At 40.2% G+C, this 61,736-nt stretch overlaps 3 protein-coding genes and 1 pseudogene across 3 annotated transcripts; 2 read left to right on the top strand and 2 right to left on the bottom strand.

Annotated features, from left to right (window-relative positions):
• The first annotated feature begins 13,518 nt into the window (after positions 1 to 13,518).
• On the top strand, positions 13,519 to 25,581 carry LOC134224770 (CLIP domain-containing serine protease B4-like). Its single transcript, XM_062704337.1, has 4 exons — positions 13,519 to 13,748; positions 13,816 to 14,145; positions 24,790 to 24,892; positions 24,956 to 25,581. Exons 1-4 carry the CDS (start codon positions 13,676 to 13,678, stop codon positions 25,569 to 25,571), a joined length of 1,122 nt encoding a protein of 373 aa, XP_062560321.1. The 5' UTR covers positions 13,519 to 13,675; the 3' UTR covers positions 25,572 to 25,581.
• Positions 25,569 to 33,156, bottom strand: LOC134224769 (CLIP domain-containing serine protease B4-like). Its single transcript, XM_062704336.1, has 5 exons — positions 32,783 to 33,156; positions 32,306 to 32,713; positions 32,139 to 32,235; positions 26,046 to 26,335; positions 25,569 to 25,984 (listed from the first exon to the last, which is right to left on the bottom strand). The coding sequence occupies exons 1-5, from the start codon at positions 32,850 to 32,852 to the stop codon at positions 25,668 to 25,670; spliced, it is 1,182 nt and encodes a 393-aa protein (XP_062560320.1). The 5' UTR covers positions 32,853 to 33,156; the 3' UTR covers positions 25,569 to 25,667.
• A 3,020-nt stretch (positions 33,157 to 36,176) lies between these two features.
• Positions 36,177 to 37,974, top strand: LOC134224772 (uncharacterized). The gene has a single exon (XM_062704339.1). The coding sequence runs from the start codon at positions 37,028 to 37,030 to the stop codon at positions 37,844 to 37,846; it is 819 nt and encodes a 272-aa protein (XP_062560323.1). The 5' UTR covers positions 36,177 to 37,027; the 3' UTR covers positions 37,847 to 37,974.
• Positions 37,975 to 53,929: 15,955 nt separating this feature from the next.
• LOC134221849 (serine protease easter-like) overlaps positions 53,930 to 61,736 on the bottom strand; it is a 10,044-nt pseudogene continuing 2,237 nt past the window's right edge.

Consider the following 61,736-nt stretch of genomic DNA (forward strand, 5'->3'; position numbering starts at 1 on the left):
ACCTGTAACGGTCATTTTCATCATAGTATTATCGAATGCAGCTGTTAAATAGGAATGTTTGTTCAGGAAAAGTCGAAAAAAATGTCCCAGACGGAAAATGACCGCATATGAGTCTCTTTTTCTTCGATATTGGGACTCATATGCGGTCATTTTCAGGATGGGACAAGTAGGCTTGATGTTTGTTCCTCATTTTCTCCATTTGATGTTTTTTCATATGGGACTGATATAAGATCATAAGCAGTATATCACGGAATTTATTCAAGTTTCAGGAGCCCTATGGATTTACGGAATTGGTCTTTCCGTTCCGGAGCCATTGCGGAATGAAAACAATTTTCCGGGAGAACAGTCTAACTAAAATAGAGAAAAAAAAATTGGAAACTTTGGTCAACCATGACAGATGAAACATACGATCCTTCGGACACCTAATCAAATGTTATCTTGTGTTTCGTTTCCAGAGGCCAGCCAGCCTAGGCTGAAAACCTTCTAAATAAAGACAATAATAATAATAGGGCATTTTTAGTAATGAAAAGTAGATTAATCGATTAAAATGGCAAAATGGTCAACAATTACATTTTTCATAATCCAAGCCACTGTGTAAATCATGTCAGCCACTCTACGGAGATCGAACTTCATAGATACAGGATCGGCACGTTTTCGAATTGCTAGATATCCTGGATCAGAGACACATGTGCGGTAACAGTCTCTAGTTGTTTATTCAATTAAAATAATCTTTTCGATCCTTGTCTTCAAGAAGCTCCATGTTTGTGCTTCTATTTTTTGTTACTTCTTGGATTTTTTGTTACTTATTAGTTATAACCTTGAATTCGTTATTCTTCTAATGATTGTTCAGTTTTCAAACGAGTATTTTAACTAGGATATGATCAGCTTCAAAAATATATATAGGATATACCATACAGTGGAATTGATTATCACGCGGGTTATAAATGTTGCGTAAAAACATCAATTTCAAGAACAATATATAAGGCATTGTAAACTTCAAGTACTGCGTTAAAACCATTGGAAATTATGTACCTCCTGGGAACGTGGGCACGAAAAACACCAATGAAAACCGTTTAAACATATCCGTAAATGCCTGAAGAGGTCCGTAGAAAACAGCATAACAACCAGAACCCACTAAAATATCAAATAATGTACGTACATGTATTCAATTTCATATGGATATGAACGAGAACGAAGATCAAACGAACCCATTCATCACCATTTGACGCTTAGAAATGCTAATTATCGTTCCTCCGGCAGTTTGCTTTAAATAGTAAGGTTCTCTCAAATACACGCGACGCGTTTGACGCCTCGACTCTTTTGCTGGGCGCAGATTCCATCAACGCTTCCATACCAACGCGACAGATAATCGCCATCATCCAGCAACAGTAGTGTCGAGTACTCTGCTACGGGAACAATAAAAACTCTATTCATTGGCAGCCTTTTAAATATGAGATTTCTTAGCCAAGTTATGTTTTTTTTTGCATTCGTGTTTGGGACTTTACTCTCCTTCTCAAGCATTTTTAAACCCAAATACCGAATCATTTCTACGTGCAGACACAAAACGTAAAAACGCAAATGTACATAAAACACAATAAGTTTGTTCTCATTTTTATACTTCAAAAGCAAAAAAAACTGTTTGGGCCTGGGCCTGGGATAAAGCGCACAAGAGATGGTAAAATATGATTCACTTGCATGATAAATAAACGGTGAACGCATGGGTACTTATATGTCAACCTTATTTGATTGACTGAATATTTTACAGATGAGTTAAAAAACCACACATAGTTGATGTTCGGTAAAAATCAAAGGATTTTCTACAACCTTTTCCCAAATATTTCTTCCTGGGAAGCACAGAAAATGTGTTACCCGAAATTTTCGTAAACCGACCGGAATTCAAATCCAGTAGCTTTCAGTTTGATCTGCTTGGGTTTTACACCCAACTACGGAGAGGCCCTACTATAAGTGAGTGAGTGATAAATGAAAAACGTGAGGATAAACTGCTAGGGTAGCCGTACCCTTAGTGGAGGTAGCACCAATAGTGGAGGTAGTGGAGTTTTAATGAGATTTGTCATATTTATACACTTTACGATGGTTTCAGTTGATGCTATTTTCTTTTGTGGATCTACTAATACCTCCACTATTGGTACCGTTACCCTATATCTTCTTCTTCTTATTGGCATTATATCCTCCACTGGGACATTGCCGCCTCGCAGATTAGTGTTCATTCAGCACTTCCACAGTTATTAACTGCGAGGTTTCTAAGCCAAGGGACCATTTTTGCATTTCGTATATCATAGCCTCATGATACTTTCGATGATACTTTCCAATCCGAAAATTATCTAGACCGGCACCGGGAATCGAACACAGCCACCCTCAGCATGGTCTTGCTTTGTAGCCGCGCGTCTTACCGCTAGGCTAAGTAGGGCCCCTTCTGCTATATAAGTAGTAACAATTCTATAGGAAGAAATTCAATTTTTGACATAGCTTTTCGATTTTATTAGTATTTTTGACAAGCTAAAAATAGTTATGAATTTTTTCAGCTTTCCGAAAAGTTTTCTCCTCACTAGGGTGAAAAATCGAGCCCACACTCCACGGTCTGTAATTGCGCAGAGTTCACTGACGCCGCTTCCCGCATGACCACGAAGCCCACTTCCATCTGGGTTTAGTTAATTTGCAACCACTAACACGTTGAGACCAAATGACTCCGAATGACTGTCATGTTTCACTGAAAAATCAATTTACGATCTTGAAATACATGTGCGGTCGATCGTATTATTTATTGCACCAATATACTTCAAACATGTTCTAGTGTAGCAAATTAATTATGCACAAATAAATCATAATGATTTGAATTCATATGAATATTCAGATATGTATGATATTTGGTGCATGTTCTATTCTAGTTTGAACTTTTCCCAGAAAACCATACGAAATTGATGTCATCTGCTCTATATCTATTCAATTGAGTTATACTCAATCAGTTTTGGAAACAGTGATATGATTCGTTTATTTAGTACAACAATTTTGAACAACACTTGACGGAGCAGCTTTTTAGCATAATAATATTTACAATAAAGAAATACCATATTACAACTAGCAGTGAGTGAAACAAAGGCCACGTACTCGTCGTAAATCGAGTTGAGATAATTTCAGAAAGGGATTTGGATTTAGTTTGGATTTGCTAATAGTTTTTTCAGAAGTTAAATTTGAAAAAATGTCGCGGTATGTCATGACATTAATGTCATTTGAAACTTATTCGGCTCTCACGTCTCCAATATCAGATTTAGAGAAATGACCTATTAGAAAAAGTTATAGGATCATTTGAGGGCTAGGGCAAACGATCCGATAGTCGTGGGTGTTCCTATAGTTGCGGTAGTACAGTGTGCCTTAAATCTACGAATCAAACGCAGCAACCCATTGCGTTCAATGATAAAACGATATGTCAATGTACGAAGCAAGTGAAAACAGCATTGATTATCTCCAAATACTGGTAAATATCTAGAAAATACCTTACTAAATTTTCGCCTGTGTGCCAATAGTTGCGGTAGTGTTCCTATAGTAGCGAGTCCCATAAGAAATAATGGGGTTCGCAACTATAGGAACACGAATTAAAAAATACCACTACTATTGGAACAGTGTACCAATAATTGGAGTTGTTATTTTAGGACGGAATACATGGAATTAATACGACGGAAGAATTTTTCTAATAAAATAGACGGGGAACGCTTTCGAATGGATATCCAAGGTAAGCGAAATGAAATTTCGTTTAATTGTAGGAAAATGAATAGTGTTGGAACATGCTTAGTTCCTCCACTATTGGGTCATTTACCCTACATGTTTATATAAAAAACATACAAATTTTAAATAATGTGTGAAAAAAGTTATTAGCAAATTTGTCCCATGACATCGAAATGACATTTCCCGTCACGTTATGCAACGTACACACCAGTCAAGCAGTTTGACGAGCATTGACTCCGCCCCCAAGAAAACGCTTTGGTTGCTGCTTTGTTTGAACGTGTGTGAAGTTGTTCGACCAACCATTTGACAGTTGGCGGCTCGGTTGGAAAAAATTAAAACAGTTTGATTTTGGTTTGAGTTGTCGGGGGTGGAGTCAAGGTTCGCCGAACATGTTTGAGCATTTGTAGTGAAGTTGCACAAACCCCCATACATTTTTTGATGGTTGGTGCTCAAGTTGGCGCTTCGGTCGTTCGTGTGTGATATTGTTGGTCGAATAAATTGATGGTTCGTGCCACTGTTGGTAAAACTTGATGGATTTTTGAATAAACGAGAGGTGGACTGCCGTAATCTGGAAAAGTGACGTAACAGCCATTTTACAACATGCATGTTTTCTATTTTTCTGTTAAAGATCTCGATGAGTAGTACTCGCTAATACCTTTTTTGGAAAATGGCGTATACGTCACTTTTTCAGATTACGGCAGTGAAGTCAATGTTGGTCAAACTGCTTGACCGTGTGTACGTTCCATTAGGGGTGTTCAGCTGCTCGTAGCGTTTGTTTAATGTTACATGCACGCAGCGTGAAAATAATGCATGTGTTAAGCGACGCGGTGACACTACGTTACCGCTTTTTCTCGATGCACACTTGCGTTCTTTTAACGCCGTTTACACGTACCGTCATGGGGGTGACAATGAGTCAAATGGGTGTGAAAATGGGTCACTGTTTCAACTACATGGAATGCTTGTAGAATAGATTTAATGTATCCGAGGACAAGAAAACTAAATTATAAGAGACCTTTTTGAACGATTTCGGTATCCGACCTCCAGAATGTCGGTGAAGGCGTTGACCCATTCTCACCCCCAGACCCATTGTCACCCCCGACGACGGTAGTGTTGAAAAGAAGTCACGTGAGCTGGGGGAGTTTTTATTCTGTTTAGAAGTTCGTTAAGTGAATATCGATTGGGCATATGTCTGGGAATCACGCTGAAATAAAGTTTCGGCTTGAGCTAGGAACTTAAAGAACTATAGAAAATAGCCACCATCCAAGTTCGTTGTGTGGTCAATTATTTTGTCAACTTTGAAGAGTACTCTGACGGACTAAACGGAAAAACTTGTTCGAGATTTGTCTATCATAAACGACACCTTCCTACATTTATTTATTGATTAAAATTGATTTATTCTCTGATTAGTTCTCGAGTTATGCAGAAATTTCTGTTTCTGCTGTCCGGAACATGTTGGGTACCAAGCTGTCAAATCGTATGGATTTTCCTTCTTTTACATTTAGCTCCCCTATCCAGCCAGCAAGCAAAAGATGTTCCGGACAGCGACGACAGCGACAATCTTTATCTAGTAACTAAAATATCTTTTGTTTCAACCTGAACCGAGAGAGAAAGTGATTGTCCAAAAAGTTATGATTCTCCCAGTATGACGGAGACGATGGCAATGCTCTAGCTAAAGCACTTGATGCTTCTTACTTGGCCATATACATAAAAATCAGTAACTAATGATGAACAACCCGAAAGTTTAAGATACATTTCATCACAAAAATGCAAGTAATTCTTCTATGCAGAAACGATTATGTTCATGGAAGTTTTAGGTTTCAGCCCTGAACAAAAACTTAATGAATTCAGTAAACTAAACTTTTTAAAATCGATTTACTTACTCGGACACAAAGATCTGGTGAATAAATGAAAGTGCCAACGACGTTGTTAACAGCTTGGTTCCGTCGCTTAGGTTTCTACCCCACTGATCAATCTGTAAACCAATTTGTTTGATAGATTTCCAATTTATTTTAGAGGTGTAACGTTATTCCTTCATAAGGTGTCAAATTTTTCAAACTGGAAATATGTATTACATTTATAGGCAGTTTCTAAGATACGACAAACCGATTATTTGAAGTATATTTGAATATAATGCATTTTGAATGCTAAACTTATATCTAAGACGATAACATTTTAGAGGTGAGCCAGCCTAGGACTGCAAGCCTCTTTAATAAAGAAAAAAAAAACGATGACATTTTAGCTCTTGCAGAAAATTGCAGGAATATCGAAAGATTATCAAAACGTTAAAGAGCTGGGCCTATAACTTCGTCAGAAGAAAACTCTTGTTTTGTTATCGAGAGTGAAAATAAATTCAAAAACCGACAACCGACAACAACAATAAAAATATTTCAGTACCGGTATTTTCCCGGTACTACCGGTACTGGACTTCTCAGTACCGTAGTACCGGTACTACTAAAAAGGCGTCGGTACTAGGAACCCTAGTCACAATCAGAATAATGTAAAATTCAAGCTCGCCATATCAACTGTCATACAAACCTGAAACGACCTGTGCACGGTAAGCCTCTATTCAAACCAACCCGAACCATCGGATGACACCCAAATTATGCATCATAATCGACTGAGCGCGGCGGGGCCAAACCAATTTTTGAACCACCCTAATTTTTAGTTTGCTACTGCTGGTGCTGGTGTTTACATTCGCCCCTCGATCAGATTTAAATAGTTTTTTTGGGCAAAAATAGCTGTTTTACGTTTTTGGTTCAACATTTCAGGCTGCTCATGTGCGGAGAAGTGAGTAAAACATGATTTTTTCAATGCCCTTTGAGAAGAAGTAAAGTGCAGTGATAAACCCACCAAATCGCGAGCGGCTATTGAATTGACACGAAACTGCTGATTTATAATATAATTCGAGCCGAAATAGATAGGACTCTTTGGAGAAACATGTTCATTATCACGGAAAGTGAATAAATATGCTGTGAACTGTACCGATTTTTGGCCATGTTCCTAATTTGGCCAGTTTTGCGAATAACTCCAAAAATAAACCAATTCGCAAGGGTTTTATTAGTCCCAGCAAGAGATATATCCCTTCAACGCTGCTTTCAACTGATCGATTATTTTGGAAAAATATGTATTTTTCAGGGTTGGCCATATTAGGCACTAAGTTGGCCAAAACCGGTGCACTTCCACTATTAAACTTTTATTCGATGCTGTTCGATGCATTCGAATGTTGGTGGGAAAGGAGTCCCGAGCAGGAAAAATTGGCTCAATAATGCTTAAGTCTATTATTAATACCATACTCTGTTATGAACTAGCCCTATATAAGAGGTAAAATACCAAAGGAATAATACCAAAAATTAATTTGCACAATACTTGAGCCATAACAAACTCTGTTATTAAATTATTTTTCAATACCAAATGCATAACCAATTATTATTCGTTTGGTATTGAAATATTTAAGCATGGTATGCCTCAAGTATTCTGCATATAAGTGTTTGGTATTATTTCTTGGTATTTTACCTCTTATGCAAGGCTAAATCATACCAATTTCTATTATCGAGGTCGTCGCTCCTGCTCGGGGTGCGGGAGGTGTGGGGTTGAGTGTTGACCCGTGGAAGGTCCGGTGCCATATTGAATGCCATCGTGGTACTCTTTCAACTATGTCTTTAAGGAGACTTTCAGCCCAAGGCTGACTCGTCTCCGGGAATTCTGAAAAAGTTATTACTCTACTAATAATGAAAACTTATTATGGACGATGATTGTTGCGGAATTGGATCAATAACTGTCTTCTAGTTCTATTCCGAACATGGTGGACGAGATGCCGTAGAAATCGAACAGTGCGTAGAACTCGTTGAAACGTGCTGAGATAAAACTTATAGGGTCGTGCATTCCGTAATTGTATGATCGACCTTCTAGCTGGAGTATGTTCCTTGACCAGAGTGTTCACTCCGGGGCGTAGAAATTCAGTTGATTCAGGATTTCAGGGAAATCAGTCTCGCCGGTTATTTTTTTTGCAGTGAGCACCGCTTGAGCGATAGGTAGCGTCTCCAGACCGTGCAGCTGGCTGCGATCTTCATAAGGAGGAAGGTTACGTAAGGCATACCAGACCAATCTTCTTTGAACGGTCTTTAACCTATTGATCCAGAAAAAAATTATACGGACTCCAGGAGTGGCATTGCGCACTTTGACTTGAAATGAGCAAACCATAAAAACTGCTATACGAAAGAGCTGTCAAAAGGAGATGCGCAATGAGGCCCCATTACCGAGTGGAATCATTAGGAGCCGGATTCTTACTGGCTACTCTCAGCGATAGTGAGTTCGGTTTAGTTGCATCGCAAGAAGGTTCACGATGCTCGTCCATTGTCGTTCTAGTCGCACACGCAATGTTGTACTTTAGTTCGGAATGGTTACCACTTGTATCCATGACTTGGGTCGGGGCAGAGGTAGTATTGATCCCAAATTGCTTGTTAGTGCCAGACGAAGAGACATTCATCCGGGACGTATAGAGTAGAGTGGGGCAAGAGTACGCACTTAGTTTTCAATCGATCATGTAGCCCTTATGAAGCAAGCTTCTGCATGTCATATCAATGTCGACGATTCGTATACTCTTCCTATATGTTACCCAGTGGCAAACATATTGAAATTATTGTAATTCGCTTTAGTAGATCCCTTATTGCAAGACATGTTCAAAACGCACTCTTACCCCACCGGTGGGGTAAGAGTGCGCATCGGGTGGGGTAAGAGTACGCATTTTTCCAATAATGTATTTTAAGTATATATTAACAAAAATAAGAGTAAATAACATTTAATTAATGTTTATTGAAAGTATATTTTATAGAATGTTTAAAGATTACGTAACTCTGAAAGCGGGAGGGGTCCTAGAAATATGTAATTTCATACGAAAAAACTATGTTTTTTATTATACACAAAAAAAACTACAGAGGTAAAAATATACGAGGTTTCCCGTAGCTTGAAGAAAGGAATTTTCTTTAAAGAAAGATCACTTATTACGTAACGGAAAATTTGACCATTTCATCACCCTTCCTCGCTATCTTACTCTTTTTGTATGAATCCACTAAAAATTCTATGAATCGTCATACATCTCGCAACCTTCCCAGCTCAGCGTTGCGTAATTTGTGGATGTTTCTTTTGATTAAATGATTATCATTTAGAAGAAATGGTGTTTTCAGGTATGTTAAGGTGTAAAACAATACCAAATACAATTTTATTATTTCGTTTCAGTACTTTGTTCGCTAAGTCCTTTCTAACACCAAATTACTTATCTTTAAAGGGAGAATTTGTGATAATTTTCGATTTCTGTCCCTTTTTTCTTTGTTGTGGACCTTTGCGATGTGGAACTAGTCTTATTTCGACCGAAGATACGGGTTTGACAACAGAACTTAAAGGTTCACATGCGTACTCTTGTCCCACCCGTTACTGCGTACTTTTACCCCACAGCTCCAAAATTCTTTCATTTGATGGTTTTGACTTCTTGGAAAATCAACCGAATTAATGTTCTGCACCACAAAGTACTCTATACAATAGGTTATCGAAATGGTACAATGTTCACCTGATTGAACGTATAGATGGTATTGGAATACTAGTTGCGAAAACACAATTCTTTTTAGCAAAATGACCAGAAAATTAACTATCTTCGTATCTCCCTTGTTGTTTATTCAAATCGTTTACAATTACACATGACAATAGTTGGTCAGAATACCTATCAAACTGATGCAGTGCTGCTAGTTTATCTTTTTTTATAACTTCAAAAAATCGAAAACGTACTCTTACCCCACGCGCACTCTTGCCCCACTCTACTCCATTACTATTTCCGTAGTTGATGTGTTGATACGGTAAGATGTGTAGGGCCTAGTTATGGACGACTGAAAATTACTTGTCAAGCAACAGGTATCAGCAAAGTGTTTCGTTCCTTAACTAGCCAAAACATTCATTTTTAGTACTAAAGGGGGAAGGGTCATTTGGCCGAAACCCATTCGGCCGAAAGCCATTTGGCCGAATGCCACTAGGCCAAACAGACCATCAGGCCAAAAACCATCGGGTCGTTTGGCCGAATGTGTCATTTGGTTGAAATGGTAATTTGGCCTAAAGGGTCGTTTGGTCAAATGGGTCATTTGGCCGGAACGGTCATTTGGCCGGAAGTGTCGTTTTGTCGAAAGGGTCGTTTGGCCGAAAAGATCATTTGGCCGAATAGGTCATTAAGCCGAATAGTTCATTTGAAAAGTGTGCAAATAGGAATGAGAAGAGAGACGTCTCACTTCTCACTTTTCATTTTTCTCTTCTCACTGTAAAAAGTGAGAAGCGCAAAATGAGTAGTGAGACGTCTCACTACCCACTTCGCACTACTCATTTTTCACAGTGAGAAGTGAGAAATGAGGAGTGAGAAGTGAGACGTCTCTCTTCTCATTCCTAATTTCTTACTTTTCAAATGACCTATTCGGCCAAATGACCCTCTCGGCCAAATGATATTTTCGGCCTAATAACCCTTTCGGCCTAATGGCCCTTTCGGCCAAATTACCGTTTCGGACAAATGACCCTTTCAGCCAAATAACCCTTTCGGCCAAACGACCCTTTCTGCCTAATTACTCTTTTGGTCAAACCAAAATACCCTTTCGACCCATCGACCCTTTCGGCCATATTACCCTTTCGGCCAAACGATCCTTTTGGCCAAACGACCCTTTCGGCCAAACGACCCTTTCGGTCAAATGACCCATTCGGCCAAATGACTTTCGGCCTAATGGTCTGTTCGGCCAAATGGTATATTCGGCCAAACAACTTTCGGCCTAGTGGCATTAGGCCAAACGGCTTTCGGACGAACGGGTTTCGGTCAAATAACTCTTCCTCATTATGGACACCTCACCCTCCCCCGCACTTTGTGTGCTAGTAATGGACCCTTTAGCGTATTTATATTTGAGGGGGTTAGAATCAGAAGGGTGTAAGTGACATTTTGGTCAAAATTGTGTTGGCTACAGCAAAAAAGCTTCGATTCTCGAGCTTTGCGGCAATATGTTGATATAGTTTCTAAGATGTTTATAAAAATTGTGAAAATTCATAGAAAATTATTATTTTTTGAACTTTCATACAATTTGTATGAAGTGAAAAAATATTGAAAAAAATTTTCCCCTTTGGCCGACTTCGTTCGATGTTGTGAACCAAACATTGTTTTGTTGATTCTGCGTAGGTTATCGCCATAGTTCCCAAGGCGCGTGTCCATGGAGTCAGTGCGGATTAGCAGCTCACGCAAGGCTTTCATTATGGTTTTTTCTCGGTCGTAGACTGCTGGTTCAAAATTCAAACGGCAGGAATCGCAAAACCAAAGCAGGCCAATTTTTGATGACCACGACGAAAATTGCGATTTAGACATCCCTATGCAGGTGAAATGGAAAATTCTTCCACATACTCCACTGCAATTAATCGCCCTGCTTGAATCCAATTCTCTCGAGCATACTTGACATGATTCCATGCTTTGCATTTTTTGTCGCGAATAAAACGGCTAAAACGGATCATAAACCGAGAGCGTACTACAGCAGACAGTTAACTCGTACAGTGCTGCCAGGAGGCCAGAAGAAAAGATTTGCTAACGAGTGCTTCTTTGCTAGCGATGGATACCGCTTCGTGAATTCATAACATGCAGGGTTAAGGCAGACATTATTATGCTCTTGTCATAGTCTCGAAAATCAATGTTAGCCCCAACGACCATGGACGGAAATACCTGCCGTGTCCCTACTCATATCAATAACAATCGAAACTTTGGATCGTATGGACACGGCAGGTATTTCCGTCTATGGTCGTAGTGGCTCAAACCAACTCCATTATAGCAGAACGTTTCTCCTATTGGTCTCCGAGGTTTTCGAGACTATGACGAAAAGACGAAAATGCCTGCCCTAATCCTACATTGTTTTGATTCCCTTCCCTGACAAAAAAGGTTAGAAACGACAAAGAAAGATTATCGGTGTCGTTGTTCGGATCTAAAAATGTTACTCCAGGAATTTCTTGGATGACCAAGCAGCTATGATGTGTACCCATCCTATTCTCTTTACCACAAAGAGCATGCACCATATTTGAAACCGGTCGAGAGACCTTTGGTTTCACGTGTAGATCTAAAGGCCTTACTCCAGGAATTTCTTGGCTATTCTGTGTACCCATTTATTATTTTTACCACAAAGAGCGTGAAAATCGCGAAAACGGTATTTTACACGGTTTTTGGGATTTACGTGGTTTTTTACTCGTTTTTGATTTACGTGGAACGTATCCCCCGATTCCAGTGTATTTTGGAACTTCACAATCGATAATGATGTTATGATAACAGGCTTTATTACGGACTTAGTAATCGCCTACAGTCTCATGGTCTGCAATCAAAGACGAATTCCACCTTTTATACTACACAGATTCTACCGCAAGCTTGAATAAAATCCAGACGCCGCTTCAAACAGGAAACATTAAAAATATGTATCTCTCTGAGTCAGAGAATGACTATTGTCAGCCCTGTCTCTGACCACAATTCAGATACCATTTCCAAGTTTCCTGGCTACGCCGCTGGCTTTCGATGATTGTGTGCTAACCGGGAAATCTTATTCGATCATAAATATTCTCAATCCAAGAAACCGCAATGTTTTCCACATCCATATTTAATTCTTCTGAGATTCCCGTCTTGTGAGCATGTTTAAGATTAAACTGCAGTCGTAAGAGGTTGCGGTCAGCCGACGCGACGATTAACAAGCTGTTTGAGGATGTTTTTTTTTGACTCAGCATTCTTACAAAAATACTTTTCTGGTTACTTATGTCCAAGGGAAGCGAAGAAAAACAGCCAAGAATATACAACGTCCGCTTGCATGGACCCTGACGTACGCTAAGCCCACTATCAACGTTTCAGAGCAACACAGAGACTGTGAAAGTTGTTTCAAAGATTCAGAATCGTTTCTATCTTTCCCGAAAAAAATACCTTGCTTTTAGTATTTTTTAAACTTAACATTAAATTTATTAACGACTCCCATTTTAACTATAAAACAAGTACGTTGATTCCCCCCATCACTGATTTAGCTTCTGCCAACAGTTTGAGTAGCTGAATAAATATTATCATTACTAGTCATGTATTTGGATTTTGTTTTTGAGTTCCAGAAAATCCCAAATGTCACGATCATTAGGTCACCCTCTATCAGTACTTCTCTGTGCAGTCTGTCTTTGCGATGAAAATAGTGTATTTCCTATGGTGCAAAAAAAAACTGGGATTTTTGCAGCGACGGAGCTCATCATCATTCAGCTTGAACTGGTCTCCTTATCATCCCAGCCTTAATTAAGCATTGGGGAACAGACTGAGATATTAAAAAAGGAATTTCTTCAATCGTGATCGGAATCGGTATCGTGATGCTCGAATTCAATCTATCAAAACGGAGCCGAGTTTATCATTGTGAGAAAAATAGTTCACTTCCATAAATTGATCAGTTCTGCATCCTTCAAGTTGATGACCCGAATTATTCAAATAAATTGAACTTTTATAACAATTATGCGAATAAAACTCAACAAGAATGGAATGAGTTTTTAACCGCAGTTTCCAACGTTCCAAAAACTCACATTTTCGCAGCCACATACTGTACTACTCTGGATTGGGCGACATCTCTATCTCTCTACCCGCCACGCCACAGCTAGAGGTAGAACGATCGCCAAATGACGACAGAATGAATTCGGGCAATTATAGCTCTGTATTTGCTACCCGGCGAATCCACGCGATCAACCTGTTTCGGTACTGGAGTGGTGTGCGTACTTGAAGCCGATCGTTGTCGCATCGTTCAGCCGCGATCGCACGCCGATCGGGCACGAAATTCCCCACACACTAATCGCAGTCGGCGACGAGTTCCGAAGCCGGACCTGCCGGTGCACATCCTCGGAGCGCAATCAATAGTACCGTACGGTGATCCTCAGCAGAATGGTGAACTTGAAGAACGTACCTTCGTCGTCATTGCTGGCGTTGTTTTGGATTGCAGCTACGGGTCATGCTGGTAAGAACAATTATAGCGGTGCAGATTTATTGATTCGGTAAATAATTGCATCTTGATATTTGAACAGCCTCTTTATTCGATACGTGCTCGGACGGGGCCGGAGTGCGCGGAGTATGTTTACCGTTGAAGGATTGCGATACGGCCAGAGCAATGTTGTTGCGCGGGGGTTTAACCAATGCGGAAAAGGAGTATCTCCGGAAGTCGGACTGTGGTACTAATGCAGATGGGAGGATGATTTGTTGTCCTTTGCCGAGGTTACTGAAGGCACGATTCTCAGCACCGGCATCGTTACCACCGGTTGGGATATGTGGGAAGGATACTGGCGATCGTATCGTCGGAGGTAACATTACCAAGATAGACGACTTCCCATGGCTGGCGAGGATTCAATATTATAAACGTGAGTAGTATTATGAATTCCTTTTCAGTGGAACTGGTATTTCCAGGAAGAGGCGTATAAAATAAGTTCCACTGATCAATTCAATTCGCACAGTTTCATGAGATAAGAAACAATCAAACTCATCAGGTCCACTGTTTGGCATCGAACTTGCCGTTGCGTGTGATTAGATAATTATACATTTGAGTCGACTATTTTGTCTCTCGCGTGGTTTGTTATAATATGGCATCATCAAACTGGTTATTTTTATACGTAATAGTTATTTTTGCACATATTTCAACTTTCTACTGTCATCTGTTGAGTGCAATATCGCAAAAAAAAGTTTGAATACACTGAATGAAAAAAATTACAACTTTTTTGCCTCCATTATTTTTAATCTAAATGTTGTCATAAAATAGAGGAGAAATCTATCTAACAGTTTATCTGAAACAGCCATAGCAAACTAATTAAATGAAAACACGGGTGGTTTGAAGCTATTCTCTATATTAACAACATTTTTATACAACCATTTACCTTCTCCTAGAATTTATTCATAAGCTCTTTTGGTAAATCCTTCGAGTATTTCTGCAATTCCATCGGAGAAACCTACCGAAATGCACTCAAGAATGTATCCAAGAAATCTCTCAGAAATTCCTTGGGATTTTCCCTTAAAATTCCTTCAGAAATCCTTCTTGGGAGAGGAATTTCTCAGTTTCCGAAAGAATTTCTGGTGTAATTCCGGAATTTTCGAATGATTCCGGCAGACATTTCCCGGGAAAATCCTGAAGGGTTTTTGGATGATTTCTTGGAAAAAATGTTGGAGTACATGGAGAAATTTTAGGTGACTTACGAAAGAACTGCAGAGAAAATTTCCTGAAACATTTCCAGGGAAAAATCTGGAAGGATTTTTTGAGGAATTTTTGAAAAAGCTTTTGGAGAAATTTCAGAAGGAATTACCAGATTAATTTATGGAGGAATTTCTGGATTATTCCGCATCAGATTTTCTGAAGAAATTTGCAAATGAATTCATGTATCAGTTACGGGAAAAAAATATTGGATCATGGGTGAGAGGTGGGTTTAGAGGAATACCCATGCACATTTTAGAGGCATTCCATGTGAAAAGAATTCGAAGACAGTTTGTGGAAAGTTTCGAGAAAGGTTTCCAGGCGAATTTCTTGAAGAATTACTGGTGATGTTTATGAGGGAGCAACCGTAAACTTTTCTCAAACGAATTCCTATAAGCATTTTGTGGAGGAATTTCAAAAATGTTCAATGCAATTTCGGAAGGAATTCATGATTCACGGAAGAATTACCAGAAAAAATAGGGGAAGAACTTCCTAAGGAACTTCTGGGAGAGCTGCAGTTTCGGGGGGAAATTCCTAAAAAAAAAAAAAAACCTTGAATTTTTCGCCGGGTGCTGAAATTTTAATTTCGGCTGGTTTCAGCTGAACGTTTCCGCATGATTCAAAAATAATAATGTAGTGTCGGCAATGATTAATTTGTGATGTTCAATGGTGGAAACCAGCAAAGCGGGATAAGATCTCTCTGGAAGCTTTTGCAGGAATATTATTCCGAAGAAATAGATTGAGTGCAAATTTAGTTCTCCAATGTATATGAAGTGCATGTGAGTTGGTGGAGAGAAACGGTGGTGCTAGGGAAGGGATAGCGGCCTAGCGAGAGACCCAGGTGAACGATTAATTTAGTATTTCATGAATAGATTACTGGAGTTAATGTAAATTATTGGAGAATCTTGTCCGGCGACTTATGAAGTTCTTCTCTGGAGATTCCAACGCTGGTGCTTCGGATGTTAGCAACCGCGGAGTTCATAGTATACCAAGCTAAACTGATGCTTGTATTCCTGAAAAAAAATGTATCTTTTATCTTTTGTTTGGAAAAGCTAAGTATCATGCACAGAAAAGATAAGTATCATTCACCCTTTTATTTTATTACTGTTTTCATGTCTTCTATTGTTGCAACGCAGTTTAACATGTATTAAGCAGTGTAAGGGCCCATTCACAAATTACATAACGCTATAGGGGGTGGGAGGGTGTCTGTCCGAGCGTTACGGCCCATACAAATTTTAGAACCCTTCCATACAAAACACGTTACGAGGGGGTGGGTGGGGGTTGAAAATGGTCTATTTCAGCGTTATGTAATTTGTGAATGAACCCTAAACGTATAGGCATCATTATATTTTGATTAAATTAAGTTCGAAATAGAAAATCAAAAGTGAAAATTCAGTTCGCATTCAGTCTTGTTATCTTCAGTAAACAGAAAGATCGGCCGGTCTTCGAAAATTTTGCTCTGCTTTGTTCGGTTAGCAGAACGATCGGCCGACCGACGAAATTATGTTCTGCTATATGCGGTTGCGTAAATTATTGTCTATCCGGTACAGAGTTAGTAGACATTTTCTACCGAAGATAGATTTTTCTCAAGATACAAGTAAAATACCCGTCTTTGGAAATAGTGCACTGTATTCACCCAAAGAAGCGCTAAATAACGCTTAGTTTAGTTTGACAGATAAAACTTTGGAAGAAAGTTCGGTTCGGAAGTCCATATTTCCAAATTTAAATTTGGTGCTACGCCGACAATAATTAGTAAGTGAAGATTCAATTCGCGCCCAGTGGTTATTTTTTTAATAAGCAGAACAATCGGCCGGTCATCGAAAATTATGTTCTACTTTGTGCGGTTAGTAGAATCATCGGTCGGTCCCTAGAAGAATCGTTTTACTCACAGAGCAGAAAGTACAAATTTGGTAAATTTAGATTTGTTCAACGGATAGTTGTTGATAGATTGAGGTTAAGAAATCGCCTGTAAATTACTTAAAGAATAAACTGTAAATAAAATTGATATTAGCATACTCTTTCGACAGCCGGCTGGCAGGAGTTTAAATAAAAACAGGTAAACAACATAGTCTGTGGGTCGAATTGCCAGCTTGAGGCAAACCTCCATGACCTACCTTACCCTACCCAATCACCAACTCCGTAGAACTTATGAGGGCGTCGCCAAGTCGGGGGCCTCTCGTTAAGTAAGTTCTACATCAACATTTCCTTTCCTATCCCTAGTTACGGTAAAGATGGGCGTGGCCGGGAGTAGTAATCCTCATGCTTATGCCATTTTTATCTTAGATTGGAGTCAAGGGCAATTCCCCACCTTGATTTCCGATAGCAATCTGGATAAGGATTCCATAAGAAACATGAGTATCACTAGTGTCCAATCTACGAAGTATACCGTAACAACGCTAACGCTAACGCTAACGAAATTCCTAAAAAAAACCTTGGATATACAAAAGGAATTTTCTAACAAACTTCCAGAAAAATTTTTGGAAGAACTTCTGGAGGAATTCCGGGAGAAACTTCCGGAGGAATTCCTGGAGGAACTTCCGGATAAATTCCTGGAGGAACTTCCGGAGGAATTCCTGGAGAAACTTCCGGAGGAATTCCTGGAGAAACTTCCGGAGGAATTCCTGGAGGAACTTCCGGAGGAATTCCTAAAGGAACTTCCGGAGGAATTCCTGGAGGAACTTCCGGAGGAATTCCTGGAGGAACTTCCAGAGGAATTCCTGGAGGAACTTCCGGAGGAATTCCTGGAGGAACTTCCAGAGGAATTTCTGGAGGAACTTCCACAGGAGTTCCTGGAAAACTTCCAGAGGAATTCTTGGAGGAACTTTCGGAAATATTCCTGGAAGAAATCTCTGACTGGTAGGGTAAAAGCTCCGATAGTCGTGGGTTTTCCTACAGTTATGGTAGTGTTGTTCTACACAATTTACGTATCGAACGCAGCAACCCATAAAGTCTATCAATTTATTGGCATGTCATTACTCGAAATAAAAGAAAACAGAATTGTACCAAATTGGTAAAGTATTACTAAAATACCTTATCTTTTTCTCTGCTGTGCACCAACAGTTGCGGTAGTGTTCCTTATAGTTGTGATTCGCAAATATTGGAACACGAATTAAAATATACCGCAACTATTGAAACACTGCACCAATTATTGAAGGTATCATTTACAATGATACATTGGTTACAATGATGGATTCTGCTACGATTGGATTACTCTTCGTTTTAAATAAAATGGATGAGCTTTCTCATGCACACTGAAGGTAAGCGAAATGAAGTACAAACTTGGTGTATTGAAAAAATGTGTTTGAATGTGCTTAGTTCCTCCACTATTGCGATTTGTATAGGACTTTTGCACGGGCAGTTTACAAAACGCACAAATCAGATCGGCAAGAGCAAGATGGATCAACTAGGCCCGAGCTCATTGATAGACAAAGAAAAAAAATCAGATCAGCAAAAGTCGTTTCTCAGAAATAACTCCGCTAGGCAAGCAGAAAAACCATTAATTTAACACGTACGTCCCCAACCCCCATTTTACGACAAAACTCACTCAAGCAGCTCAGCCAATTTCTAACGGATTTTCAAGCAATCTTCTGGAATGGATCACAAAATGCCTATAGTTTTAGGAACCGAGGTCAATTTTTGTGTAATGGCCAGGAATTCCTCCGGAAGTTCCTCCAGGAATTCCTCCGGAAGCTCCTCCAGGAATTCCTCCGGAAGTTCCTCCAGGAATTCCTCCGGAAATTCCTCCAGGAATTCCTCCGGAAGTTCCTCCAGGAATTCCTCCGGAAGTTCCTCCAGGAATTCCTCCGGAAGTTCCTCCAGGAATTCCTCCGGAAGTTCCCCCAGTAATTCCTCTGGAAGTTCCTCCGGAAGTTCCTCCAGGAATTCCTCCGGAAGTTCCTCCAGGAATTCTTCCGGAAGTTCCTCCAGGAATTCCTCCGGAAGTTCCTCCAGGAATTCCTCCGGAAGTTCCTCCAGGAATTCCTCCGGAAGTTCCTCCAGGAATTCCTCCGGAAGTTCCTCCAGGAATTCCTCCGGAAGTTCCTCCAGGAATTCCTCCGGAAGTTCCTCCAGGAATTCCTCCGGAAGTTCCTCCAGGAATTCCTCCGGAAGTTCCTCCAGGAATTCCTCCGGAAGTTCCTCCGGAAGTTTCTCCAGGAATTCCTCCGGAAGTTCCTCCAGGAATTCCTCCGGAAGTTCCTCCAGGAATTCCTCCGGAAGTTCCTCCAGGAATTCCTCCGGAAGTTCCTCCAGGAATTCCTCCGGAAGTTCCTCCAGGAATTCCTCCTAAAGTTCCTCCAGGAATTCCTCCGGAAGTTCCTCCAGGAATTCCACGGAAGTTCCTCCAGGAATTCCTCAGGAAGTTCCTCCAGGAATTCCTCCGGAAGTTCCTCCAGGAATTCCTCCTAAAGTTCCTCCAGGAATTCCTCCGGAAGTTCCTCCAGGAATTCCACGGAAGTTCCTCCAGGAAGCCCTCCGGAAGTTGATCCAGGAATTCCTCCGGAAGAAGGAACTTCCAGATGAATTCCTGGAGGAGCTTCCGGAGGAATTCCTGAAGGAACTTCCAGACGAAATCCAGGAGGAGTTTCTGGAGGAACTTCTCAGAGGCACTTACGGAGGAATGTCTAAAGGAATTTTTCGACGATCTTTTGAGAAAACTAGTGGAGGAACTTCTGGAAGAATTCCTTGACGAACTTCTGAAGAAATTTTGGCGCTTGAAACTGGTTCACACCGATCCACGCCACCGCTGATCACCAACGGCGTGACGCCACCGCCGCTGCCTAAAAATGATCTATCACGTCACCGCCGGTAAAATTCCAATCAGCGCACAGGTCTACCTGGAAGTACCCAGAAGGAGGCCAATTCGATCGAAAATCACCGAAATGGACTCCAGTGTACTTGTTTTGCAAAATTCTGAAGTTTGATATGCCGCAAGGTGGATTCCAAGATTAAACAAAAATTGGTCATTTTCCCCAAGGGAACCAGTCCCTGCAAATACCCGGAGGGTGGCCAATTCGATCAAAAATCGCCGAAATGTACTCCAGTGTACTTGTTTTGCAAAATCATGAAGTTTGACATGCCGCAAGATGGGTTCCAAGATTGAATGGATATTGGCCGCTTCCTCAAGGGAATCAGGCCCTGGAAGTACTCGGAGAGTGGTCAATTCGATCTAAAATCACCGAAATTTACTCCATTGTACTTGTTTTGCAAAATCATGAGGTTTGAAATGTCGCAAGATGGGTTCCAAGATTGAACGAAAATTGGCCACTTCCCCAAGAGAACCAGGCCCTGGAAGTACCCGGAGCGTGGCCAATTCGATCGAAAATTGCCGAAATGCACTCCAGTGTACTTGATTTGTAAAATCATGAAGTTTGAAATGTCGCAAGATGGGTTCCAATATTGAACGGATATTGGCCACTTCCCCAAGGGAACCAGGCCCTGGAAGCACCCGGAGGGTGGCCAATTCGATCGAAAGTCACCGAAATGTACTCCAGTGTACTTGTTTTTCAAAATCATGAAGCTTGACATGTCGCAAGATGGGTTCCAAGATTGAACGAAAATTGGCCACTTCCCCAAGGGCCAGGCCCTGGAAGTACCCGGAGAGTGGTCAATTCGATCTAAAATCGCCGAAATTTACTCCAGTATACTTGTTATGCAAAATCATGAAGTTTGACATGTCGCACGATGGATTCCGAAGCCGATCTGCCAGTGACCTTTTTTCCGGGAGGGAGGTAACCCCAGTACTCCCTGGAATATATCCGGAACCATGGCCATTCACAGTAGCCGAGTAATCAGTGGAAAATGTTTAAACCATCCAATATCTTGGTAGTCAAATGGGGTCTAACAGCGATACCAAGATCGGCTTAAGCGCACGTATCAAGAAAACAAGGGATGCCTTTGCACTAGATGGGAATCCAGCTTGATATCGCAGCAAAGGCATAGCCAGAGACTCATGGCGCCGTAGCTAAAGAAATAAAAGAAATCGACTGAAATCAAACTTTGCAATAGGTTAAGCCGATAGCTGGGCATCGCTCAGGATGGAGATGTCTTAAGTCGGTTCTTTGCATATCTCGGGATGTACAAAACCCATAAGTTACTAAGTAAGCACATACAGAGCAATAAGCTATAGCACCAGCAGAGCCGGTTAAGCAAATACACTCAAAGGTCACCCATCAGAAACTGGTTTTTTAACTCGTGTGAAGATCCAACACGGGTTGGAGAGCATTCAACGGAATCACCGAAGAAAACTTTGATCGTCAAATCAGACAACTATGGCAGCTAATGTACGAACACGGTTTTCCGGATAAACTGACACGGTTGATCAGAGCGACGATGGATCGGGTGATGTGCGTAGTTCGAGTTTCAGGGGCATTCTCGAGTCCCTTCGAAACCCGCAGAGGGTTACGGCAAGGTGATGGTCTTTCGTGTCTGCTATTCAACATCGCTTTGGAAGGGGTAATACGAAAAGCAGGGATTAACACGAGTGGTACAATTTTTAATAAGTCCGTCCAGCTATTTGGCTTCGCCGACGACATAGATATCATGGCACGTAACTTTGAGAAGATGGAGGAGGCTTACATCAGACTGAAGAGGGAAGCTAAGCGGATAGGACTAGTCATCAACACGTCGAAGACGACGTACATGATAGGAAGAGGTTCAAGAGAAGACAATGTGAGCTACCCACCGCGAGTTTGCATCGGTGGTGATGAAATCGAGGTGGTAGAAGAATTTGTGTACTTGGGCTCACTGGTGACTGCCGAAAATGATACCAGCAGAGAAATTCGGAGGCGCATAGTGGCTGGAAATCGTACGTACTTTGGACTCCGCAAGACGCTCCGATCGAATAGAGTTCGCCGCCGTACCAAGCTGGCAATCTACAAAACGCTCATTAGACCGGTAGTCCTCTACGGGCACGACACCTGGACGATGCTCGTGGAGGACCAACGCGCACTTGGAGTTTTCGAAAGGAAAGTGTTGCGTACCATCTATGGTAGGGTGCAGATGGCGGACGGTACGTGGAGAAGACGAATGAACCACGAGTTGCATGAGCTGCTAGGAGAACCATCCATCGTTCACACCGCGAACATCGGACGACTGCGATGGGCCATGCACGTAGTCAGAATGTCGGACAGTAATCCGGTGAATGGTTCTCGACAACGATCCGACGAGCACAAGAAGGCGAGGTGCGCAGCGGGAAAGGTTGATCGATCAAGTGGAAGATAACTTGCGGACCCTCCGTAGACTGCGTGGTTGGCGACATGAACCGAGCCGAATGGAGAAGACTCTTATATACCGCACAGGCCACTTCGGCCTTAGTCTGAATAAATTATAATAAATAAATAAATAAATAATAACGAATGCGTGCTAGGCATGACTTGAAGGCAAGATGTGTTTGTTTTCCAATGCGTTTTCAAGGAAGGAAAACAGAAGCTCCTGAAGGATGGTGCTGTTTCAACGAAGCAAGAAGTACTAAACTGCCGCTAACCGCAAGTCGAGCACATCGGGTTTCGATTTTACTGCCAATAAATATTCTATTGAAAGTTTGACATAAGACATGTAAGTTTCAATAAGTCATAACTGGAGACAAAGTGCAATAAATAAATTTTAAAAAAACTCAAAGGTTCAGCCCAATCGGGTTGTACGCAAAGGTGACGTTGAACTACGTAGCTGTATGTAATGTACAGGTTTTCGACTATTCTGTGCGATGAGACCAAAGCAAGCGTTTTTCAAGCCCAGCCTGAATCTACTTTCGATGTTTATCCTATGCTTCTGAGATTGAGTGAGCATAACTGGTGATGTATATAATTTTTGGACCAACATTTGAGAATGAGGATTAAAATAAAATTTTAAAATAATCGAGGATGAACAACACTCTCAAGCGTTCACATATCCAAATTACCAATTGATAAAAACTCGCTAGAGAGTAAGAATCATTCGATAATTGTATCTCGATTCGAAGCATTGGTAACAATGCCAAACATCCGATTGAACTTCATTGTTGACATTAAATTGGTATTAAGGGGTCGTACACTTATTACGTAAGCATTTTTTCTGGGTTTTTCGAACCCCCCTCCCCCCATGTAAGAATTTTTTCATTCAAAAGATTTTTTATTTATATGGAGCGTAAGATATTGACCGACCCCCCCTCTCCCCATAAGTGCTTACGTAATATGTGTACGGCCCCTAATTAGGTTTACATTATTTTAAATGATAATCGATTACACAATTTGAAAAGCACAAGCCTGGCTGATAGTATACAGCTGCAACCATCACCGACGCAAACTGCTACATAGACTTACCACTCGTCGCTAAGTCAGTCTAAGCCCCTGGTGGCTCATTACAGAAAGCTGGGCTGTCAACGGCGTTATTGATAATAATAATTATTCCTTCACGTGAATTGCGTCGGACTTAGCGTTTACTCCGGCAGACACCTACGAATCAGCAAAATCGAGCCAAAGGAAGTTTACCAGAACGCATTCACTGCAACAGCGAAGAAGATTCCGAGCCCCCCTACTGGCATCAACAGACGTAAGCAAGAAGCTACCGTCAAACGCCTCCAAGCTTTCCAAGGAAAACGCACGTTTAAGTTAGCATAAACGAACTACACCAGCTAAAAGCCCTGCAATGGCAAACATAAAAACAAATTTCAATGAATAACTAAAGAAATGCTAATAAATTACTAAGTTGAAAAGCAGGCCAAGTTCTAGTTGGAATGTAGTGCTATGGAAGAAGAAGCTTGCGATGCACTTACGAGGTTGACTGATTCACCGAAACCAAGTGCTAAACTGTTAGCAAGTTTTTAATAGTAAATATTATCATACATAGATATTGTAACACACTAGAGTCGGTTTTTACGCGGAAGATATGGGCCGCGTAAATTAAAACAACGTAAAAAACCGCGTAAATCACGAAGTATGTCTGAAGGAACCGCGGAAATCCAGAAACTTGCGTGAAAAAAAATCGCTTAAAAAACTATTCCTGTAAAAATAATCGCGTAACAAACGACTTCAGTGTACATCAGGTATGAAGCGTTGACTCTTCCTTGATCGAATGGTCCAAGAAAATTTAAAATCCATCGAGAAACGGCTGAGATATTAACGATCGAAGTCTATCATATTTTCGTGACGATTTTCAATTTTTTGTAATCGTAAAGTGTACCCCAATATAGAAAAGACAGACGTAGTTCTACGTCAAAAGATAAGGAAAAAAGTTCTGAAGTATTAATTTGTGTACATTTTTATTTGTATATTTTCATTTTATATAATATACTTTGGAATGTATCTATTATACAGTTCTAAAATAACTAAACACACATGGAGACATAAACATTAGATTATCGAAATCGTATTTTTTTTTCTATTAACATGAATCATAAAAACTTGTGACCAAATAATCTCGGAATTTTAATAATCAATCAACTATTCTAAGGCCGGGAAGTAGAAATGCGACACATGAGCAGCTTGAATACAAATTTACTGTTGACCAGTGTTAAAATCGCGAAAAAACGTTCTGCGATGAAGTCGTTTATACGCGGTTTTTGGGATTTATGCTTTTTTCAGTAAATTGTTGACAAAAGATTGTAATATTCCAGAGGTTATTATCTACAACTCTTACGTACATCATGTATTTTATTACGCATGTTCACTTTATTGAAAAATCGGCCAAAAATTGAATCCAATAATGTAGCTGACAAAATTTGCAATCAGTTTGAAAACTCTTTTATGATAAAGCATAATTATAGCATATCAAAGCATATCAATTAGCAGGAACATACCGACCTTCTAATTATTTATATTTAACATATTGCTTTCCGTCATATTTGCAGCTAATAGGCGATTCGGATTTCACTGCGGCGGAGTGCTAATCAATGAACGCTACGTTCTCACAGCGGCTCATTGCATTCACAGCGTGCCATCTTCATGGACACTGTAAGTTTGCATCTGCATTCTAAAGCCATCTATCGAAACATTTATTATTCCTCCCCGTTACAGATACAAGATTCGCTTCGGCGAGTACGACACCCAAGCGGACAACGACTGCAACTACTACGATCAGACGGATTGCGTCGAGGCCCAGCAGGACGTCCTGATTGCATCGTACTACATCCACGAGGACTACTTCCAAGAAAACGGCGCAGACTACAACGATATTGCGCTGATTCGCTTGGCCCTGCCGGTAACCTTCACTCCGTTCATCCAGCCCATCTGTCTACCGGTCACCGAGGAACAACGCCAGCTACCCGCCGACACGGCCCGGATGATGGTCGCCGGATGGGGTCAAACGGAAAACAAAAGCGCCAGTCAGTACAAAATGTTCCTAGAGGTTCCCGGATGGGCTAACGACAAGTGTAGGGATGCGTTCTCATCAGTTAACGTGGATATCATAGACACGCAACTGTGCGCTGGAGGAGAAGCCGGGAAGGATTCCTGCCGAGGGGACTCCGGCGGCCCTTTGATGAAGCAGGAAAGCTTAGGAGGAAAGTCAGCGTGGTTCCTAAAAGGAATTGTTAGTTTTGGCACGGAAAAATGCGGAACCGAAGACGTTCCCGGTGTTTACTCTAGGGTTAGTAAATACATGGACTGGATTTTGGAAAATATAGAAGAGTAGCGGGATATAATGAGCGTGTATTTTTATTATGGCTTGAAAATCACAGATATCCATTTACTCTTGTTGACAGTCATACTTTTAAAAACGAAACATCATTTATGGCTCAATATGATTTAGAATCCAATCACCGAACCGGCTGATCTTTGTATAAACCCCAGGAACATTCTCTAATCCACACTGTCGGCCGTAGCTCACTACACCCATCACGAAGAATGCTGGTTGCGGTTGTTGTCTAGTGGGTGGCATAATTTCCATTAACGGGCCGCCTGAGTCTCCCTTACAGGAGTCCTTGCCAGCTTGACCGCCGGCACAGATCTGTCGATCGTCAATATTGGCTGCCGGATATTTACTCCGGCAATGCTGTATAGTGACCTTCGGAACGGAAACGTGCAGTTTGAAGCGGCTGCCTAAATCTAAAATATGTTGATTGGGTTAGGTCTGGCAATTTATTCATGAAAAACGAATCAGTCTCACCAGTTTCAGTTTGACCCCACCCAGCCACGAACAACCTAGCTCCATCCGCGGGTCGGTCTTCAAAATTGCCATCCAGGGGAACGCAGATGGGAGTAACAGTTTCAGAGTATCGGGCCGGCGCAGCCAACCGCAGAAGGCCAATATCATTGTGCACTTCGGTGCGTTGATTGATGAAATTTTCGTGGACAATCAGTTTTTCAACTCCGATATCTTGGACGGCATCGTAACACTCATCATCCTCGCAGTCCGGATTTGTAGCGATGTCCCATTCACCTAGACGGACGGCAGTTCTGCAAATGTAATAGAACTATGGAATGGACAATATTTCGCGTTGTTTATTCATATCGTTCACTGAAAGCCATATACAATGAAACAAATTTTAGTTTAGCTCTAAACATCGATAATTACATATGAATGCTTTTTCTTTCATAGGGTAACAGGAGGTAAGTTCTGGTTTAAGTTCCTCCAGGAACTCCTCCAGAAGCTCCTCCAGGAACTCCTCCAGAAGCTCCTCCAGGAACTCCTCCGGAAGTTCCTCCAGGAACTCCTCCGGAAGTTCCTCCAGGAACTCCTCCGGAAGTTCCTCCAGGAATTCCTCCGGGAGTTCCTCCAGGAACTCCTCCGGAAGTTCCTCCGGAAGTTCCTTTAAAAACTCCTTCGGAAGTTCCTCCAGAATCTCCTCCGGAAGTTCCTCCAGTAACTCCTCCGGAAGGTCCTCCACTAACTCCTCCGGAAGTTCCTCCAGTAACTCCTCCGGAAGTTCCTCCAGAAACTCCTCCGGAAGTTCCTCCAGGAACTCCTCCGGAAGTTCCTCCAGGAACTCCTCCGGAAGCTCCTCCAGGAACTCCTCCGGAAGTTCCTCCAGGAACTCCACCGGAAGTTCCTCCAGGAACTCCACCGGAAGTTCCTCCAGGAACTCCACCGGAAGTTCCTCCAGGAACTCCACCGGAAGTTCCTCCAGGAACTCCACCGGAAGTTCCTCCAGGAACTCCACCGGAAGTACCTCCAGGAACTCCACCGGAAGTTCCTCCAGGAACTCCTCCGGAAGCTCCTCAAGGAATTCCTCCAGAAGTTCCTCCAAGAATTCTTCCGAAAGTTCCTCCAGGAATTCCTCCGGAAGTTTCTCTAGGGATTCTTCGAGAAGTTCCTTCAGAAAGTCTTCGGAAAATATTTAAATTCCACTAGAGTTACTCTAGAAATTTCATTTTAAACTCTTGAAACTTGGAAAACTCTGCCGAAACTACTTTGAGTAATATCCAGAAATGTTCTGTGAATCTCTTCTGAAGCTCATGTGTAATTCCTCTAAATCCACGCTCCTACCGAACATTCCTCTAAGATCTCTTCCGGAAAATCGTTTAGGATTTTTTTTGCCTTTCTCGTATACTAAGTATACGGTAAAGGCTATATGATCGCTCCAAAAACAAACTTTTTATAGAAGGCCCGGAGACCCATAGTGTTATATACCAATCGACTCAGTTCGACGAATCGAGGTGATGTCTGTGTGTGTGTGTGTGTGTGTGTGTGCGCAAAACTACTCAAAAAATGTCACTCATTTTTCGGGCACTTATCCTCAACCGATTTGCTCGCAACAAATTGCATTCGACGCAGAATCCTGTCCCATTGTTTTCTATTTGAAATTGGCCAGATCGAACTATGAGATCGAAAGTTATGGCCAAAATACAAATTCATACGAAAAAATCGCGTAAAAATGTCACTCATTTTTCGGGCACTTATCCTCAACCGATTTGCTCGCAACAAGTTGCATTCGACGCAGAATCCTGTCCCATTGTTTCCTATTTGAAATTGGCCAGATCGAACTATGGGATCGAAAGTTATGGCCAAAATACAAATTCATACGAAAAAATCGCGTAAAAAATGTCACTCATTTTTCGGGAACTTATTCTCAACCGATTTGCTCGCAACAAGTTGCATTTGATGCAGAATCCTGTCCCATTGTTTTCTATTTGAAATTGGCCAGATCGAACTATGGGATCAAAAATTATACCATTTTTGCCTTTCTCGTATACTAAGTATACGGTAAAGGCTATATGATCGCTCCAAAAACAAACTTTTTATAGAAGGCCCGGAGACCCATAGTGTTATATACCAATCGACTCAGTTCGATGAATCGAGGTGACGTCTGTGTGTGTGTATGTGTGTGTGTGTGTGTGTGCGCGCAAAACTACTAAAAAAATGTCACTCATTTTTCGGGCACTTATCCTCAACCGATTTGCTCGCAACAAGTTGCATTCGACGCAGAATCCTGTCCCATTGTTTCCTATTTGAAATTGGCCAGATCGAACTATGGGACCGAAAGTTATGGCCAAAAAACAAATTCATACGAAAAAATCGCGTAAAAATGTCACTCATTTTCCGGGCACTTATCCTCAATCGATTTGCTCACAACAAGTTGCATTCGACGTAGAATCCTGTCCCGTTGTTTCCTATTGAAAATTGGCCATATTGGACTATGGGATCGAAAATTATACCATTTTTGCCTTTCTCGTATACTAAGTATACGGTAAAGGCTATATGATCGCTCCAAAAACAAACTTTTTATAGAAGGCCCGGAGACCCATAGTGTTATATACCAATCGACTCAGTTCGACGAATTGAGGTGATGTCTGTGTGTGTGTGTGTGTGTGTGTGTGTGTGTATGTGTGTGTGTATGTGTGTGTGTGTGCGCAAAACTACTGAAAAAAATGTCACTCATTTTTCGGGCACTTACCCTTAACCGATTTGCTCGCAACAAGTTGCATTCGACGCAGAATCCTGTCCCATTGTTTCCTATTTGAAATTGACCAGATCGGACTATGGGATCAGAAGTTATGGCCAAAATACAAATTCATACGAAAAAATCGCGTAAAAAATGTCACTCATTTTTCGGGCACTTACCCTCAACCGATTTGCTCGCAACAAGTTGCATTCGACGCAGAATCCTGTCCCATTGTTTCCAATTTGAAATTGGCCAGATCGGACTATGGGATCAGAAGTTATGGCCAAAATACAAATTCATACGAAAAAATCGCGTAAAAAATGTCACTCATTTTTCAGGCACTTACCCTCAACCGATTTGCTCGCAACAAGTTGCTTTCGACGCAGAATCCTGTCCCATTGTTTCCTATTTGAAATTGGCCAGATCGAACTATGGGATCGAAAGTTATGACCAAAATACAAATTCATACGAAAAAATCGCGTAAAAAATGTCACTCATTTTTCGGGCACTTATCCACAACCGATTTGCTCGCAACAAGTTGCATTCGACGCAGAATGTCTCATATTTTCTTATTGAAAATTGGCCAGATCGGACTATGGGCTTAGATGTTATGGTCAAATTACTATTTATTGTGAAAAAGAGTTCGAAAAAGTCTAGCTCACTTTTTTAGCACTTAGACTTCATCTATTGACGCTCGCAACAGATTGCATTCGACGCAGAATCTTGTCCCATTGTTTTCTATTGAAAATTGGCTAGATCGGACTATGGGATCGGAAATTATGGCTGAAACACCATGTTCGCTCCAAAACCAAACTTTTACAGAAGGCCTGGAGACACATAGTGTTATATACGTATAAGCTCGATGAACTGCGATGATGTCTCTGTGTGTGTGCGCACCAAAAGTGCGAAAAGTTTAGCTCACTTTTTTGGAACTTATCCTCAACCGATTTAATACCAACTATAGATAGTAGAATATATAGATGAGCGAAAGCATGGCTGAGTCGATTTTTCTGCCCGTGCACACGCACATATGACGTCACAGCCCTTAACGTTTCCATTGAAATCGTGACGTCATGCTCGTTTGGAGACACGTTTGACAGTTCGTTTGGAGACAGAGGATTTATCTTCACTCATCTATATATTCCACTATCTATAATTCCAACAAGTTTCATTCGACGTGGAATCCTGTCGTATTGTTTTCTATTGAAAATTTGGACCATGGGCACAGAATTTATGGCCAAAATATACTATGTGTTATAAAAAGCGAGTAAAAAGTCTAGCTGACTTTTAATGGACTTACCCTCAACCGATTTACTCACAACAAATTGCATTAGATGCGGAATCCTGTTCTATTTAGAAAGTTGGCCAGATTGGACTATTACCTTTGAAATTATGGCCAAAATACTTTTTGCCTTTCTTGTGCAACAAAGTTGTACCGAAAGGCTATAATTTCTTTCCGAAACGAACTATCGGATGCTTCCACACTGATACACTTCCTTCCTCTTCATACGGGAGTATGGTAGAAAGACGGTCATGAGATTTATATCATAACAAATATTGCCCTCCGCTCGCTTGATGGGAATGACATTTTCGTTTTCTTTTTGTGTAGTCGGAGCTTCAGTTCAATTTACATCCAAAAGTGATATCCTTAAAATATATGACTGGGAAAAATAAAACAGGGTATGTACGTCAAAAGATTGGAAAAGGAAACAAAAATGTCGAAATTCTTATTAGCATATTGTAGATCAAGCTGAAAACCGAACCGAGGTTTCGCGACAATCGCATTTTCTCGCATTTCCGGATGTTGCAACTGCATTGCGAGTAGTGCGCAACGGACAAAGAAATTTGTTTTTTTTACTCCTAGCTACTAGCTCATCTATTTTCAAGCACACACATTTTACGAAGGTCGAGAAAGGCACCATCACCGCTAGGTGGATTAATCTGGGTTTTTTTATGAAAAAAACGCTAAAAAATGTCACTCATTTTTCAGGCACTTTTCCTCAACCTATCTATTCATCTATTCCCCAAGCAACACAGTTTCAACAAATCTGGTTGCAGTAACCATATTGTGACTGAATCCGGTCATCGATAAGTTACTGTGATTGATGTGCAATATGTGTGCTTCTCAGGTCGCTCGCAACAGATTGCATTCGACGCAGAATCTTGTCCCATTGTTACCTATAGAAACTTGGCCGTATCGTACAATTGGGTCAAAAGTTATGGCGAAAATACTAATTTTAAAACTACTAAATAAAATGCCATTTTTTGCTCTTATGCTCATCCGATTTGTTTGCAACAAATTGCGCTTGGCGAGAAATTTTTTTATGCATATAAACAAATATGAAAAATAAGACCAATCCACATATTGGTGTTATTTGAGATTTTTCCAAACCTTTTGAACGAACGAGAAAGGCACCATCACCGCTAGGTGGATTAATTTGGGTTTTTCCTTTTGAAATGATTTGATTTTGATTTTGATTCTTCCAAAAATTCTTCCAAAAATTCATCTGCAATTTCATTTGATTATTACTCCAGACATATCCTTGAAAACTTTTTAGGAAAATCCTCCAAGAATATTCTTCAATATTCCTGTGGTAATTATTTAAGAAGTTCCCCCGAAGATTCTGCCGGAAGTCCTCACGAAATTTCTCCAGATATTGATCCAAAACCCTTCAGGGTTTTCATCAAGTTATTCTGCAGAAAGTTCCACTAGGAACTGTACGGCGAAGTTTTTTCAGAAAGAAAAGACGACAAAAAAATGGTGGAAGTATCCGAAGGAGATCCCAAAGCATTTTCTGGAGGAAGTAATTCCTGAAGAAAATTGCAATGGAATTCCTGGTTTGATTTCCAGGAGGATTTTTGGATAAATTCTTGAAGAAATATCCGATGGAATATGGAGTGGGTTTTCATTGAACTAGAATTTATCGAAGGAACTCCTGGAAAAGTATCTGAAAAATAGCTAAGAAGAATTCTAAAATAAAGAGTAACAAATCAAACTAATCAAAATTGTAATTCCAAAATAATTTCACATTGAAACACCAAAGAAATTCTTGCAGTAATTTTTAAAGAGCGTTTTACGATTAATTCCTTATTTTACTGAAGAGCATTTTTCAAATTTTCTGAACGATTTCTCGGTAAAACATTTATTTACAACAGGAAATACCAAACCAATTAACTACCGCGTGGTTTCACTTAGTTTGTACCCTATCAATGACGAACAACGAGCAAAGTCCATTTGGTTCGTTTATAGCACATAGGTACGATTACGGAATCAATAAGACGTAGTCATCATAGTTACATCCTAGGATAACATTACCTCCCGTTAGCCTATCTAATACCGTTAAACTTTTTCCAAGTGAAAATGAAAATCTACTCACATAGTCCAACCTCGGGGAATACCGGCTAGACAATGGGCCGCCGTCAGCACGTATCGTTTATTGATAAGTGAACCCCCACAATGGAACGCGTAGTTATCTAATTGAGAAGAGAAACAGCAAGTTCTTAACGCTGATCAAATCAATCGTCACATCACGTTTTCGCTTACTTCGCTGATCGACATGTTGAATTCGTGCGATCCAGGGGTAAGCCGATATGCTGGTACGTTCCCCACCGACGATTCGATCATCGTACTGAACGCCACAATCCGGTGGTTGAGGTAACAATTTCCGTCGATCACTCAGCGATAAACCGGAACCAATCCGGTTGTCAACATTGTTGCTATTACTGTTACCGGGATTACTATTGGTGCTGCCGGGGCTCGGAACGGATCCACTTTGTTGAGCACAACACACCAAAGCCTTTCGATCGTAGGTTCCACATCGACTGGATTCGATGTAGCGAATGTCATTCTTGTCCAGGATAGGCTTAGCCAATACTCGCCGAATGAAGTCGCATTCTGCTACTAGGACGCACGTTCCTGGCTCTCCAACCGGTGTACTACAGCGGCCTCGATCTGTTCGTACGAATAGATAACACATTTTGAATACACCATCACCCTCCGATCATACTCAAAATAGCCTACATTGAGTTTGTCCATTTGTTACGCAGCAAAACCCAATCAACACAAACACCAACCGAATCATCGTCCTCATACTACTTCTAGAACAAAGCCAATGTTCGGCTAAAATCAATTAGCAGCTGAGAATGTACACAATCAACACCACCGTACTCTCCAGTCCCGACTGGAGGCAAAACGCGACACAACGGACGACTAGTAGCGGTCGACCGTACGTCCGACCGGTTTGTCGTCGTCTGGGTCGCTGGGTTTATCCAAATCAGGTAATCAATCGTGGGAGAGTGTCAACAACGCACAAACTGATGATCCGCTGAGCTGAGCGGGAGAATCCCCGAGAACGAAATCGATCGGTCGTGATTCTTGGATGCAAACCAGTTTCTCGCAGCGGGTTGAATGGCAGGCCGCAACGGTTTGTTCTTGCTCTCGGTAGCCCTTCAGTGTGCCGATCCGATATTGGGAATAAGCAAATTAAGGGAACTTCTACTCCAGTATTTCCCAACCGGTGGTCCCGACCCCCTAGGGGGCTAAACTTTGGCAAAAAAAAAACAATCTGATTTATTCACAATGTTGTGAAAACTCATATGTAAATATGTACATTATGCGGAAGATATTGATTTGAAAAATGTATTGGAGGTAACCACTTTCCCTTCGATAGGACTGGAACCCACGACCCAACAGTACGCTAGACTGGTACTTTAACTAACTAAGCTACGAAGGACCTCCGTCGGCCTTCGCAACCTAGCGGCTACTGAATGAGCTCGAAATTCCCAAATTGAACGCATAGTCAAATCACTCGCAATCCATTTGTCAAGCCAACACTTCCACATGTGTATAGTACACGTTCACATTAGAGGAGCGTGAGTATTTAGAATGTTTGGATTCAAAGCTTTCCTGGACTCACAACATTGAGTTCAGAATCAAAAAGGCGTGTATGGCTTTTGGTCAATGCCAACGAACCTTTGATAAACTTGGGGTCTTAAACCCAAATGTATCAACTGGATTTACACACCACTTGTATGACCAATTTTGGTTTATGGATGTCTTATGTGGTGGGTGAAGTAAAGACAATTCAGTCTAAATTAGGCCATCTTTAAAGAATGTGCTTAATGGCAATAACTGGTGAGTTCTCTTCGACTCCCACGGCTGCTCTCGAGGTTCTCTAGAACGTGGCCCCACCACACATACATCTCAAACAAGAAGCACTCTCTTGTAATGACCGATTATAGGTTCTCGGTTTCATGGAAGAGAATCCTGTAAACTGCAGCTCTACACACACTTCGTTGTTACAGCTCATGGTTGATTGAGACAGAACTGTCTTCACTCCAAGTGATCTCACACTCGCTAGTAGTTTTCCTTATAGGACATTTTCAACACAATTCGCCTCGCGGGATGAGTGGACATCTGGCTATTTGGAGAGAAGTCGAACAGCATTGTTTGTTACACTGACGGCTACATCTTCGAAGGTAGAGCGGGTGCAGGTGGTTACTCGCGTGAGCTGAGATTGAAACAGTCCCACTCACTGTCTAAACAGAATTGCAGTGTCTTAGTCAAGGCCTTGACAGGTCACTGCCGGCCGACTCAACTATCACAAGGCAAATATTCAACGTGTTGAATCATTTGTCTGTGATGGTTATAAATCCGATTATGAAAATTCTTATCCGATATGTAACTGCTCAGTTTATGGGTAAAAAATGTCGCATAAAACAAAATTTAAACCGGGAAAAAACGGGAAAAACCGGGAATACCAAAATGGAAATTGAGTGGCCACCCTGATACTGCATTCACTTCGTAAGTCGATACCTCCCATACTCGATTTTCTCTATATCAGTGGTGTTCAGCACTTTTGGCGTTTTTCTTGAATTTGCTTCTCACACAATAAAAATGAACTTTGATCATACAAATGGCATACTTTCCAGATAAATGGAAAAACGCCAAAGTTGTTCCGATTTTGAATCAGAATTCTAAATCTGATAGATTACCTGTTAGAGCTGGTGTTCCCCAAGGCAGCATACTGGGGCCCATATTGTATAACATTTTTACTTCTGACTTACCTGATTTACCACCAGGGTGTCAAAAATCTTTGTTTGCAGATGACACAGGTCTCTCAGCCAAAGGGCGAAGCCTTCGTGTCATTTGTAGTAGATTGCAAAAAAGTTTGGATATGTTCTCCACTTACTTGCAAAAATGGAAAATTTCCCCGAATGCTTCCAAAACTCAGCTTATCATTTTCCCACATAAGCCGAGAGCTTCTTATTTGAAACCTTCTAGCAGACATATTGTCACTATGAATCCAATTAATTGGTCTAGCGAGGCTAAATATTCAGGACTTCTGCTAGATCAAAAATTAACTTTTAAAAATCACATTGAAGGCCTTCAAGCCAAATGTAACAAATATATTAAGTGTCTATATCCACTTACAAACAGAAAATCAAAACTTTGTCTTAAGAGCAAACTTTTGATTTACAAACACATTTTTAGACCAGCCATGTTGTATGCTGTGCCAATATGGACTAGTTGCTGCAATACCAGAAAGAAGGCACTTCAGAGGATTCAAAATAAAATTTTGAAAATGATTCTGAAGTTGCCTCCGTGGTATAGTACCAATGAACTTAATAGAATTTCTAATATTGAGACATTGCAACAAATGTCCAACAAAATAATTTCCAATTTTAGACAAAAATCGTTGCAATCTTCTATTGCAACGATTAGCTCCTTGTACCCTTAGTATAAATTAGGTTAAGTTGTAACCGTTTGGTTACAAATTGTGGATTTTTGTTTTGTCATTATGTTGTTGTTTCGGAACCTTCACGTTTCTTGTGCAATAACAGTAGATGCTACCACAGAAACGTTAGGGATTGTACCGCTGTAATTATATGAGGAAGCTACCAAAATCCAACATGGCATCATGATGTGCAAATGTCATGTTGGATGAAACAGAAAGGAAAATAGCGGGAAAATATGGAGGGAATTTCTTTTAAAAGAGGAGCCATTGCCCAAATTCGGCCTCTTTGATATCAGGCGTCCGTGTGCTGTAGACGTGTTTTTTAAAAGTGCAGTTGATACAGTGTGTGAGAACCCCCCTTCCTAGCAGGAGCTAGATTTTATTATTGGGGAAACCTGTTCAGGTAATTCAACGCTGTGCACTGGAAAACCGGTTTTAATACCAATCGGTCCTTTAGGACCTCTTTTGTCTCTTCCTCTACCTTTTGTGGTAGATTCTCAGCACACGGTTCGGCCCGCGAAGTCATTTGGCTTCCGCGCCTAATCCGTCAAGGATTTTAACGTCCTTCACCGGACGATTCCTCGGGCCGTAGGCCCCTAATCGTAAAGGAGGATTTCCTCTCGGCCGTCCAAGGTGGCTAAGCCACGGCCGGCCGATCGCGCCTACGAGGGAAGACGCCTGCCCACCATTGTCCAGCAACGCCTGCTGGCCCCGTCGGACGAAGACCGTCCGTTCACCGTTCGCCTCGCTATTCCGGCGAGATTTCTGGTCGCACAGCTCGACAGGAGTCGCTGTGTCGGCCATTCTACTCCCGTCACCAACAGCAGCAGCGGTATGTACCGGTACCAACATTAGAATAGGTCACACTTAACAAATTAACACAAATTTATTACACAGAACAACACGCACACACCACAATTAGGAAAAATAAAATTATGTGCAAGTAATGTGAAAGTTCTGTGTTGTTAGTTTTTGTTTACCGCGAAAAACCCTTGATTACCCAGTAGTTAGCCGACCCTGGGATTGCCGGAGAGTCTCTTGCATCTTGGTTGAGCTCGCTACTGCGTATTGTCGTCTAGTTTCAATTGGCTCCCAGCCAAAAGTCCGCGAACGGTAATCAAGGGTCCGTAGTAGTATACAAAAATCTAACGATTTTACCGACGGGAGGTGGCAGGGATCCGTGCTTGCACGAATGACATCCACCTTTAATCACTGTTTATTCCTTGATGTGGAAAAAAGTGTTTGTACAAGGTTTTTGCCTTCAAAAGAGGTCCTGAGCACATCACGGACACATTTGCGATCGATTGTCGTTTTTTCCGTACTAAAATTCGTTGATGTTGGCAAATTTTGTGTTTCGTGAACCGTTTATTGACTTTTATTATACATATCATAATTATGCTTTACTGGTTATGTCCATTTATTATGACAACGAACGCGCACTATTTATTTTAATCCGTTTGTTTTGTATCGTCACTGTGTTTTTATTATTTTATTATCACCCACTTAACCACAACAGATTCTCATAAACAATGACACGCAAGCGACGAGCAAAGGCTGAAACCAATTATATTGCAATAAATTGGCAGCCAGTGGCATACGATGCGGACGAATCAGACTTGGAGGAATCTTCGGAGATTCCCGGTCCGTTACTATCGACGCATCCTAACTACCCGCTAGAGGAGTTAGAGCTGGACCTCGAAGAAACTCTGCACACCATTCGGGAACAGAGGACTTCGGGGATAATGATGCCAGCTGATGTCGTGAAAATCAAAAGAATTATTAATTTATTTATGCGTGACATGGACATCGTCACAAGCGATGCCAATTCTCGCTATTTACCCCCTAGCGCGACATGCGAATTCAGGGAACCGGAGTCGGAACCAGAAGAAAACTATGAATTGATAATTCCTAGTTCCGATTCCGATGAAAACAATACGTCCTTCAGCGAGTCCGAATTCAATTCGGAAGACCAACTTCAGGTCAATAAGGGAACGACAAGAAGCCCAATGTCACGCTTTTCTTCTGGATATTTTTCTCCCGATTTCACCAGTAAGTCGATGCTTCCTTCATCCGATTTTCCCCGAGACTTACCTGGTAATGCTTTCCATTCTTCAAAATCCCAAACTTCGAACCCCGAATCCCTACGAAAGCAAACCCGGACATTTAAGATCCGACGGAAAAAGGCCAACAACAATCTTCGAGCGGAACCCACGGCCAAAGAACTGTGCACGAAAATAACTTCGATTTTGGAACCTATTTCTTCAACGAATATTCCTCGTTCCGGACGCACACCTGGAACCCATAAAAAGGTATTTTCTTTCAATAAAAAGAAAAACAAATCCTACTAAGAATTCAATATTTTATTTCTCAATCTTTTCGACTTCCTTACCTATGGCAGTTTGTTCAGTTTTCGGTGCCCTGAGGGATCGCTCTTTTGCCTTCAGACACCTTGTGCAATCATCGCCTGGAAGATGGTCATCTGGAAAAGAAATGGAGAAACTATTAAAACAATTTTATCAATTTAATAACACCAAAGGACAATGAAATTGTTAGTCGATTGTGTTAGTTGTAATGAGAATCAATTAGCTGTTAGTCTAGTCCTAAAGTAGTTTGACCGACGGATGAAAGACTCCGATCAGTCGTTATAAATGGCTAGCATGCAATTAAAAGATCCCACTTACCTGATTTATTACGGGGATCCATACCAGCACTGGTAGGATCGGAGAAGGAGGCGAGGGGTGAATTAAATTGCCCTCATCTTTCTCCACCTATGGAGTTGTTGGAAGGGGATCGCCCAACTTGGATGATTGGCCAAATCTAATAAAAATATTCCAATCATTACTATATGATGGATTTTATTGTGTACACTTTACTTACCTGATTTCATCTTGCAGAGTCAAGATGACTATCACGGTGTCCCGGGACCGTTATGGGTTTGCTATTGGCCAATCTTTCATCGGAAAGATTGTTGCCAAATAGCACAACAACCCTGGTTGAATGAAGTCATTCACCTAGAAGAAAACACAAATACATACGAAGATTAGTCTTCGATATGCTTATTTATATAAAACGTACGTACTACTTACCGAAAAGAATATCACTGAAAAGGCTAATTTTATTACTTTTCACTTCACTATATGTTTTCCACTGCACAGCATACCATAAACATAAATAAACAATGGATATGCTGTGTCAGATTGCATTGACAGATTTATGACGTTTCGGCGAATTGTCACTCACTGACAGTTTGCCCGCCGGCGAATCAATCCCGCCAGAAGTTCGGCCGTGCACATCGAATGTGATCGAATGTGGTGTATATATTGTAAATAGGGTTGTAAAATTGTTTTTTGATGCGCAACATGTAAATATTGTAAATAATGTTGTCCACCCATAATACGGGATATTTAAATGATTTTAATTTGTTTTATGTATACTTTGCATGTTTTAATTTATTTCATTTTTGTATTTTAATTTGTATATATTGGTGCACGTACGTTATTGTTATTTTATTATATTTATTATTTATATTTTTAATTTGTTGTAAAGCTTTATTATGATATCGCGCGATATAAGTAAAGTAGTTTAGAATTTTAAATTGTTGTTTTGTAAATATTGTAATAGTTTTTAATTGTTTTACATCCACGAACCGATGACGGCCGAAGATGACTTGAGAGAGTGAATTGAAAAAAAAAATGCAAAATCTCTTCGTGCTTTCGCATTTTTTTCATCGGGGTGGTGGATAGTGTAACCGTTTGGTTACAAATTGTGGATTTTTGTTTTGTCATTATGTTGTTGTTTCGGAACCTTCACGTTTCTTGTGCAATAACAGTAGATGCTACCACAGAAACGTTAGGGATTGTACCGCTGTAATTATATGAGGAAGCTACCAAAATCCAACATGGCATCATGATGTGCAAATGTCATGTTGGATGAAACAGAAAGGAAAATAGCGGGAAAATATGGAGGGAATTTCTTTTAAAAGAGGAGCCATTGCCCAAATTCGGCCTCTTTAATATCAGGCGTCCGTGTGCTGAAGAAGTGTTTTTTAAAAAGTGCAGTTGATACAGTGTGTGAGAACCCCCCCCCCCCTTCCTAGCAGGAGCTAGATTTTATTATTGGGGAAACCTGTTCAGGTAATTCAACGCTGTGCACTGGAAAACCCGGTTTTAATACCAATCGGTCCTTTAGGACCTCTTTTGTCTCTTCCTCTACCTTTTGTGGTAGATTCTCAGCACACGGTTCGGCCCGCGAAGTCATTTGGCTTCCGCGCCTAATCCGTCAAGGATTTTAACGTCCTTCACCGGACGATTCCTCGGGCCGTAGGCCCTAATCGTAAAGGAGGATTTCCCCTCTCGGCCGTCCAAGGTGGCTAAGCCACGGCCGGCCGATCGCGCCTACGAGGGAAGACGCCTGCCCACCATTGTCCAGCAACGCCCGCTGGCCCCGTCGGACGAAGACCGTCCGTTCACCGTTCGCCTCGCTATTCCGGCGAGATTTCTGGTCGCACAGCTCGACAGGAGTCGCTGTGTCGGCCATTCTACTCCCGTCACCAACAGCAGCAGCGGTATGTACCGGTACCAACATTAGAATAGGTCACACTTAACAAATTAACACAAATTTATTACACAGAACAACACGCACACACCACAATTAGGAAAAATAAAATTATGTGCAAGTAATGTGAAAGTTCTGTGTTGTTAGTTTTTGTTTACCGCGAAAAACCCTTGATTACCCAGTAGTTAGCCGACCCTGGGATTGCCGGAGAGTCTCTTGTGTCCTGGTCTGGCCTGGCTATTGATTGTTGACGATTCAGGAAACTCTAGTTTCAAAGTTTAGTAAAGTCTGACCATACAAATTAGCACTAAGTCGAAAGCTTTCAAATGTATCTATCTGCTGAGGGTAATAAAACGAATATTGGTTTTAAATTCACTCGGTACGAACCGATCAAAGTAAAACAAAGGTGCGGCCCGAGGGCCATACTGTAATTTTACTTTGATCAAGTCGAACGGAGTGATTTCAACAACAAAATTCGTTTTAATTTCCTCAGCTGATTGATATATTTGAAAGCTTTCGTCCAAGTACTAACTTGTAAGTAGGGTGTGTCGGATTTTCTTTTCTTTTTTTCAATATGTTAAGCACAATAAGACACAAAACAATTAATATGGGCAACATTTTTTGTTTTATTTTTCAATTTTTTTTCTTTCTTCTTCTTTTCTATACACTTTTCGCATCTGATGCCTACAACGTTCGTCACAAAACTGAACAGTACCACACACCGAAATTCTCTCTTCAGCTCAACACTCTAAAATTTTCCAAGTAAGAATAATCAAATTCAACACTCTAAAATCTGCAAAGTAAAATGAATGAAATTTAACACTCTAAAATACGTCGTAATTTTTTTTTAAATTAAATGTGTGCCGTACACAATGATACACTATGTTTGGTTAAACTTTAAATTGAAAGTAATGTTTGATATTATATTATTATACTTTTCTCTACAGGGTGGTCGGTATTGGACATTTTTGGCAAATACTGGTTTTCGGTATTTGATGGAGTCAATACCGGTAGAATACCGGTTTTTGTGAAAATTTCAGGTAGTAAAAGAAAAACTTTTGATTTGGACTTCTGGATGAAAAACAATCTTTGTTGACAAACTTCTAATGTTAAAATCATTGCTTGTTGAGCTGGGCAAAGCGAAACTTAAGTAGACAATACATACTGAGCGACTCATTTCCAAATCCGCATTGGATTTTGATAGCAATGTTGCCAACTACTGAGAATACCCTCTCTGGTTCAACCGAAGTAGGACGAATGGTTCCAAGACCGTCGAAAATCAGTGCCAAATACTTGCCATTAATCCCTTCCGATTCATAGTAGGAAAATTCCTTACGGATTGTATGCAAGGATTCTGGCGTTAACGTATTTGCCATAAGTAACGCAAGTGTTTTCCTTTACTACAGTCTCTTCCCAAGTTGTTCTTTAACCAATAAACCAGAAAAATATTCAAAGAGACATCTTCTTCGTACCGATCGTCAGGTATGGTCGTTGACTCAGTTAGACGCTTCAAGATCCCATGCGCTTGCTTAATCAAAGTAGCTCTGGATGCCTTGAAGAAAATGCCAAAATCATTTCTGATTAATTGCTTCACGGCAGAATTATTCAAAAAAGCAAAAAGATCGGCGTATTTGGATCGTCTCTCTTGGATTCATTCCTTAAAAGCATCGAAATAGTGGCGGAAATTTCTGTGGCTTGATTTGATAACGTAAATTGGAACGCCACGCCGGTTCATATAGAGTGCAGAACTCACAGAGCAATAGTTCCACAGCAGATTGAACAGGTTTGAGGGCTTGAATTAATTCAGTGTGCCTTGACATCAGCCACTAATTCAAATTCTTTTCCGAATTCAGAACGAACATATTTTTGCAGAAATCGTTTTTCACAGGTGATATACGGAAAAGAACTACTACGGCTCGTATCGTTTTTACAATTCTATACATTGCGGGAAAATTTTGGAAGATATCAACAATGTTCATTGAAGAAAAAGTCAAATTTTTTATACTGACAGCAAATTTTTAAATACCAAAAATACCGGTATTTTCCGTCTATAATTTTCGGTACCCAGAATTGGCCGGTAATACCGGTATTACCAGTTTCGGTAGTACCGGTTAAACCACCCTAGTAAGGTGAAAACTCATTTTTATTGTGTGACAAGTTTTTTTTTAGTTCTTTAGGGAAATAAAGCCCAAAATGCTACTAATGGTCGAAAGTTATTTTCCAATGCACCTCACTGACTTGATGTTGTCAAAAACGTTTCACATGCACAATAAACAAATGAAATGTGAAATGTGAGTAATGAGAAGTGAGAAGTTGGAGTGAGAAATTTCAAGTGAAAACTGCGAAGTGAGACGTAGAAAGTGAGTAATGAAGTGAGTAGCGAAAAGGAAGAAGATACTTTCCTCCTCACTTCCTAGAAAGTAAGAAGTATGAAGTAGGAATTATTTATTTATTTGCTCAGACTAAGGCCGGAGTGGCCTGTGCAGTACATAAAAGTCTTCTCCATTCGACTCGGTTCATGGCTGCACGTCACCAACCACGCAGTCTACGGAGGGTCCGCAAATCGTATTCCACCTCCATCTTGCTCGCTACGCACCTCGCCTTCTTGTGACCGTCGGATCATTATCGAGAACCATTTTCACCAGATTATTGTCCGACATTCTAGCTACGCATGCCCGGCCCTCCGCAATCGTCCGATTTTCGAGGTGTGAACGATGGGTGGTTCTCCCAACAGCAGATGCAACTCGCCATCTGCACCCCACTATACATGGTACACAACAATTTTCTTTTAAAAACTCCAAATGCGCATTGGTTCTCCACGAGCATCGTCCAGATCTCGTGTCTCGTATGACGTCAGAAGTGAGAAGTTAAGAATAAGAAGTGAGAAGTGCTAAGTGAGAAGTGAGCAGTGAGATGTAAGAAGTGAAAAGTGAGAATGAGAAATGAGCAATTCGAAGCAAGAAGTGAAAAGTGAGAAGTAAGTAGAAAGAGTGAGAAGTAACAAGTGAGAAGTAAATTCTGAGTAAGCTATCTACCTCCTTATTCACTTTTCCTTCTACTACCTTTCCTTTTCCATTTCCTTTACCTTTTCCCTTATTCCTCCTTCTTTCTTCCCTCTTCCTTCTATTTACTTACGCTTTCTTCCTTCTTTCCTCGTTAGAAAGAAGTAAGGAGTGGGAATTGAGAAGTGAGTAGCGAGAAGTGCTTAGCGAAAAGTGGGTAGTGAACAGTGAGATGAGAGAAAGGTAAAGGAAGTAAGATGTAAAATGTGAGAAGTAAGAAGCAGTACTGGAATTTCTTATTTTCAATGAGAGATGTCACGCGATGTTTACATATCTGCCCCTTTCAATATCTATAGAAATGCGAAGGATGAATGGCATGCTACAAAAATCTCAAAAAATATTTGTCCCGTGACAGGGCATGAAAATGTGCAATATCTGCTTTATTTTTGTGTTTATTACCACTTCCAACCCGGTGAATTAAAGGAATATAATTAATTTATCGACTAGTCACTATTCTTTGCAAATATGTATTGAAATAATTTTTAAAAAATAATTTTAAAATAAAGCACAACATCCTTTCATGACTGCCTTTCATGCGAAATTGATCAAAGAACCCACGATTCTTTCATTTGGTCGCCTGAAATAGAAAAAGGCGCTTTGCTCTCTGTCTTATGACGATCACGACTTATTCCAGTACTGGTAAGAAGTGAGAAGTAAGAAGCGAGAAGTAAGAAGTAAGAAGTGAAAATTGAGAGAAGAGAAGTGAGAAGTGAGAACCGAGGAGTGAGAAGTGGGGTGTAGTGAGAAGTGAGATGTGAGAATTGAAAATTGTGAAATTAATTCTTATTCTTTCCAATTTCCTTCCATCCTCTTTTCGCAAACTTTGTCCTTCCTGTTTCTTCTTTCTTTACCAATTTCCTTGTTTCTTCTTCCTTATTCCCTCTTCCAACTATTTTCTCCCTCCTTCCTTTTTCACTTTTCCTTATTTCTTCTTCTTTCTTCACTCTTTCTTCACTTTTTTTCTACACTCTCTCGTTTTCATCTTTCTTCCTCCTTCTATCTTCCTTATTCCTTCTTTCTCCTTACTTCTTCCTTATTTCTTCGTCCATTTTCCTTCTTCCTTCTCCCTTTTTACTTCATCTTTCGTATTTTTTCGTAGGATTTTTGGAAACTTTCTCGACAATCTGGGCAAAGTGTATCCATTGTACTTGCCACACAAGATACATACTCATGCAACGGGCCAAGTTACAGTTGGAATGTAGAGCCATTGAAGAAGAAGAAGAAGAAGAAGAAAAAATCAGAAGGGTTATATACAAGATACGACCGCCCGACGTAAACTACGTAAAACAGATCATAAGATAATTATTTTGGTTAGAGCCTAGAGTGATTGAACTTTTTACTTTTGCGCTCCCTTATGCTTGAACGATAACATTTGCTGTTTTGGTGAACCTCCTAAATTTTCAACTGAATTGGTTATAATATAACTGAGTACGAGCAGTTAGAAGTTTGTATGAAAATTACTATAGAAAACGCCCCGTATGTGAGAGATCGTTTTGTGAGGCGGATAATTAACTATTTAGGGGGAGATCTCCCAAAGCCGGACACCTCCCAATACCGGACACTACTTGCAGAGGTCCCTCCTTCATCTTATTAAGTACAAAAGGAAGCTATGGAAAAGGCTTCTATCGGCAAGGAATATCAGATCTTCATGTGATAAACTTTGTACAAAATTTGAAGTTGAATAAAAATTCTTCACACCTGTTTTGTCAATTGTTTCTTCTTGCTGAGAAAGCCACAGAAATTAGCAGAAACAAAAATTGAAGAGGACATTGCAAAAGATGGGAATTTGGTTTAGGATATAAAAAATGTAGCTGAAGAGTCAAATAAGCTCCACTAACAATTTTTAATATTTACAACTTAAAGCACGCGAAGAATTTACTATCTGAATGATGTCCTTACTCATACAATAGTGTCCGGTACTAGGAGACATTTTTCTGAATCGTAAAATTTTTCACCAAAATTCATCGTTGAAAAACGTGTTCAAATGATCAAATATACCTAGTTTATATGAATCATCAATGGTCAATAGTCATATTTTGTTTTTCCTTTTTCTATCTATTCTTCCTTTGAAGCAATATAACTCACGAAGAGGATGACCGATTTGCGAGATTTCCTCACTAATTGATTCGTATTGGGATCAGCTGTGTTTCTATATGCAAAAGGTTAGTAAATTTTAAAGGAAAAGTTGGGAAAATTGTCAAAATACAATACAGTGTTGACCCGATTTTGTCACTCTCCGATTTTGTCTACCCCCGATTTTATCACGTTTTCGATCCGATTTTATCACGTCCCGATTTTGTCACGTTTTCGACCCGATTTTGTCACCCCAAAAAATTTTGTCATTCTTTTTATTTTTGTAAATAATACCAAAAACAACATTGATTTTCATGAAATAACTTTCACCGCCTGTAGTTTATTACGAACGACTTCTGAGTACCTGGGAAATATTCTGTAAGCAATTTCGACAAGAAATAACGGGTACCGTTCAAGCATTTGGCCTTTCCAAGGCATAAAATGATTCATATTTGTGGAATGAATTAAAAAAAATGAAGAAATTTTTTTTCCAATTTTGTCACATACACTGTTTTATCACCCCAAAATTCACCAGGGGGTGATAAAATCGGGATTTTACTATATTAGGGCGAGTTTGCAGAAAACCTAATGCGATCGCTCGAAAAATGATCTAGAGTGCGGCGTCGCAATCAACGCAGAAAATTTTCACATTTGACATTGACATTTCGACATTTCGAACGTTAAACGTAAAAACCCTAGCAGCGCAGGGTACGTTCTGCTAGTATGGTATAAATGGAAACATAATTCGGATAGTTAAAGTTTTTTTGATATGGAATTGCTAATATCATCTTCCAAACTTGGACGTACATGTTCATGATAGAATTAGAGGCGAATGTTTAGAATTGATAGTTCCGTTAGGATACGGCTAAAGCTTCCACACTGATATTCTTCCCTCCCCCTTCACACAGGAGCTTGGCAGAAGGAAGGTCGTGTGATATGTGCCATCACAAATAATGCACTCCGCTCGCTTTCAAATCGACTTCTATAAAAACATTCTTCATGCCTGCCGTATCCTAACGGAACTATCAATTCTTTACTTTCGCCTCTAATTCTATCATGAACATGTACGTCATAGTTTGGAAGATGATATTTATAAATTCAGTAGAAAACCGAATTATAGCCGCTAACAAAGTTGGATTTTCCTCACAATCCATACGTTAAACCTAATTTCGGAAGTAGTGCGCTGTATACCACATCACCAAATGAAAACAGCGCACCACTTCCGAAGTTAGGTTTAGCGTATGGATTGTGAGGAAAATCTAACTTTGTTAGCGGCTATAATTCGGTTTTGCACCGAATTGATAATATTAGCATTTCCATATCATTGTAAATCGTTTAACTTCACGTAGAAGTAACACACACGAAATCATTAATTTAGTAAAGTTTTTTTTGTTAAATGGCTTATGTGTCCGGCACTGGAGGATCTCCCTCTAAATATAATCAACCCGAAGACTTCGTAGAATATTTCTAAATCTGTAAGACGATTGTTGTTGCGAACCGATCGGATTTTCGTAAGCAAAGTATAAAGAAAATAAAAATGCTCATTATATCAATAATTAGTTATTCTTTTACGTGCTCAATTTTCACGATTTTTCATTTTTCACACGATTTAGTATTTCCTTAATAATGTTTCTTGCAAGCAGCGAATTGTTTGGCAATAAAGACGAATTATTTACTTGCTAAGTTTCCTTTGTTGCCAATGTACTCATATATTTTTAGATATTAATGACCAACGTTGCAAAACCAAAAAAATACTGTTCTCATAGTAATTCTCATACAAACTTCAAACCGCGCGTGCGTGCTTAGTCAAATTACAACCATGGGGTCGGGAGGTAGCGAGGCTTGTTTTGGTAAACGTTTTGGCGCATGTTATGAGTAGTTTTTCCGCAAATCATGTTCGATCGCAGACCAATCCATTTATGTTTCGAACAAAACTGGCGTAACTCACTATATATGAAAATGGTTGGATATGACAATTTAAAATTTTCATTTAAAAACCCCAAATTTATTATTCCACAGTGGTGATGATGCCTTTCTCCGATTGTTATTCGACTTAGATTGATTAATGCATTCAATAGTTAATTTCCTATTAAATGGCGATTAATGCTTTTGAAATGTTATTTTACAGGGATGCTGCCGAAATAGTAGGATACACGCTAACTTTCACCTACTCAGTGACTGAGTAAAATTGCATTGCTCTCTCTCCCACAGAAATTTTACTCAATTCCCGTGAGAACAAATAGAGTGTAACCTTGTTTAAAGTTGATAATCAATTTTAATATTCACCTCTTGCTAACATGAACATGTCCAGCATCTGTAGCACTTTTTAATAAACACTACTTTTTGCTCCGACCGCGGTCATTGCTCTGGTTCTTTTTGAACTTTTGTGCGAATCACCGCACAAAAGTAGAGCGCAAGAACCAACCGCAGACGGCGGTCGTAACGAAACTGTAAAAAAACTGTAAAAATTGGATTTTTTAATGGTTTTACGTTGATAATCAATAGTTACAATAGGCTTATAAAATTGCTGGAGAGTTGCCGATTCGATTGATAATAAAATCTCGAAAATCCATTGAAAGATAAAGGAGCTATTAGCGTTTGAAATCTATCCTAATTTCGTGACGGTCTCGAATTTGGAAATTTCCGTTTTACACCCTGTATCAGAGTCTTCCCCTTAGACGAAGTTTACGTCAAAAAAATAGAAGATGGAAAGTATTTGATATTTTGGGATTTTTTTAGATATCTCGATACCTCCCTAGCTCGACGGTTTCTTCAGTATCAAGCAGTCTTCACGAAAACATGAGCGGCGCTGAGCTTGAGTGTAGTTTTTGCAAGTTCATGTTCATCCCGAGCGCGCGTTCTCCTTCAAGCTCGTGTTCACCATCAGCATCGAACATGGGTGCGAAAAATGAACGCGGTGCGGCTCAGCTCAGGCTCGAGCTCAAGTTCAAAACTTGGGCTGTGTGTTCAGGCTGTGTGCTCATCCAGCAGGCTGTGTGCTCAGACTGTGTGCTTAGGCTGAGAACTGAAGCTGTGAGAATAGGTTTTGGGCCGAGCGCGATGCTTTACGATTATGCGGCACGTTTCGTATTCGCCATAGTTGAGCGGCATAGCAAAAAAAAAATACGAATCGGAGCTCGTAGATGAAAACAAGTTATGGTTTCAGCATTTGCATTTGCGTGCGTCAAAACGGGAAAACAATCAAAACGTTCGCAAAAGTACCCGTTCTGCGTGGCCCTTTAGTATGTGAAAAGCAAGCGTGTTATGTTTTATTGTTGAAAATAATCCAAAACGTGAAGCAAACTAACTTTAACATGAAAATTTAGTTTGTAGGCAAAGATGGTACATAAAATTATTGTTTCTATCCAGCTTCATTGAAAGAATGAAACTCAATTGGGGAAACAAATGAAATATAAAATCTTCCTAGAAAAACTAAACCATAGAAAGTGTACAATAAACGGATTAGTTAGTTGATTGCCACTAGCATGTTTGGGTCCAGTCTAGATTGTTTCCGTGAGGGAATCATTTTCGACACCCTGGGCATAGTATATTAATTGTGTTTGCTACATAAGATACACAAAACACATGTATACAATGGCAGGCATAGAAAAGCCTCAATTATAACGGTTCCTTTAAATGCTAATAGGGAACCCTTAGTTGAAAACAGGTCAAGTTGCAGTTGAAATGTAGACCCATTGAAGAAAAAAAATGTTCCGATATTGTAGACTGTGTGTCAGCTTATTTTGTTTTCCACAAACCCTCAATAAATTGTGTTGAACATATAGAATTGTTTTTTTTTCTTTGGTAGGTAGATACATAGTAAAGCACGTGAGTTAAAATGTATGCATTAGTTGTTCAATAATTCCAATTTTACATGGAGGCTTATATAATGAATACTCATGATTGTTGATTATTGCATTGTCAAATTGCAAAAATATGTACACACATTTCCATCTCTAGGAGAAAAATCCTCAGTGCCGGACAACTTGACATTACGTAAAATTCTATAAAATTCGGTTCTGCGACTGGTACCTGCATTCAAAATATACGATCCATATTTGATTATTTGAACATGTTTTCCGATGATGTACCTTGATAATGAATGAAGGTAAACAAAATTACGGATTACAAAACCGTCCTCCAATATCGTAAACTTTAGCGGCATTTTAAAATATAACCGCGTTCCTACTCGCTTGAATCTAATACAATGAGGTCGGTCTTTGCGAGGGGAATACGTTCCACGTAGAACATCCGCGTAGAACAACTTTGTGAAAACAATCGCGAAGAAAATGGCGTAAATGTCGAAATTCGCAAAAATTGCGTGGTTTATGAAATCCGCTTAAAAAGCGACCCCAGTATACACATTCATAACAGAATTTTTCACTTATGTAAAGATAAGTCTGCAAGTAGTGCGACTTTTAAAGAAAATTACATAAAACCTAAAGTTCCCACCTTTTTCAAAGTCGAAGAAGAAACGTAAAGACAATATTTAAAAAAAACCCAGATTAATCCACCTAGCGGTGATGGTGCCTTTCTCGACCTTCGTAAAATGTGTTTGCTTGAAAGTAGATGAGCTAGTAGCTAAGAGTAAAAAGAAAAACTTCAGGCCGGAAAAACTTGAAAATCAGTTATTTCAAGCAAGATATTGTAGATCCAGTTGAGAACGCGAATCTCGGTTCGGTTTCAACTTGATCTACAATATGCTAATCAAATTTTCTATTCAATCTTTTTGATGTACATACCCTGTTTTATTTTACCCAGTTATATATTTTAAGTATATCACATTTGGATGTTTGTTAAACTGTAGCTCTGAACAAAAACGGAAATGTCATTCCCATCGAGCGAGCGGAGGCAATATTTGTTATGATATTGTCGCCGCCACCAAACCGACCGCGCGATTGAGCACTCGCGCTGCGCGGCGAGTCCGCAATTTGAAATATTTCATTAGTAGTGCGCATCATGCACGCGGATATTATCATGCGCACTAATCAGAAATGAGTTGCGACGTCTGATAACTGCAGATATTTCATTTTATTGAAACAAATTTTCGATTTTCTACTATACACGGAATATAAATCTCATGACCGTCCTTCTGCCAAACTCCCATATGAAGAGGGAGAAGTGTATCGATAGAGCATCCGATGGTTCGTTTTCGGAGAGAATAATAGCCTTTCGGTACAACTTTGTAGCACACGAAAGGCAAAAAGTATTTGGCATAAATAGAAATCAAAACGACAGGATCCCGCGTCGAATGGAATTTGTTGCAAGTAAATCGGATGAGGATAAGTACCAAAAAGTGAGGCTAAACTTTTCGCACTTTTGGTGCGCACACACATACATACACACAGAGACATCATCTCAGTTCATCGAGCTGAGTCGTTGGTATATAACACTATGGGTCTCCAGTGTCCTGTAAAAGTTTGGTTTTGGAGCGAACATTTGGCCATCTTTGTAAACAAAAGGCAAAAATGAGTGTTTCGGCCATACTTCCGATCTCATATTTCAGTCGGCCAATAGGAAACAATGGACAGAGAATCTGCGTCGAATGCAACTTGTTGCGTGTAAATCGATCAGGTTAGTGTCCGAAAATAGGTGACATTTTCTTTCTGATTTTCTATTAAAAAGGTGGTTTGGCCATAACTTCCGATCCCATAGTGCAATTTTTTGTAGGAAACAATGGGAAAGGATTCTGCGTCGAATCAATTTGTTGCGACAAATCGGTTGAGGATAAGTGCCGAAACATGAGTGACATTTTTACGCGATTTTACGTATAAATTTGTATTTTAACCTTCCAATCCCATAGTCCTACCTGCCCAATTTTCAATAGGAAACAATGGGAAAGGATTCTGCTGGAATCAATTTGTTGCGAGCAAATCGGTTGAGGATAAGTGCCGAAAAAGGTGACATTTTTACGCAGATTTTACGATAAATTTGTATTTTGGCCATAACTTCCGATTCCATAGTCCGATCTGACCAATTTCAAATAGGAAACAATGGGACAGGATTCTGCGTCGATAAATTTGTTGCGAGCAAATCGGTTGAGGATAATGTGCGAAAAATGGGCATTTTACGCAGTTTTCGTATGAATTTGTATTTTGGCCATACTTTCGCTCCCATAGTTCAATCTGGCCAATTTCAAATAGGAAACAATGGGACGGATTCTGCGTCAAATGCACTTGTTGCGAGCAAATCAGTTGAGGATAAGTGCCGAAAAAATGAGTGACATTTTTACGCGATTTTTCGTATGGATTTGTATTTTGGCCATAACTTTCGATCCCATAGTTCAGATCTGGCCAATTTAAAATAGGAAACAATGGGACAGGATTCTGCGTCGAATGCAATTTGTTGCGAAACAAATCGTTGAGGATAAGTGCCGAAAATGAGTGACATTTTGAGTATGCACACACAATACACACACACACACACACACACACACACACACACACACACACACACACAACACACACACACACACACACACACACACACACACACACACACACACACACACACACACACACACACACACACACACACACACACACACACACACACACACACACACACACACACACACACACAGACATCACCTCGATTCGTCGAACTGGGTCGATTGGTATATAACACTATGGGTCTGGGCCTTCTATAAAAGTTTGTTTTGGGCGATCATATGCCTTTACCGACTTAGTATCGAGAAAGGCAAAAATTACACAGGAAAGCAATCAGAAAATTTTTGAAACTCTTCTCAACAAGTCTAAATGCTATCTAATTACAAATGGTTAGAAGTACCGGGTTGGACTTTTCTTATGCTTATGTTTTCGTAGAATGCCTATACTCTGTCATTGAGGATATTTCAAATATCTACGCGCATAATAAGATGATAAATAAGTTCCCTTTTAACGAACAAAGTATCATCAGACCATTGAAATTCAATTATATTAAACTAGAGTTTCAACCAAAATGCTAAGCCAAGCAATGTCTGTTGATTGTAACCGATGTTTTGTACCGTGCTCAAAGCGGCGCTCACAGCCGCGCTGAAAACATCAATGTTCGAGCGCTGCTGTGAGCGCGGTGCAAAACATGAGCATCCAGCCTACGCTCGGGTTCATGCATGCTCAAGTGCACGTTCAGGCGAAGCGAATGTTCATTCGAGTGCGGAAGCACGGATAAACATTTGCGCGGGGCTGCACCTTGAAGACTGATATCAAGCAGGGGAAAGTTCACTGTTTTCTTTACCTCACCTTTTTAGTTTATTCTATCTTTTCCTCTCTACCTTCTCTAACCTTCCTTCTTTCTTTTCCTTTCTTCCTCTTCTTTCTTACTTCTCTTGTCTTTTTCTTCTTATCTTCTACGTTCCGTCCTTTATCTATTTTCTTCCTCTGCTTTCTGTCTCAATCTATTTTCTTCCATTATTCTTTCTTCTTTTTTCTCCTTCTTCCTTCTTTTCTTCTTCCTTCCTTCTTCTTTCTTTCCTCTTCTAACTTTTCCTTTTTCCTCCTTTCTTCATTTTCCACCTTTCTTTCTTTTCTTCTTCCATTTTCCTTCTTTATTCTTTAGTTGCTTTCTTCTTTCTTCCTTCTATCTCGCTTTTCTTTATTCTTTCATTTTTCTTCATTTCTTATTTCTTCATTCTTTCTCGTTGTTTCTTCATCCTTCTTTCTTCTTCTTCTTCTTCCTTTTTCTTTCTTCCTTCTTCCTTGTACCTTCTCCATTCTTCAATTTTTCTTCTTCCGCCTTCCAACTACCTTCTTCATTTTAACTTGTTACTTTTTCTTTCTTCTTTCCTCCTTTTCCTTTAATTTCTTCTTCCTTTTCCATCTTTCTTCCTTCCCTGTTCCTTCGTTCCTGTTCCTTCTCAAGGTCCCCTTGAAAAAAAAATCAAAACCGTTTTGCCTTCTCATAACTAAGTTGTACCGAAAGGCTATCATTTCCTCAAATTCGAACTTTTGTAGAATGAGACCTTAGTGTTATATACCATTCGACTCAGCTCGATGAACTGAACAAATTCTCTGTCTGTCCTGTGTGCGTGTGTGTGTGTGTGTATGTGTGTGCGTGTGTGTGTGCACAAAATGCCATAAAAACTGTAAATTTTCATAGAAACTCTTAACGATTTTCTTGCAACAAGTTGCATCCGCAAAAGACTAAAACCTGTTGATCACTATTGAATTTCATAATAATTGCAAATTGTAAAAATAGATAATATTAAAATAGTGATGAGACATAGTCACATAGAACAATAATGTGTTATGAAAATGCCTTGCATCTATGAATATTTTTAAAGTTTATCCATGCTTGCTCCCATTAAAGTTTCATCGTACTATAAAGATTTTGTTGCACGCATTCAGGCGTAAGTATGCTCTTCGTTCAGTTTCACAGTACTATGAAATTGTCTGAAAGTCAAAATTCGAATATGGGTAATTCGAAACTTTTGGAAGAGCCATCTGTCGTCTACTAGTGTAAATTTTCTATCATAACATTAGATTGTAACTGTTTTGCTTTTCTTATACATCATCGAGGTGAGCGTAAAGGCTACATTTACCTTTTGCGCGAGAAAGGCGCCATCACCGCTAGGTGGATTATTCAGGGTTTTGCCTTTTTTTTCAAAAATGGTGGCAATGCTAAATGATTGAAAAAATATGATCTTTTTCCCTAATGAGGTTTATTGACCTTTCTGATTTTTTTTTATTTTTACTCATTCACTTTCAACCACTCAACTTGTGCTCTATCATATGGATAGGATTCATTGCATCTCACCAATTTCAGCCTTTAGATACATTATAGCCTTCTGATCTTAACATTCTTTTGATACTTGCACCCTTGTGAAACATTCAGCCTTATGTGTTTCGGCCTTTCGAAAGACACCCTCTGAACTACATGCATAAGAAATAAAAAGAAACCAGCCCTCAAGCTCGGTTAAAACATCTTTATTTTTCTAATTTCCCAACAATCCATTCCAAGTATTGACCAACGCTGGTGAACACCAATCGGTCGACTCTCCTGGCACTCCACCATGTGGTTCAATATGCCGGCCACTTCGTGTCAATGCCCACTCCTTCGACCTGTCAGTACGGGTCACCGCTCCGCCCGAATCAGCATGGCATTTCTCACCTTCGGTGACGGGGCTGTGCAGAGATATTCGTCCACGGCGAACCCTGGAGGAAGATAACCCCTACATTGGTCCTGTTTCAGTGCGTTCAGTCTAGAGCGAACCTTGTAGCGGCTGTTGAAACCTGTTTGGGAGAATGAATACAATATAAGTGATATTTGTGACCAACTTTTCTTCCAAATCAATCTTAGTCCGGTTCGAATACATAAAACCAAACACAAAGTCATCTGTACAAGAATGAAAATGACGTACCACATCCATTATTGCCCCACCCGGCAAGAATGAGATCTTCATCCGATGCTGGGAGCACTGGCCTTTCCGGAAGACAAACCGGACGTATCCAGGTTGTTGTAGTAACCGGTTGAGCTAAACGCAGAAGTGCCACATCGTTCCTCGGTCTATGATGACGTGCGTATTGTTCATGGACGAACACCTTTTCCACCGGAATATCTATCGCCGGATCCGCAGTAGAACTCGTTATAGTCTTGGACGGCGATACAATCTACTGTAGATTCGGTTCCCACTCCCAGAACGAACTGTTAGACTGTTAAAACCAGATTAGTTAACTCACCAACATAACAGATGTCTTTCTCGCATTACTTGCTCCCTTGGCTCTATCGTTCACGCAGTGAGCCGCCGTCAGCACGTGGCGAGAGCTGATAATGCTCCTCCACATTCAAAAGTAGTTTCGTAAGCTGAAAAATATTAAAGTTTGAAATCAAATTAAAACTTATTTTTCATCCACTTACATATTCCCAAAATGCACCAAAGCCGTCCACGGTTGCTCGTCCAATTTGGTAACATTTTCCCCGAACAACTGATAGCTCGGTTGCACTCCGCAATCCCCGGCGTGGGCAGCAGCTTCCATTGCTCCAGGTTGCCGTTCCATCACACGATTTGAAGTGTCAAACGAGAACCGGACTCTTCCGTGGATGCGACGACGACGGTGATGCTGTGCCGCTGGAATGGCTTGGGCAGCACCAAACTTCTTCGATTCAACTTTCCGCATTCGCTTTGGTAGAAATTGATGTCATCTCTGTGGAGGTGCTCCTTTCGGATAGTGGCAAGCACGAGTGGGCACTCTTTACCAGGATGCAACGCCCGGCGGCACGTTTCGGTTGATGCAGGTTGCATTGTATTGCCTGGAAAGGGAAGAAGTGAAATTGTCGGTTTTAGTTAAAGTGATTAAGGTGCCTGCCAGAGTAGACGCGGCTACGCAACGCCGCGCGAAAATTACACGCAAAGGAATAACAATCAATAATAAGGAGCTGCCAAATCGTATGGACGCTTCGCTTCGCTTCGCATTTTGCGTCTACTCTGGCCGCACCCTAATGCGAATGTTATAAATTTCAGCAAAAAAAAAAGAGTAGTCTCCGGTTGTAGGCCTGGTTGTGCATTTCGCCCCAAACTTTTTCTCAAGTAAATATTGTGAAGTGACATGAACACCAATGGAAAGCTAGAGACCGTAGTTATCTTTTCTCCTGAGTAACTATAAAGTTTTATCTAAACGTAAACATTTTACAGCTACTATTATGAAGCTTTGATTTTTGGCCAAACAAAATTCAGTGTCCGGTTGTGAGCCACATTTTAAAGTCGAAATGGAAAAATAATTTTAATTTTTATTTTATTAATCACCGTCTCGAATGTTACACTTAATTCCACAGACTGTATCCTAATCTAAAACCCTAATCCTATTTTTAAAAACAGATTTTGACAAGTTAAAATCGAATACTGCGCTATATTGAAAGAACGAAGACATTTATCAATGGCGTTGGTGAATCCGTAGGAAGTTCTATGGCGTCTTATGAATAGTAGCTCGCGCTCACGCAGCTGACGAGAAGGAGCATAAAACGAAACGTTATTCAGCAACTGGGAGGAGTCCAGGTTTCCAGCTAAGCGTGCTCCAAGCGTTCCGCTCCGATTGAATATTCAAAGATATTCGTGAGTGACGGCGAGAGAATGTGATGGACTTACACTTTGCGATGTTCAGTTTCATCCGTTCTCAAGGCACCACTGCAGCTCCTTGATATCGGCCTGAAACGCGCAGCAGTCAAGATGAGACTTTATAACTCTATAGGGAAAGCTAAGTCTATGCCCTAGCTAAGCATAGACTGCTTGTATGCCTTAGCTTTAACGATTTTCATGGGTGTTTTTTCCTCGCAACGTTAAACAATATAGCTAGGGGATGACATATTAAAATTAGAGAAATCTCAATCATATTGATAAAATTCACATTTAAAAAAGTGGTGATATTTCGTTGACGGAAAACTCGTGGGGCAAAACGCCTTTTTGCCGGCAGCTCTTGAGACAACGTACCACGCGTCGGCACATCAGCATTCTGGTATGGATGTGCGGAGACGCAAGTACATTGTAGGATAGTTCCAGTAGGAATTTTGCCTCGCCGAAATGTTAGATGTTTCATAAATGTGGAAAATTTCAGTTTTCTTTCATTCTATGTATTATTTTGACACTTTTTTGAACCTACATAATTTCACGTCTGTTTATTAAGGCTATCTCAAACATGGTAAATATAAGTGAATACCCGAAAGTCGTTTTGCCTCGGGGGGCGTTTTGCTCTTCCCTACATTTTTAGATCGTCGGCGTATAGCAGTTTTCCCGATTTCAGTCGAAAGCGATATCGTTGATAAACAATACGAAGATAAGTGGCCCAGAATACTTCCTCCGCTTGATAGAAAATACACGCGAACGTGTGCCGTTAATCTTGACAAAAGCCTTGCGCCTGACAAGTAAGAACGTAACCATTCGGTGATCCAATACGGAAATCAAATGCTCTGGAGAAGTCGAGATAAATGGCATCCACTAGGTGTCTACTCTCAATTTCAGATGACAGAAGGCTTGTAAATTCCATGAGGTTCGTTGTTGTCAATCTCTTCCTGATAAATCCGTGTTGAAACTCTGATATCATTGGTTGTGAGATGGTGTACAGGGCATTGTGAACTATTTCTTCGAAGGTGTTGAACTTAATCTGGAATTAAAAACACCTAAATAAAGATTAAAAAAAAAAAAAAAAAAATATTTCTTCGAAAACCTTGGCCAAACAGCATAATATAGAAATTCCACGGTAATTCTCAATAGCGTTACTAAAACCGGTTTTAAAAATCGGGCAGATTGATGCAGTCTTCCACAGTTTTGGGAAAGTGCAGCTGCGAAGCGATCTGTTGAAAATCATTGTTAGTGGTATTTGCAGGGACTCAGCACACTCTCTTAAGAACAGCGGTGGAATATTATCTGTTCCCGGACCCTTCGATACATCTAGTTTTTCCAAGACGGATGACACATTTTGCTGGGTTACGTCAAAGAGCGGAGGATTTATGTTGAAAACTGGCCAATTTCTGAGGCTGTCAGGTGAGAACTGTTGCGTGTTAGTACTATGTACATTTTCAAAAAATCGGCGAACAGGTTGGAGATTCCTTCTGAAGAATCAGCCACAGTGTCTCTGAAGGACATTTCAGCGGGATATTGCTTCGATCGTTTGTGATTCCGTATGAACTTCAAAAAAGAAGTTGGATCTTGTTTTGCTGTCGTCTCAATACGGGCAATGTAACAGCGAAATGCTTCATTTTGGCATTCCTTGAAAAAGGCTTCTAATGAACGGAGGTTGCTATGGTTTTCTAGCGTACGGGCTCGAAAATAACGCTTACGAGACTTGCGGACAACATTGCGAAGATGCTGTAGCTCAGTTCTCCACTATGGATGCTTGTATGCGGGTCGTTTTCGTTGTCTGCGCGGACATGTTCATCTGGATTCTATACAGAATATCGTAAACGTACCTACCATTTGTCTGCTCCTTTTGGCAGCACATCGCTGCCCCATCATGCAGAAACAACATTGTACAGGCTCACCAAAGTTACAGCGTTGAAAATCGTAATTGTTAGTTTGATCCGAGCTTCCACTAGTCAAATGTGCGTCATTGATGTCAATGCGAAGAACAAATGGCATATTATGTGTGTCAATATTGAGGAGAGGCAGCTGGGGTACAATTAGCTCAACATCACTTGGTTCGCTAACAAACGCCCGGTCTAGCTGGCGGTCATTATTATTCGAAAGGCTGTTGATCTGATGTAGTTCCGAAGCAACCATCGTTTCAACTAAAACGACTTCCTGTTCGGAGGAGGCATTAGAAGGCAGCAGGCAGTTGACATCTTCATCTCCCTCCCAGATCAGTTGGGGTAGATTATAATCCCCCCGCACAACGATCGTGTCGGAGTCTGAAACCCGTTCGCATAGTTGCTGAATTGCGGTGGAGTGCGTGGAGTACAATGAAGGTTGCGAGTTGGGCGCAGGTAAATCCCACACACAAATACGGTTGAGTTTTGCAGTTTAACCGACTGCTCAAGGTTGTCACAGCTTTCTATCGTTACTGACCTGCAATTCAATGTGGCTTTCACCGCTATTAGAACGCCGCCGCTGCAATGAAGGTTGCTAGTAGCATGGTTTCGGTCGCATCGAAATATGGAGTAATTGGAAGCAAGTTCTGAGTTAGAGATGTTAGAGTGCAGCCAAGTTTCAGTGAGCACTACTATGTCATAATCACACGACGATAGATACAAAAACAACTCGTGCGTCTTAGTTCGGATGCCTCTCACGTTTTGGTAGTAGATCGTCAAATATTTGGAACTAGAGTCGGAATGATATGTGTGACGATGAAATAAGGAGTTAGCATCTATATCGGCATTTGTTGATTGGGTCGGTGCTGCAATGGGTTCGAGGTAGTAGCTCCCGGATCCTGGCGCTGAGTCGGTTTCAAATATCGAACATCAACTTCATTGTCAATGAACTCACGGAACTGAATTTGTTGAGGCCAAGTAGCGGGGTCCATCGCCTGGGCTTTGAGATCCTTATGAACTCCGATTTTAAACGACACATACGATAACGTGGCAAGCGGCCTTCCTCTAGGCACAAGTGATTTGACTACCACATCATTTGTCTGTAAACGCTCGCTAGCAAGGTTTTGCACATCATACTCGGACACTTCAGGTGAAATTTTGGTCAAATACACCCAAAACTTATCATCGGGTCTTGCGTTAGACGCTTCAGGTGCACCGTCTGCAGGTTGGGCCGCAGAAAATTTTCTTTGAAATAAAATGGCCTCGAATTGATGAGAAACAATGTTTATTTGTTACAGTGACATAAAATGAAAAAAATGAACTCTAATAATAATAAAATAAACTTGCAGCAAATTTCAAATTCATGCGCGCTTATTAATATAATATCATTCATTATAGACATATAATATATTTTAATTTGGGTAAATATTACAAAATAATTTACTAAATTGTTATGATCATTCATGTAGGGATGACATTATTGTGTGTAGTCTAAATTTATTAGCTAGTGGCATTAATTACTGTTTTCCCCAGTTTCCACTATCCTCAGAATTCTCCCGAGGTATTGAGTGATATTGAGTTAATGAGGTTTTAGACATATTCTATGGAGTATGGTCAGAATTGATGACGGGTTTTTTTTCAGGTCTAAGTCAGACAATGTCGAGTAAAGTATTGGTAGATCCAGGTTTGAAATATGTACCAAATTATTTTTTTTTAATAATCCTAGTAGAAATTCCTGAAGGATAATGATGATACTACCATCTATTGTAGCAAGGCAATAGTAGAAATTCCTGGAGGAGCTCCCAAAATAATTTCTGGTGAATTTTGAGGAGGAATTCCTGTAGGAAATTCTAAAAGAGCTCCAAAAAGAATCTTCGAATCAACCCTTGAAAATTGAATTCATGAAGGAACTGAAAAAAACTGAAGAAGTTTTCGAAACGAATTCGTAAAGTAATTTCTGGAGGAATATTTTAAAGAATGTCCAATACAGTGGGACGCAGTTGTATGGAAAAACGCAAACTTCGTCCGATCAAGTGAGATCAAAGTTTTTCTAAAACTTTTTGGGACCCCTATCAACTGTGCAAAATATGGGCTCGATTGGTGGCGACATCGCATGCCGATCGTTTTAAATTTACATGGAGATTAGTATGGGAAAACTTACTTTTCACATTTTTGCTATTAGCGGCTTCAATTTATCATCAATCACGTGACTCAATACGTTAGCATATAGTCTGGAAGATGCGAAGATTTTCCGAAGAAGGTACTGTGGAAGGTCTACAAAAATGTTATTACGTTTCGATAATTGATTTTTCAAACCATAATCAATGTTTCTGCCAGCACTCAGGACGACCTATGGTTATCGAAGGCAAAACCCACCTTTCTTCTTGTCGGTTTTTATCTTTGTGAAATAATTCAGGATAGCTCCATGAGTTCTTAACCCTATAAGAACAATTATTTTGAAATAACCTCAGTTAAATTATTGGTCTACGTAGTTCAAGCGCTGGCAGAATAAACGATTTTTTGCATATGGTTTGAACACTCAATCTTCGAAACGTTATAACTTTTTTCGTGGACGTTCCAGCAACGTGCCTTCTTCAGCAAAGTTTTTCGGCATCCTTTGGGTTTACTTTAAAACAATGTCTCACTTGGTTTACGTTGAACTGAAACCTCTAGTAGTAGAAATGTAAAAATATACGTTCTCCCATACTAATTTCCATACAAACTTCATACGCGATGCGGAAAGCGAAAAAGCAACCAATCAGTCCCAAATTCTGCACAGTTGTTCAGGACCCAGAATGGCTTCGAAAAACCATTGATTTGAAAAAATGACCATGACGCCCCACTTTAATGTCCAATGGTATTTTTGAAGGAATTCCTAAAATAATTTCCAAAGGAGTTTCCTGGATGCATTTTTAAGCAATTTCTTAAGGTATTAAGAAAGAAACTCCAGATAGAATTTCGAAAAAAATCCGAAAAAAATCCTAGATTTCTACAAGAAATTCCAGGTTAACTAGCTTTAAAAGAGAATGAAGACAGAAGTGAATGAAGTGTCGCGAAGTGAAGCTCTGTGGTTTTCCCTGCATTTGATGGCGAGAGTTCCCTGTCCTGTTTTTTAGGGCATTGCTTCAAAATTTCGTTCAGAAATTCACCCAGGCATTTATTTGAAAAAGCCTCAGGAAACAACTTCGGAGATAAATCAGAATAGAATGAATTTTAAGAATTACTTCAGAAACTTTCTCCTGGAATTCTTTAGGAAATTCTTCGAATCATTCATTTTGAAATATATTCACGAATTCCTTTTAAACATTCTCCGGAAATACCTTCTGAAACTCCTTTAGAAATATCTACGGAAAATATTTTGGTAATTTTTTCGGATATTCCTTCGAAAATTCCTTTGAAGATTCGTTTTGTAATTCCTTTACAAATTCCTTCGGAAAATTTTCTAAGGTTTTGAAAATTCGCGTAGGAATTTCTTCGAAAGTTGCTTCATAATTTTGTTTGGATTTTTTTTTAGAAATTTAAGAGTTCCTTCAGGAATTCCACCGGAGATCTTTATAAAGATTTTTCACAAATACAACCAATACGCGTAACTTCG

Source organism: Armigeres subalbatus, chromosome 3 (genome assembly GCF_024139115.2).
Source record: "Armigeres subalbatus isolate Guangzhou_Male chromosome 3, GZ_Asu_2, whole genome shotgun sequence".
NCBI lineage: Eukaryota > Metazoa > Arthropoda > Insecta > Diptera > Culicidae > Armigeres > Armigeres subalbatus.

Coding starts and splice junctions, on each gene's coding strand:
- LOC134224770 (XM_062704337.1), top strand. CDS start 13,676: ATGGTGAACTTGAAGAACGTACCTTCGTCGTCATTGCTGGCGTTGTTT. Junction 13,749..13,815: donor TGCAGCTACGGGTCATGCTG/GTAAGAACAATT, acceptor ATATTTGAACAG/CCTCTTTATTCGATACGTGC. Junction 14,146..24,789: donor GAGGATTCAATATTATAAAC/GTGAGTAGTATT, acceptor TCATATTTGCAG/CTAATAGGCGATTCGGATTT.
- LOC134224772 (XM_062704339.1), top strand. CDS start 37,028: ATGACACGCAAGCGACGAGCAAAGGCTGAAACCAATTATATTGCAATA.
- LOC134224769 (XM_062704336.1), bottom strand. CDS start 32,852: ATGAGGACGATGATTCGGTTGGTGTTTGTGTTGATTGGGTTTTGCTGC. Junction 32,714..32,782: donor AACAAATGGACAAACTCAAT/GTAGGCTATTTT, acceptor TCGTACGAACAG/ATCGAGGCCGCTGTAGTACA. Junction 26,336..32,138: donor ATTCCCCGAGGTTGGACTAT/GTGAGTAGATTT, acceptor TTACATTTGCAG/AACTGCCGTCCGTCTAGGTG.